Here is a 72,089-nt window from a genome sequence, read left to right on the forward strand (position 1 = left end):
ATCTTCAATGAATGGACCAATGCAATAGTCTACCAAAGCCCCCCCTCTCTCTCTATATATCTCACACACACACACACACACACACACACACACACACACACACACACACACACACACACACACACACACACACACACACACACACTTCAGAAACAAACATAGTATCAATGAGAGCATCAATAATACACCTGAGTGATGTCTAGTAAAAAAAAATATTATTATTATTATTTTTATTTTTTTGGGGGGGGGGGGGGGGGGGCAGTGCTGGGCCCTTGGAATCATCCTAAGCTACCCCCCCCCCCCCCCCCCCCCCCCCAGCTACGCCTGGACCCCAACCTCTCATTCGACCCCCATGTCTGCTCCATCTTCAAAACCTCCTACTTTCACCTCATCGCCAAAATTAGACACTGCCTCTCCCCCCCTGCTGCTGAATCCCTCATACACGCCTTCATCTCCTCCCGCCTCGATTACTGCAACTCCCTCCTCACTGGCGTCACCTCCCGCTCCCTCCATAAACTTCAGATGGTCCGAAATTCAGCTGGCCGCCTCCTCACAAACACCCGGTCCCGTGACCACATCACTCCTGTCCTCCACTCTCTCCACTGGCTCCCGATCAAGGAACGCATGAACTTCAAAATACTACTCCTCACCTTCAAAGCCCTCCATAGCCTGCCCCCTCCCCCTCCTACCTGACTGACCTCCTTCTCCCACCCGTTCCCTCGGGTCCTCTTCCACTACTTCCCTTACTGTCCCATCATCCAAACTAAAAAAAATTGGTGATCGGGCCTTCTCACGTGCTGCACCCAGACTCTGGAATTCCCTCCCTCAGACCATCAGAGACTCTCCCTCACTCTCCACCTTGAAATCCCATCTCAAAACCCACCTGTTCTCCCTAGCATTTAACCTTCCCTACCCATAACCACCCTCCTCCAACCTGTTGTTATTGTTTGTTATTGCGGCTCTATGTTCTATGTTCCTGTGTATTTCATATTGTTCCCTGTTTCCCCTGTGGTTCTATGTTTCTTTTGTTTCTTTGTTTTTCTTTTCTTTCTGCCTACTGTCAACGACTTCGGGTTACTGAGAAGCGCTCTATAAATTAAATTAATTATTATTATTATTACTACTACTAATATGTCTTTACTACTACTACTTCTACTACTACCACCACTACTACTACTACTACTACTACTACTACTACTACTACTACTACTACTACTACTACTACTACTACTACGTCTTTACTACTACTAGTACTACTAATATGTCTGCTACTATGCACTGAACACAGCAGCACCCAAGTTTCAGCACAGTTTGATGAACATTGTTACTCAGCTATAAGAGTTGTACCCTTCCTGCTGTCTTGTCGTACAGAACTTGTAAGTCGCTTTGGATAAAAGCGTCAGCTAAATGACTAAATCTAAATGTTAATGTAATCATTGCATCCTTTCCTCTGGTGAATGTCAGCCCAATTAAAAAACATACAACTTTGTCAAAGCCATGTCTGCAAAATCGGTCTGCATTATCTCCTATCACCCCAAGTAGCCTATATGAGCCAAAATGCACATTTAATGTCAGATGGATGTAAAGTGAGCCTTTTTTCACCTCTTCAGTACTGGAAGACTGGTGATACAGTGATTATTATAATTATTAGGATCTCACTAAAGGCTTCATCAGCTGTATTGATGGATCAAGTAACAATTTCAGTGATCTGCATTTAATCTACTGATTAATCAAAGTGAGAATGTAGCCTGGAATATACATATTTCACCAGTAACCTGAGTCCACTGTTGACATAGGATGTAAGTATGTTAAGCGTCGCTAAAAGAGGCTGACACGTCGTTTTCTGTGGTGACCTTTGGTCTCGTGCTACTTATTAAGGCCAATCCATAAAGCTTTCTCTTTCCGCCTGATATCTATCTACACAAAGTATGTCCCATATAGCCGACACTGCATTGCACCAGTGGGGTCATGAGACAGTGACACACTATTCAAATAACTATAAATAATAAATAATTTCCTTTTCAAATAGAAGGAAAAGCCTATAAACTCATAAGACTCACGCAATTTACATGCAAATGCTGCAGGTCTGGCCCTGACTAGATCTTGGAAGGTGAATTTCCAATGTTACGTTTCTCTGAAATGGTGAGATCTACACAGGTGGTTAAATCACACACGAAACAGGGGAGCAAAAGTCAAAGCTGATTCCTAGTAGAGCCTAGTTACTTCACGATTTGTACATGGGGCGCTTGCGTTGGACATATTCCTGTTCAAATGAAATCAGGTCAGGGTTTTGTCTCTCGTGCTTGGAGAGGGGCCACAATCCAGGAAACCTCTAAGCAAATAATTTAGTATCGCTCCAGTAGCCTACAGTATATACAGTAAAGCCTCAAGTTCAAGTTTTGTTTTATTTGTCACACATAAGGTACATCTACATTACCGTGAAATGGTTCTGTATGAGCCCCCTGAGATTGTGCTTCATACAGTAAAACGTAAAAAGAATAAAGGCCAAACACTATAAAACATTTACAATATACAAACTAAAGTACACCCGTGACCCTAAAGTACAAAATGCAAACAATGAAGTACAGAATGCACTTTTTTTTTTTTTTTATAAAAAGCCTACTATTCATGTCTTTTTTGGGGGGGTTAGTTTCAGTTGAAAATCTTGTCACCTACCATGAGTCAGGCCTATACATACTAGTCTAATCATTTGAAAACCTGCAGACTTTTATTTTTATTTTACATAATCTCTCTAAACCTCGAGGATAACTGGATTTTACGCATATATGCTGTATTATTTCAGGCATGAATATAGGGCATTTTATCCACAAGTCTTCATTGTCTACTATGACTACAGTATGTGTCTATGCTATGGTAATGTAGGGCGACATAGGAGACAAAGAAGCTCATAAAAAATATATATTATTATTTAGTCTACTCTCCACGTGCGCTTTTTCGGGGATGGGCTATCCTCGGCGATGTGATTGGACACACCTTCGAAAAGGTTCACGCCCTCGCGGTTCCAACCTACACGGATGGGCGGGGTCTAGACCTGTAATCCACGGTGATTGGCCGCCTAGAATAAGAAATGTACAGCTTTGCCCTGGTGGGTCAGGGGAGCAAGTCGTCCCGTCTTATAAATACAGTCTCCTTACTGGAAAAATGAGCACCGACCTGCATTCGTCAACCGGTCGACTACGATCTATATCTGAGGACGGAGGATGCTGCAGCACGCTCTCAAAGTGTCCGGCCGGAGCGTGTCTCCCCTGGTCAAGTGGATGGAGAAGTGGGCAGAGGGCGCAGTGGTAGCCGCTGGCACCAGTGGCACCGATGCGCAAGCACTGAAGACGCTAAAGGACATGCCCGGACGGTCGTTTTTCGCCGTCGCCTGGGATCTGTTGGGCAAACGGGGATTCTCGCGGTTCCACGAGTTGCAGGTAAAAATAAATCCCACAATTTCTTCTCATTTTACTAGGCAATTAGAGCCGAGCCCTAACTACTAACTAGTATAGTCAGCAAGTTCACATTCAATGAGCTTATGTTTCAAAGACAAAGAAAATGTATAAGCCAAAATCACCGTTTCCAAATAAAATGGAAATAACAAAATAAAATCATCATCAATACATACAATAAAAACATGCAACGTCTGCATATTTTTTTTTATAACACTGGACACAACAAAACGGATACCACACAAATATTCACCTAGAATAAAACACATACGATACGATTATGTCTATGACTCTATGTATTTATATATACAGCTGTAAAAAAAAATTACTCACAGCATCTTTCAGCATGTAGGGACTAAATTATCAGTGCGATTATTATTATACGGTGCGTTTCTGCATGACACACCCCAATATGTCAGTTGCCCTTTGGCTGGCAAGATTTTCCTTAGCCCTGGGCTCTGTTCTGTTGAGCCTCACACATACAGTATAAAACTGTAAGGACCTTGGGCTGCAGACTAGATGCACATGCAAATACAAAAGTGTTTATTGATGATGTATGGACATTTTCTAGATGGGGCTCTACACAAGAAAGACTATATTGCACCCCCCCCCCAAAATGCACCATGCATTGCTATATACAGTACCGTAATATAAACAACAACAATAACAATACACCAGACTCATGTGAGCTAGTGCTTTTCTAAATAATAAAGACACTTAGCCTCCAGCGCTTCTTAATAGTTAAATTCAAGTAAAAAAAAATCCCGCCTCTTTTATTCCCCCCCCCCCCCCCCTCAGCTGGAAGGGTTGCAGCGGTACGGGCCGATGTGGAAGGCCAGGATCGGCCTCATCCTGACGGTGCACGTGGCGGAGCCGGGCCTGATCGAGCAGGTGATGAGGCAGGAGGGGCAGCACCCCATGCGCTCCGACCTGTCCTCCTGGAAGGACTACAGGAAGCTCCGGGGACACCACTACGGACTGTTGACATCGTGGGTACCGTTCTTCTCTCTCTCTCTCTCTCTCTCTCTCCCCCTCCCTCCCTCTCTCTCTCCCCCTCCATCCCCCTCCCTCTCTTATCTGCCCCCCGCTCTCTCTCCCCCTCCATCGCCCTCCCTCTCTCTGCCCCCCCTCTCTCTCTCTCCCCCTCCATCCCCCTCCCTCTCTCTCTCTCTATCTGCCCCCCTCTCTCTCTCCCACTCCATCCCCCTCCCTCTCTCTCCCTCTCCCCCCTCTCTCTTCTCTCTCCCCCCTCTTCTCTTTCTCTCTGCCCCTCTCCTTGTCCCGTGCCATCTCTCTTGTCTTCTTCCCCCCCCTCTCTCTCCCTCGCTCTCTATCTTCCCCCCTCCCCCTCTCTCTCGCCCCTCTCTATCTCTCTCCCCACCCTCTCTCTCCCCCCTCCCTCCCCCCCTCTCTCTTCTCTCCCCCTCTCCTTGTCCCATGCCATCTCTCTTGTCGTCCTCTCCACTCCTCTGATCCCAGGAAGCCCCTGCATCAGCTGCGTGGATGGGGTGGAGAAGAGTAGTGGAACATTTAACAGTAATGTTTGCAAAGGACTTACATCTCTCACACTAAAGGAATCCCTGAACCCCCTACAGTAGCATAGTGCATCAATACAACACTGTATTAGACTAGATTCAAGTGTATTGTCATCATACAGCACAAGTACAGTTCAACGAAAAGATGTTTGGCATCCAACCAGAGTGCAAATGTAACAGTAAAGTGCAATAGTAATATACAATGTACAGGTGATTAAACTGGCTATTAAATATATCAATTAGTACTACTGAGTAATATTGCTAATCAGATGTATGTACAGAGTTATTAATATGTACAGTGATACAGGTATAAAGACACTATGGTAGTAAGTCATACTGGCCAGCAGTGAGTAAGAGACTATCGTTATACGCTGTTCAAAGTTTATTAAATTAATTTTTTTTAAATAAAATACAGTAAACGATCACTAAATAATTCCCACTCCAAAACAGGAAGTTGTATTTTTCAGTCTGTAAATGACATCATTCCCACTTCAAAACAGGAAGTTGTATTTTTCAGTCTGTAAATGACATCATTCCCACTTCAAAACAGGAAGTTGTATTTTTCAGTCTGTAAATGACATCATTCCCACTTCAAAAGAGGCAGTTGTATTCTTCAGTCTGTAAATGACATCATTCCCACTTCAAAACAGGAAGTTGTATACTTCAGTCTGTATGAACATGTGTGTTGTGTGTGTCTCTCCTCAGGGAGGGGGAGGAGTGGCAGGCGGTCAGGAGTCTCCTGGGAAAGCACATGCTACGGCCGAAAGCGGTGGAAGCGTACGATAAAACCCTCAACAGCGTGGTCACTGACCTCATCGCCAAGCTCCGCCTCCGCGGGCACCCCCAAGGCCTCGTCACCGATGTCGCCAGCGAGTTCTATCGCTTTGGCCTGGAGGGTAAGGCTTCACAATGTCTGTCGAGTAGCATTGGAGAGCATGTCTGTCTGTCTCACCCCTGTCTGTCTGTCTATCTGTCTGTCTGTCTGTCTGTCTATCTATCTATCTATCTATCTATCTATCTATCTATCTATCTATCTATCTATCTATCTATCTATCTATCTATCTATCTATCTATCTATCTATCTATCTATCTATCTATCTATCTATCTATCTATCTATCTATCTACTAACTATATATCTATATATCTACTGTATCTACTGTATCTATCTATCATGTAACAAAGCCTTTTACAAATAAATGTAAATACCTTTCAATGCACCCCTTTGTCATAATTAGCCTACTGTTCTTTTTGTTTTCATCTTTCACTTTTCCAAAAAACAGCAACAACTTAGATCTGGCGTCACCCAGGTGTCACCCCACGTCCATCACATCTTCAATAGTGTAGCACTTCTCATCCACCAAACCACTCGGCAGCTCCATTGGCACATTCGGGGACAGTTCGTGGCTTTAAGGGCAGTTGTTCAGCTGTACTTGTTTAGAGAATGGGGAGAATGTTATTCCGTCACTTCCATTAACGTAGATGTATCGTACATGTCTTTGTCTACGCAGGGATTTCCTCAGTGTTGTTCGAATCCAGAATCGGTTGCCTGGATGCAGTTGTTCCCGCGGAGACAGAGCGCTTCATCCAGTCGATCAACACCATGTTCGTGATGACCCTCCCGACCATGGCGATGCCCAGCTGGGTGCACTGGCTGTTCCCAAAGCACTGGAACACCTTCTGCCAGTGCTGGGACTACATGTTTGAATTCGGTGAGTTTCATAACGGCATGCTTATTAGAACATACAGTTATCACTACACACAGTAAATTTTGCAGAGTAAATTTGACTCAAACTGAGTACATTTGACTCAAACTAAGTACATTTTACTCAAACTGAGTACATTTGACTCAAACTGAGTAAAATTGTACTCAGTTTGAGTAAAATTGTACTCAGTTTGAGTAAAATGTACTCAGTTTGAGTCAAATTTACTCTGCGAAATTTACTGTGTATGCTGTTGCTATGTAAAGAGAAAGAAGAGAGGGGGGAGGGTAGTCAAAAAGAGCGGGAAGTGGGAACTATACTATTTTTAGCTACTGCTGGTAAATTAACAGACAAGGCTTAGATTATGATGTTTAGCAAGTGATTTCAAAGCCACTGCATGAAGGCAACATCCACAACAGTGACATAATAGTGAAATAGTACAATTGATTTAGTTGAGCTTTTCTTTCTGCCTTATCTCACTTGCTATTGATATTGACATGGGAAGGTATAGATATTTACCTTACAGACGAATATAGTGCATAAAACTTGCACACGTCTGGACTAATTAATTAACTAAGTGGGGTTAATTTTTTTACCACCAAATACCTATTGCAATGATCTTCCAGGATGCTTTCCTTCTACAAGCTCAGGGTCCCCTTTAGTCCATGTGTGCCTACACGTGCTTCACACTCTCATCCTGACCCCCTGACCCCCCCCCCCCCCCCCCGCAGCTAAAGGTCACATCGACCAGCGTCTGAAGGAGGAGGCGGAGAAGGTGGCACGTGGGGAGGAGGTGGAGGGCCGCTATCTGACCTACTACCTGTCCCAGACGGGTCTGCCCATGAAGACGGTCTACAGCAACGTGACTGAGCTGCTGCTGGCGGGCGTGGACACGGTGAGAGACATCCCCCTGCCCCCCCCCCCCCCCCCCCCCCTTCGTCTCACTCCTCATCCGGTTGCTTCAAAGTTCAAAGATGCATTGACTTTTGAGATGACGTGACGAGGACTGTGTAGACTCAACCGCCCCAGACACAATTTGCGTGGAAGAGGGAGGTGTAGGCCTAGTGGTTACGTTATTGCTGTTTCCGGCCGGTCCACCATCTTGAAAACGCAATGTAATTCCCCATTGACCATTTCTAAATCGCCTCGTTTAAAACAAATAAAGCATTAACGTTTGCATGGTGCACCTTTCTGTGCGTATTCATCCACAATCTATAGCTCAACATGAAAATATTCGCAATTAATCGTAAAGAAAAATCGCAGAATTTTATTTCAACCAAAAATGCTTAGACAATAATGTTAGTGATAGAAGGGAACTCGTTTTGTGCAAAAATGGAAAGCTTTTCAATATTCATGAGGCAGAATTGTTACAATAGCCGATAATCCATTTTCCCAATGATAAATCCCTATACGGGTGGACCTCGCGGGCGGTCCAAAGCGACGTCAGACTACACCTGCCTATAAGCGTGTGATTTAAAAAATAAATACATCCAAAGAGCTTTTTAGAAAGGTGCGGAATAAAAGTATTGCTTTTGAATTCATCATTAAAACTATTTTGCAGATCCAAAATGAATGTTGTTGTTTACATGTTGCATGTATCCCCTCCCTACTTCCCATTCCCCCACGTGGAATGCACCTGATTGGACAAATGACGTGCTGGTGCTCTAGTGCGACATCTAGTGGCTGAATGTTATCTATAGCACCTTTAAGAGGTTGAATCTACAAGGTTCTGAGACTCGAGCACTAAATTACGTGCATATTATTCCATGTAATTGTGTCTGTGGTTGACTCTACCCTGTAGAATCTAAAAGTAGAATCTAATGCGGTCAAACAGCGACCTCTAGACAAAAGAGCCCTGCTTGGTATTGTGTTTCGTTGTACTCGTGCTGTATAATGACAATACATTTGAATCTAATCTAATCTTAAAATCTCTCTTTTTCTCCCTCCGTTAGTGAGGCGATATAGTTGGAATCTATTCTCAGCCCTGCTGACCCCACCTATAACCTGTTCCTCTCTTCCCATGTCCCCCCCAGATCTGCAGCACCATGTCCTGGTCCCTGTACGAGCTGTCTCGTCACCCGGAGGTGCAGGCCTCGCTCCGGGAGGAGGTCCTGACCGTCCTCGAGGGGCGCTCCGTGCCCGACGCGGCGGACGTGGCTCGCATGCCTCTGATGAAGGCCGTGGTCAAGGAGGTGCTCAGGTGAAGCAGAACGTGCCCCAGGTCGTTTCTCTGATTCCACCAGGATATTATATATATATATAAATATATATTTTCAAATCGTTATTTCAACTCGTGAGACACTGAGGTTACCCTCATTTACAGTGACGACAAGCTTACAAAACAAGACACAGTTTATCAGCAATTTCATACATATAGGCACAATAAATAAACTATAGAAAAACAATAGAAAATCAGCTAAGACAGTTACAAGTTGACACACAGTGGTTGGAGATCATACTTTTAAATGCAGCAAGAGAAGGAAGAACCTTCAGCTTCAGTGTCAGTTGGAGGGCAGACTGTCTCAGTGGTGTTTCTACTCGCAAGGTAACGACATCGCTGTTCTAGGTGAACATTTAAACGTTTAAACATGATAACAGCTGATGGTCGACTGATTCAGTATTCAAATTCAGTGGTATATTAGAAGCTGTTGAATCAATTTAGCTAATATCAATTATTAAAAGCTGCAAATTAGTTTTAAGATTTGACTGCTCAGGGTACTGTCCTATAGGTACATACTTACTATCCCAAATCAAAGTTGTTTTCCTAAATAAATAACCCAAACGATATAACTTCACACACCGTCAGTCGACTCTAGAGTCTGTAACACCCATTCCATCCATACTTTCATACTAGCTGTTTCCAAGGACCAGCACGTGTGCATCAAATCAAATCTAATTTATTTGTAAAGCCCGAAATCACAAGGTAATGCCCCCATGGGCTGTACAAGTCTTCTTGAACAAGTCAAGAAGAAACATCACAATAAATCAAGAACAGAAAAACACCATAAAATCCAAATATGCGACACTCCCAGACATTCCCCAACGAAGATGAGGAACAACACCCTAAAAACCTAGCAATAGGGGGGGGGGAAAGCACCACAGGCGACGTGGAGGAGAGAAACCTCAGATGGGCTGTTCATAAGGGGATCCCCCAACTTGGATGTCGGTGATAATATAGTGTTGCTATGGATGATCGATGGGTGGAGAATAAAACAGGCGAATAGTTAATATGTACTGTGTTTGATTGATTGATTGATTGATTGAAAACTTTATTAACAGATTGCAGAATGAGTACAGTACAGCTGTATATACATATACGTGTAATAAAACATATGTACATGCAATAGCAACTAAGAAATGTTTTGAAAATTTTAAATAAAACAGCGCTAAGAACAACAACAACAAAAGAAAAAGCATAGGGAAACATCTTGTGTGCATCTTGTTTGCAAACATTGCAATGGTCTATCGTGCATGTATGTCTATCTATGTACTTATACTGTTTGGTTTTCCAGGTTGTATCCGGTCGTTCCAGCCAACGCAAGGGTCAATACAGGAAAGGAAATCGAAGTCGGAGGCTACATTTTCCCTAAAAATGTGAGTTTATATACATTATACAGTATGTATTTCAAATGACACCAGTTGGGCTTCAGGTTTCACCTTCAAGGGTTTGTTTGGTGACTGTGTTGTGGTGAATCCGGCTGGTGAATTCTCTCTCCTCTGCTTCCTGCCCAATGCTCACTTTGCTATCTAAAAACAAAACAACTAATTGTAATAGTGAAGGAAGATGGGCAGCTTACTCTCTTTTTAAAGAAAATAATTGAAAAAAAAAAGACACGCTATGGGTCTGTAGGATTGCTGACACACTTCTTCAATCAATATCTGAAATTATACTATCATGCACTCTTCCTACTATACTATGTCTTTACTACTATGCACTCAACACTGCAGCACCCAAGTTTCAGCACTGTTTGATGAACATCTTAGCTGTAAGAGTCGTACCCTTCCTGTTAGGTCGCTTTGGATAAAAGCGTCAGCTAAATGACAAAATGTAAATGACCAGATGTCTAACACTAAAATCTTTCCATCTAGACTCTGATTACTTTGTGCCACTACGCGACATCGCGTGATCCGGCGATATTTACGAACCCGGATGAATTCCGCCCCCACCGCTGGCTGAACCGGGACCAAGGGCACCACCCCTACGCCTCCGTCCCCTTCGGGGTGGGCAAGCGCAGCTGCATCGGCCGGCGTATTGCCGAGCTGGAGGTCTACCTCGCTCTCTCCAGGGTGAGTGGGCTCCACGCAACCTGCTTCTCCTATAGTCCCAGGAAAACATAAACATATTATACCACCAAGTGTTGTTGGCTGGTTAGTCACTTTGTTTTGTGACCTGATAACGTAATTATCCAAGGATTACTATTCCAGTTAGTACAGTCATTAACCCTGTTATCTAGTATTATTTATTATATAATGTGTGTTATTTAATCTCTTATTTGTTATTTGTACATATCCCTTACCTACTCTTACTGGTTACGCTGCTGGCCAGTATGATTTACTACCATACTACCGTGTCTTTACACCTGTATCACTGTACATATTAATATACTACAACTCTGTACATACATTCTGATTAGCTGTTTGCTGACTTTACTTTTACATTTGCACTCTGGTTGGATGCCAAACCTCTTTTCGCTGTACTGTACTTGTGCTGTATGATGACAATACATTTGAATCATTAAAACATATCTCTATCCCTATTTCTTGTTTTTGCTGGCCACCCATTTTACGTTTGGATCACTGATTGGCCTCTTTTCTGTCCTCTTCAGATTCTGATCCACTTTGATGTGAAACCCGACCCAGGAGGAGTAGTGGTGAAACCCATGACACGGACCGTTTTGGTTCCCGATAGAGACATTAACCTTCGGTTTGTGGAACGGTGACGCAGTGTACCGTAGTAGTAGTTCAGTTAAACGACAGTGAATGAGACTGATTGATCTCTCTGTTGATCTCTCAACAGGGGTAAGGCAATATCCACAACAGTGACATAATAGTGAAATAGTACAATTGATTTTGTTGAGCTTTTCTTTCTGCCTTATCTCACTTGCTATTGCTATTGACAAGGGAAGGTATATATATTTACCTTACAGACTATTGCAATGAGAAGGATGCTTTCCTTCTACAAGCTCAGGGTCCCCTTTAGTCCATGTGTGCCTACACGTGCTTCACTCTCATCCTGACCCCCTGACCTCTGACCCCCCCCCCCCGCAGATTAAAATGGGGGTAAAAGCGAGCCCACGATCCTTTCAAACGCATCAGGGAGGGTTGTCTCGATGCAGCGCACAAAGTCATATTACCGTACATGGCATTTGAAGAACCTAAATGAAAGGAATCAGTTAAATGTTTTATTTCTTTCTGAATCTGGTTACTTCCTCCAAGTGCCTTAGATCAGATTATACCGAGTGTGTATCCTGGTCGTTGTAAACAGCGACTCCTACAGGTCGGTCGGGGCGCCTGCTCAGCGAGGGAGGGAACTGGAGGAAGTAGTGTGAGCCTCCCACGCGTTACGCCCCCCCCCCCCAGTGAGAGTCCTCGCTGTCAGGTGAAAAGAAGCGGCTGGCTGACTCCACATGTATCGGAGGGGACATGTGATAGTATGCGCGCTGCGCGATAGTATGCGCGCAACGACCAGGAAGGGGAGGGGGGAATTGGCATAACGACTAAATTGGGATTGGAGAAAAATACAGAAAAAAGGAGAAAAAGTAGAAAAAAATATATAAAAGGTGCTTCACAGCAGTAATGTAGACATAAAATAGACATAGGCATAAAATAAGCATAAGATTGGCATAATTATAGACAGACATAAAATGAGCAGAGAATTGACATTAAAACGTAGACATTTTAATAGATTTATGTCATTAAAATCGATTTCCTTTTTCTGACAACATGAAAAGCGCCATCGCCTTTCCGCACTTATTGATAGATTATATAGATTAAAATCTATAAAAGACTATTAGCATAAAATGTGTATAAAATAGACAGAATAAGAGCAATGCATACAGTGTAGATGGAATAAAGGCAGTGTAAAAATAATCTAAAAGTAGAAAGAGTGCAAAAATAATCTAAAAGTAGAAAGAGTGCAAAAGGAATCTAAAGGTAGAAAGAATGCAAAAATAATCGTAGAAAGAGTGCAAAAGGAATCTAGTTAGAAAGAATGCAAAAATAATCTAAAGGTAGAAAGAGTGCAAAAGGAATCTAGTTAGAAAGAATGCAAAAATAATCTAAAGGTAGAAAGAGTGCAAAGATTATCTAAAGGTAGAAAGAGTGGAATAAGAATCTAAAGGTAGAAAGAGTGCAAAATGAATCTAAATGTAGAAAGAGTGCTAAAATAATCTAAAGGTAGAAAGAGTGCAAAAGGAATCTAGTTAGAAAGAATGCAAAAATAATCTAAAGGTAGAAAGAGTGCAAAGATTATCTAAAGGTAGAAAGAGTGCAATAAGAATCTAAAGGTAGAAAGAGTGCAAAATGAATCTAAATGTAGAAAGAGTGCTAAAATAATCTAAAGGTAGAAAGAGTGCAAAGATTATCTAAAGATAGAAAGAGTGCAAAAAGCAGATACTGAGACATGGAAACATCTTATCCCGTTTAGCCTACTGTTGGGTTTCTCCCATCTGTGTTAGTTCCACTTCATATGGTAATATTTGTATAGTATAAATGATATGTAGATGCATATATACACTTTATCCGCACATGAACTGGGATGTTAGCTAGTATTAGGAATATTGTATGCATGTACACATTCAGTTAAAGTACACCACCTGGAAAGAGCCATGGTCATTTTTTAACACCTTACTTTAATTATTTATTCAATGTTATTGTACAGGTGTGTGTTACTCTTAATCTGAGATCCATAGTATTCTCTATAGACGGTTTCAACTCGACAGCATAAACATTATCTATGTTTTGCTTTAGGTTCGATATAGACTTGGTGCTACTATATGAAATTATGTGAATTATGTTCAACCTTAACTCGACTTTATAAAGTCTTTACTCTCATTTCAGTAGGCTATGATATACAGAAGCTCGAAGTAACATCTGATCCAAAACGGTGTGTGCGTACGCTGCAATCTAAGTGGACTACACCACACTCCTACAGTACGCAGAGCTGTCTCTACGCCTGTACTGTACGTCACAGCCTGCCAAACAGCTCTGCCCAAAATCTGTACCAGATCCGGACATGCGTGACTGAATTATAAAATGTGGCTATACTTTTAATTGTGTGTGTATACAGAGTAGGGCTGACCTCGACTAGTAGAATAGTTGACTAATCGATCGAAAGGAGCCATAGGCGACTGCCAACCTCTTAGTCGAATGCAAAAAAGAAAAGTTATTTAAATGTTTTTGGGATCAGTCTTTCCAAAAGCAAAGAGGCCTAGAAGCGTGGCTAAAGCTAATGGCGCGCATACCAGCGAGGCTAACTGCCTAAGAAAACGGGCACAGAGGCACTGAAAGAGGATTTCACTCGTCTAATGAACACACTAGAGTAGACAAATATCAAGATGTATCCATCAGTGGATCAATTGCATGCTTTCGCAGAGGACAAGAAGCCTTCAGTCGACTCCTTCAGACATTAAGCACCCCCCACAGCCCAAATGGAATGATAAAAAATTAAAAAAAAGTCGTCTATCTGCAAATTTTGGCCAATCAAAGTCGACTATACAAATCCTTAGTTGGGAACAGGCCTAATACAGAGTATCACAAATGACCCAAAATTAAACTTGGCTGAACATTATTACGAGTTATGCAGTGATGTACTGTAGTTATCAGAAAAGTAAATGGACTATCTTTTCTGCATAAGGAAACCATATGGCGTTCATCGTTTCCATGGACACGGTGAATAAACAAGGCCGCACAGATGCTGTGAAAGTAAATGATTTAACTTTTTTCCAACTCATTTTCTGTTCTTATTTATAAAAGACACTAAGAAATTTGGGGGGGAACAATAATATAATATTATTTATTCAATATAATAAATAATAATATGAGTACAAGTAGCACCGGTTAGTTTACTTCTTGTTTGGGCAGAGATGTTTGACAGTGGAACGTCGTCTAACTCTCTGCGTAGGAGAATGTTGAAACCGTCTATATTTTGACATTCTAGAACAGTTGGAGAATCTCGGAAACATGCCCTTTCTATTTTCTATAGCTTTCGTTGTGCTATGAAATCCTTTTAAGTGTTGTGTAGTTCTTCTCCGTTTGTGTTTTTCATGAGGTGCTTATGATGATAACGTTTTAAGGTGCGTTAGTACAAGCCTTTTTTTTTTTTTTTTAAGATCTCAGGCAAGAATGGCTGCTGGTGAGAAGAGATTGCATGGTGCCACAGCCCATTCAGGCTTTCTAAGTCCTAACTGACTTGATGTGTCTGTGATTATATATATTTGTTTACGATATGAAACAATGCAAGTTGCTGTATTTATTTGTCTTATCTGTGAATCTTTTTTACCATCAAAACCCGATGTGTTGTAATGTTTTACCGAACCATTTTGTAAACTTAGTCGACTGTTGACTGTGATTTTTTGTATTCAGAATTTTCAAAAGCATTTTGAAACTGTTACTGTACCTGTTATTAAAAAAAGGCTCATAAAAATGTGTTCATGGTATTTTGCTTAAGAGATCAGATAAGATAAGATATTACTTTATTGATCCCCTTGGGGAAATTCAGGCATCATATCAGCATGGGGGAGGGGAGGTACAGGTAGTAGTAGACATGATACAGGTCATAGAATTATACTACAGTGGAGAAGTAAAAGAAAAAAAAAAAAAAAAGGCAGTGTGAACAATATAACAATATAATTAACTCGACATGTGCATAATGGGAAAGTATGCCGTGTAAAAAGGTCATGGTGCAAGATGAGGGTATGTATGCCCTCTCAGTTATATTTGCCCTACAATAAATATAGTTACAATATATATCTAATCTAAAAATGCTAAATGCTTAACTAAAAATAATATAGTTTACATCAATGTTATAAACTCTTCATGCTGCTGAATTTGAATTCCTCTTCCAGTCGTTGACCTTCCCCCCCATGAGCTCAGCACAGTGTCTTGTCGCCAGGTGAACGCGTGGCAGATAAACTGGTCATATTTAAACACGTCGTAGGCAGGTGGTTTCTGAGAAAGACAGAGCTGAGTACCCAGTGGAACATGACCATGAGGACATTGTATAACAGGGCACTGGTGCAGGTCGATCATTTGCAATACTAAACCACGTACAGTGCCACGCACTTCACCTACACCTCTCATCCAACATAGGAAGAGCTTCCCTTGGCCTTGGTTTTTATACATAATCAGATTGTTTTTAGTAATACTGTGCACAAGCATTACACTAGAGGTTCCAGTAGTGGGCAGCTTGAATTGCCAGGTCCTAAAACCAACGCTTTAAGGAGATCTTTTATTTTTAGAGCATTAACTCTTTGGAATAACCTGCCTCAAAACCTCTGCTGCATTTACAGTAGATTCACTTTTTTAAATAATCTTAAATTGTTTTTAACACTGTAAAGTAATTTTTTGTTTTTGTTTTACACTGTAATGTAATGTTAGCTATCTTAATTGTTACAGTAGTTTCATTATGCATTGTGTGTACTGACTTTTAATAATTTAGTTTTTGCAATAATAATTGTTTTTGTATGTGTTTTTGTGTGTGGACCCCAGGAAGACTAGCTGGTTGCTATGGCACCAGCTAATGGGGATCCCTAATCAAATCAAATCAAAGCAAAAAAAAATATTAAAATTCAGATTCAGATTATTTTATTGTCAGTTTTTAAAATGTGCATACATTCAGAAAAAAACGTGAGATGCTTGTTTTTCCCGGATCCTCAACCGCAGTAGATTTGTAACACTACGTACTATCTATACAAACTATAACTATAAATATAAACTATAGGCTATAAATAAACAATAAACTAAACTATAGAACTAACCATAATACAGAACGTATATTATATCTATACAAACTATGCTATGCTAAATTTATAAATAGCTATAGACTATAGACTACAAACTAAAACTATAAACTAAACTATAGAACTAAACATAATACACAACGTATATACTATCTATACAAACGTATACAATACAAGGTATTTGTTAGCAGCAGTGTGTGCGTATAATAAGTGTGCTTGTGTGGTGTGTAAGTCACCTAAGATGCTTTTGTGTGTACGCTCATGTGATCATTCAGAGTCAGTAGTCTGTTTGCCCGGTGGAAGTAGCTGTTCAGTGTTCTCTCTTAGGACGTGGACCTGAGACTGTGGTACCCTCTGCCAGACGGCATGAGCTCAAACAGCTTGTGGTTTGGGTGGCAGAGGTCTTTCAGGATCCTGTGTGCCTTGCTGACGCACAGCTCAGTGAATATACTGTCTTGAGAACCAAATGCCTACTAAAAAAAACAAGAGGATCAAGGCACTTTCCTTTTGATTAAAATGCCATTTCTGGTCTGACGCTCTATAGAATATTTAAAGTAATTGGGATATTTCAGTCACCGGATTTTATCAGGGACCGCCTTGGTCCTCTTTATCTTTTGGATTCTCCCCCGAAATCACTGCAACTTGTTCTTGTTCGCAGACGACTCAGCCCTGCTGGTCTCTGACAAGAACAAGTTACAGGTTGAAAAAACCCTCAGCTCGGAACTAGGCTAAATCTGCATAATATGGCTCGCTGATAACAAACTATCATTACACATGGGCAAAACAGAGTCCATTCTCTTCGGTTCAAATAACAAACTCAGCAAGACCGACGGCTTCTCAGTTACAGTGGGTGACAATATTGTCACAAGGAAAGATGAAATGGCCTACCTGGGTTCCATCCTAGAGGCTAATCTTTCCTGTGACAAAATGGCATCCAATGTAATAAAAAAAAGTCGAACTCGATTCTTGTACCGGATCTCCTCTCTGGTAAACAAGAATACCCTGAAGACTCTGGCAGGAGCACTCATTCAAGGGTACTACGACTATGCTTGCACCTCATGGTACCAAAGCACCTCAAAGGCGCTAAAAACAAAATTACAAACATCTCAAAACTAACTGGTCAGACTACTGCTTGACCTTACTCCTAGAACCCACCTCACCCCTGCCCACTTTGACAACCTAGGAAGGCTTAGAGTAGACGACAGAGTACAGCAACTTGCAATGGGCCTGGTCTACAAGATACACCACACAACTAAGGTACCCATGTACATGTCAAAATACTTCCCAAAGGTCAGTGAATCCCTGTGGAGCAGAGGGTCTCCTTTCTGAAACTGGGACATATGTATAAAATGTTAAATGGATCTGCCCCCAGATATTTATGCTCTCGTATTGTCCTGCGTGGCCAGGTCCACGGACGACAGTTACGGTCTGGACAGCTCTCAGTTTATGAGCCTAGAAAGGGTTCCTATTCACAGAATGGCTTTCTGTCTACAGCCTGCCGGCTGTGGAACTCTCTGCCCAGGGCCATCCAAAACTCCCCCACTATTGCTGTCTTCAAGAGGGGTGTGAAGCGACATCTGCAACAATAGGTTGCAGAGGGTGCTTGGCCACCACTCTTGAAGAACAGGAACATGACATGCTGTAATGAGGCTCTTAGAAAATTGTGTTGTCTACTTTATCTACTCTTTCTTGGTGATTTATTGTATTTTTCTTGGGACCATGTTGGAAACAAGTCGACAGACTTTCACATGTTATCCTTGTACCCCTTGTTTTTATACTATTGTATAAATTGTATGTACTAAATAAAAATCAAATCAATCAAATCACCATGATCACAACACCAGAGGGAGCTCCACAAATCATGTTAAACCCAGATTCGGCTCAAACAAGGGACTAAACACGTTTTGCAATTATGCCACATCAATGTGGAACGGCCTACCCAAAGCTGTAAAGGAATGTGAACTACCCACTTTCAAAACCACTCTCAAAGAACACCTAAGGGAGACTGCAATTCGAAACTGGCCCCTGTAAATGTCCTAACCCAACCCCCTCCAATGTACAGTAATTGACCAAGTATGGTTTTGTCAATATTCCAATGTACAGTTTTGCTTGTACAGTGTTCCCCACCCACCCCTCCTACCCAACCCCCCCCCCACCCCCCACCCAACCACCTCCAATGTACAGCCCCCCCCCCCCCACCCAACCCCACCCCACCTACCCAACCTCCCCCAATCAGGGGCGTCCATTTGGTATGGCAAGGTATGGCACTCGCCATACCTTGGCAAATAAAAATGTAAACAAAAAAAAAATAAAAAATTACAATTTTGTATGTTGATTTAGAATTCGAATGTCAACATTATGAACGAAGCTTTGAACTATTCGGTACAGCCCTAGCATGTTTTGATATTGTCAATTATCTCACTTTTACTAGGTAACTTTTGCTGTGACTAACTGAAATATGCAAAAAAAAAAAGGAAAATGGACATAGGGCAGCAGAGACAAGTGATACAGGGACACAGGTAAGGTCTGGCTTAGTGATTATAATAGTGCAGTTCAGCATTCAGTAACCCATACTTTTTGTGAATGTGTTTTTGATACTACATTCTGTTGAAACACACACCTCAAAACCGTACCTAAGGAAAATTGGCTCAATTGCAAGAAAAGTAATAGACAGTTATGATATTACATTCTGCATAATTCGTATGCAAAATATTGTGGTTCCCTGCTTTAGTCTGTTGACACATTTCTATACTAAAAATGCTTGTGTAGTCCTGTGTCATACCTAAATGTCATATAACTGAATTTTATAGAAACAACTCACCAAAAGTGACTATTGCGCAACTGATTTGACACAAAAAAACCACCAAGGGGGGAAACCCCCCCTTCACCCCCTCCCCCCTCCTCGCCATACCTTGCCTTTTAGTGAAAAGACGCCACTGTATACTCTTTTTTACTGAACTATTTTTGTATCACAAACAGTACTGTAATTGCAAATCTGGTATGTCATAAATGTATAGATGTAGCAGTACTGTCTATCTGTATGTCATGTATGTCATATATGTCTTGATGAATTGAAAATGGGGGACCCTGATGTAAACAAGACGAAAGTCTTTCTCTGGTCTGCATCCCCTTAACAATTGTGTGTATTGAGCCGTACTGTATTGTACCCATTCTGCAATCTGTTAATAAAGTTTTCAATCAATCAATCAATCAATCAATCAATCAATCAATCAATCAATCAATCAATCAATCAATCAAACCCTGAAATCACCCTGAATGCCATCAGTGTCCACAAAGTGGATTTCTGATTCAGCGCCAATGGAGCGGCACTCTTATCTCTTGTCTATTAGATTAGAGACTTGCTTCCTCTGTTCAGCTGTGAAAGAGACTTGTTCATGTATAATTGAACCTTCACACTGAAGAACCAAGCCCACGCGTTTGCAGCTGTGTGAATGTGATATATTACAAGAAAGTATTCAACCTCCACTTTAGCTATGAATGAACACAAGTACACAACAGTCTTAACTTACAAGTCAAGTCAAGTGTTCCTTTATTAATCTCCTTGGGGAAATTCAGGAGTCATAGCAGCATGGGGGACGGGAGGTACAGGCAGGAAAAAAGATAATAATATAAATATAATATATATCTATCTAGGTCGTCCTCGGACGGGCCCTCCATCGGTGCTTCCAGTCATCCCGATCCTCCATGCATCCAGCTAGCTCGCCGGTACTTTCTGCACCCGCATCTCTCCTGAGTACGTCCTCGTGATCGATGCACAGCACAAGTTTGCTGGCTGGCAGCTCATGGTGTCTCTGGCAGTGACCTGCCAGCCTTATCCTCTTGACTGCCACTTTCTCACTCACCCTTAGCGCCCCCTCATACAAGTAAATATAAATAATAATGTAGAAATAATAATAATAATAATAGAATAGAACATAATAATAATAATATAATGGCAGTATATTCTATCGATAATAGTATACATGGTACCGTATACATAGTAGTAGCACACTGCGGCAGAGTCCATGCAGTGTTTAAGAAATTAAGAGTCAGACACACAGTTCTCAAGTTCTCCAGCCATTAGTTCTCCAACTATTGGCAGCAGTCCATGCCCACGGTTACCTGATGGCTACTGGCATGAAGGACTGGCCGCCTGTGCTGTGTTGGGGGGAGGGATAAGTCTATGGCTGAACATGTTCCTCATCTTGGCTAGCTCCTCATAGAGGAGGTGGGAGGGGATTTCCAGTATAGCTTCCAGCCTTTTCCTCATCCTCCTCTCTGCCACCAACCCGTTTGACCAAATCAACTCCCACTACGGAGCTAGCCTTCTTCACCAGCTGGTTCAGTTTGTTAGAGTCTCTTGAGTTGATGTTACCCCCCAAAAGATACCACGGACGAAGAAGAGGACGCTGGCTACTACAGCCTGGTAAAACGACTGCAGCAGCCTATTACACACACATTGAAAGACCGGATCTCCTCAGGAAGAACAGTCTGCTATGTACCTTCCTGTAGAGGGCATTGTGTTGTCCGACCAGTCCAGTTTACTGTTCAAGTGTACTCCCAGGAACTTGTAGTTCTGTTCCATTAGGGGCTCTGCTTGGCATCACACTGCACTATCTCGCGTACGTGCACGTGCACTGAATAAATTCCACAAATGTACCTTTAATACCAGTATTAGTCTGACCACACCCCTCATCAGCTTACCTTCATAAGCAGGTGTGTGGTCACCTGCTCTCCTCCTTCTCGCTTTCACCACAAGGAAGTGCCTCGGTAGTACCCCACTTGACGTGTTGTTAGTTGAAAAGAGTTGTGACGGGTTTACATTGTGCTTAATTTTTTCTTCTCTCACATCTGTTGTACAAGAAAAAGTTGGGTCATAATGTATTCCGCGGAGAGTAGACCCGCTAGACCTACTCTTCACCAGCGGTTCTCCATTCCCGCCTCCGTCGTGCGCCTCGGTGCTGGGCTGTTGCCACTTTTGTGGTTGCCGACCCAGCCCGGGAGACTGCCGGTGGATAGTTTGCCTCACCGAAGAGCCGAGGGTTCGGTGCCGTCGCTCCGGCGATGGCCTGATCTCGACTCTGGTTCTGGGGAATCGCCCGTTGGTGAACGGGGGGGTTGTCTTGGAGCCAGAGGATTTGCGACGCAAACTTTTCGCGTCTGCCCGCTCACGTCGCAAGATGGTAGCGTGCAGGCGCGAATGGCCTGGGTTTGGGGAACTGCTGGAGACCAGCGAAGATGCGTCCGGCTCTGGATTTCCCTGGCAGCGTCCCCCAGTGAGAGGGGTGGACGTTGTCTACCCATTTTTCCCATCGATGGGGGCCTATGTTCGTCGGGGTCAGGCGGTGTCCAACATCATGGGACTAACTCCCTCCTACGTACCAGTTACGCGGGTGTCGTGGTTGGTCAAAGGTATGGGGGAGGGCGTGCCTCGGCTTGACAGTCCGATGGCCGCGCTCCTCTGTCCGGATATGGTGTGGGAACCCCTATGCAAGCCGGTCCTCCAGGGGAAGTCGGCTAGGCGATTGGCTTATTGGGGTGACCAGTCATTCATCGCTGGTACACAATCGCTAGCTGCGGCGTCTAACATCGCCCACCTGGCTAGATTTGTATCGGGGATAATGACGAGCGGCACGGATCTGAACGAGGTGAAATGCGATCAGATCACCCAGGCTGCGGGAGCTGTCCTGCACCTTTCCCAGGTGCTGGCCATAGCCATGGGGAAAGTGCGCGCCCTGGCCACCCTGGGCCAGCGTCACCTTTGGCTGGAGCAGGCCCGTGTGCCAGAGAAGAAGAGAGCTCCTCTTCTGACGGCCGCCCTCTCCGACGCTGGCCTATTCGGGAAGGCCCTGCGGTTGATGTCCTCAACATGCAGAGAGATGGCAGAGGAGAGGTCCATTCTCCAACCCCATTTTCCGCCTCCCGTCCTTGCCGGTGGAGTCAGAAGGCTTCCGCGACGTCGAGCTGTCTCCGTCGCCGCTACCACTGCCTCCGCCGCCGCTGCTGGCCCTGCCAAGAGGGCCAGGGGACGAAACGGCGCTTCTGCCACCGCCGGCCCATCCACGACCGGAGGAGACGGTAGGGAACGCCGTTAAGTGACTTTTTCCCCTCTGTGTCCCCTCTCCTCTACACCCTCCCCGGCCCCTCTATGATTTTGTGCCTTGAAACACTTTATTTAGTTTAATAAAAAAGTTCCCCGTTGTGAGGGGGACTGTGTTTTGGCCGAACAAACTGTGTGTTTCTTCAAACAATTCATATGGTGGGGTTGTGTATATATGAATCTGCCCTTTTACGTTGTGGGATGAGTCGTGTTGTGTTACGAGGTTAAGCAAGGTCTGCAACGTACACTCGGTAATAGGTTCTATTAGCTTGATGCTCCACATGCAGGTAGAAACTGGTGTTATTCCATTGCTTGAACTAAGTATATGTGTTTCACAATGCTGTGTTGTTTAGTTGCAGTAATACTCGTACACACACATTTCACGGCCTAGCCGTTTACTCTCGATCAGCGTTTTTTCCTATGTACGACATAGTCAACGGGTGTAGGATTCACGCACAGGCGACTTGTGTTTTGTTGTAAAACCTGTTCACATTTTTGTGGGTAGCGGGCATTGTATTAGCTTTTGCTATGCATTGCTTTCTACCGGAGGTTTTTCAAGATGGCTACGGTTATTTTTCTGTGTGTAGGGATAAAGGGTGTTTTTTCGGGAGGGGGTGTCGAATAAACCCCTCCTTTCCCACTTGATTGGTTTAGGGGATTTTTGATCTCTTCTGCTGAGCCAGTCAGGGCCAAGCCAGTGGGACGTCTTGGCGGGGGGGGGAGGGTTATTCTACCGACTCCTATTACATGACAGGAGCCGGCAGGTTTCCCCGCCTGTTGTAGCGGTGTTGCTATGGCGATGCCTTCCATGAGTTGGTATCTTAAAGGTGTCGAGTTTAGGGCGTAGGGCTCACAGTTCTGCTGCGCCCGATTTATGTGTCAACTTGAGTCGGTTGGTCACGTGACTCACAGTTGGCATATCTTTTTCATGACTATGAACTCATGTGGGAAGGTGTTTCTGGGAGGGTCTGGTCTTACACTCTGATTAAAAAGAGTGACTGGATTAAAATCATGTGAAAACAGGTTTTTTACTCCCAGCTGTGCAGTTGGGTCATACGGGTGATGCTTTTTCTTTATTATTATAAAGAGTTGGATGTGTCTACAGTATATGGATTGGAAATGAGGGTCCCTGATGGAAACAAGACTAACGTCTTTCTCAGGTCTGCCTCCCCTTAACCAATTGTGTGTATTGCCGTACTGGGTTGTACCCTTTCTGCAGTCTGTTGGGTAAAATTTTTCATTCATTCATTCATGGAGTTGATTGCATCTCGCCCCTCTTGTCGTTCCCCTGGGCGTCTTGGGGATTCAATATGGTGGTCTAAACGGCCTATTGTTGATGTGGGTATGTCAAAACGCACACATAGTGCTAGCTCAGGATGTTCTTTTGGGGCATTGGCTGACTGGCGCGCCTTGATTGCTTGGGGTTGAAACAGCGTTTTTATGAAGCAATTGGGATGGGGGTTTTTCCTCTTCCGACACCCTGTGTGGTTGTCGATGGGTTCCCGTTCATGTCAGGGGATGATGACGGAATGGGTCTGGACATATGGGGAAGGGTCTCACGCCCTAGGGGTGGGCCACCGGGCGCGGTTCGTACCGAAACGTCTGGGTGGCGCCTTCTTTTTATGTTGGGATCAACACGCATATCTGCCCCTTCTCCTGGGGTTGGCAGGTCGGCGTGATTAGGGCACGGGACTGGTTCTGGTCGCGCTGGTCCAGATCAGTTGCACCCGTTGTCCGCTGGGGATGCAGATCTGCTGTTCTGGTACCCTGAGGGACTTGGGTTTTTTTCAGGGGGAAAAAATGCTAGGTCGGTCCGGGTGTCACAGTGTTGAGCGTTATGGAACCCTTGTTGGGTGCGTTGTATTCTGCACTGTCGTAATGGCTTACGGCCGTGCCAACCTGTACGCGCCCGATCTCGTCGGATCTCGGCCGCTGTGCAGGTTGGTCTTGGTTGGTACTTGGTTGGGTGACCTCCTGGGAATACCGAGTGCGGGGTGCTGGGGCTGGTCTTCCATTTTTTACGCTCTTCTCTTGCGCTTGGCGCAGAGGGGCCTGTTGGGGTGGTTTTAACCTCCTCGGGGGACCCTGTGCTCCCCGTATCACCGGGCCCGGTCCGAGGTAATGTTTCGTTGACCCGTAGGCCCGGGATAGCCCTGTTGGAAACCAGAACGCGGGCTGCGGCAGTGCCGCAGGTGTGTTTTTGGGGTTTCTTTCCTGAGGGGTTATGGGACCAACCATTGCATGGGGTAATGCCTAGGTGGTTGGTTCTCTGGTGTGTTGCTGCAGTGTCAACTCCCGGTTTCTCCGGTTGAGGGTGCCCCTGCACGTTCATGACGTCTGCCGATCGTATCGGCCTTCTCTGTGGAGGCTTGGTTATGCGACAACGCCAGCATACGCCCCTTCCGCCGGTGCGGCTGTGTTCAGCTGTCCTTTCTGGCGCCTGCCTCGTCCGCAGTCTCCAGGCTTGGGTTGACAGCCTGTTGCCTGGTCTTTTTTCCCGGTGCACTGCCTGCTTCCGTTGGTTAACTCTTGTGTGTTACGACCATGCTGTCTGCCTGTTGCAGGGCCTGTGTTCCAGGCGGTGTACTGTTGGGGAGGACAGGGCCCGCTCGGCTGAGGGGCCTTTGTCCGAATACGCTGGCGATGTGGGGGGCGGGGTCACTAGGTGCCCACCTGGTGGGGTCTTGATGCTGGCATCATGGACTTCTCCGGGCCCCCATTCCAGGGAGTCCAGTCCTTTTGGTGGGTCTGGGTCTTCCTTCGCGCTCCGCTGCTACGGCCTTGCCACGGGGTTGGGTTTGCCCTTGATCCCGTGATTCTGGGGGCAGTAACGAGGTTGTTTCCTACGTTCGTTCCCGGGTGGCATGCGGGTTGTGCGTGGGTGTAGTCGTGGGGTCAAGCCACGGTCTGCTCACCCTGTGCGTTGAGTTGCTTGAGTGCCTCTTCGCGCGGTCGGGTCCGTCGCCCTCTCGGTAAACCTCTAATAGGGAGGGTGCCCTCCATTAGGGGGGGTCGGGGGGGCCCTCCCTGTTCTGTTGGTTGTGGGGGGCCTTCAGCGGGGTGTATTTGTCAGCCAGCGGCTCCGCTTGGCCTCCCTTTGTGCAGTGTGATGCCAAGCAGAGCCCCTAATGGAACAGAACGTTAGGTTATGACTATAACCAAGTTCTGTTAATTAGGGGTGACGCTTGGCATCAGACGGCCGCTGCAGCCCTTGACCTCACCTTGTGGTGAAAGCTTGGGAAGGAGGAGAGCAGGTGACCACACACCTGCTTATGAAGGTAAGCTGATGAGGGGTGTGGTCAGACTAATACTGGTATTAAAGGTACATTTGTGGAATTTATTCAGTGCGCATGCACGTACGCGAGATAGTGCAGTGTGATGCCAAGCGTCACCCCTAATTAACAGAACTTGGTTAAAGTCATAACCTAACGTTCTCCACCATCTCCACCTCCTCCCCTCGTATGGTGATGGGAGTTGGGGGCCTCTTCTTCCTTCACCGATAGTCCACCACCAGGTCCTTGGTCTTGCTGATGTTGCGGTTGCTGTTGCTCCACCCTACAAAGATTTGATTTGATCCTCGTTGTCGTCTGTGATGTAACTGATGATGGAAGAGTCATCTGAGAACTTCTGTAGGAAGCACATGCTCAAGTTGTAGCAGAAGTCGGAGATGTAGAGTGTGAATAGGAAGGGTGACAGGCAGCACAGTTCATTGGGGGGTGCCGGTGTTGCTCACCAGCACGTCTGACTGAGTCCTGCAGTCTGACACGGTCTGTTGGTGTTATATATGCAGTTATATGGTTCTGAGGTACTCATTAATATACGCTGAAATGTCCAAGATTATATGAATGGCTGCTTTTTTATATAGCGCTTTTATCCAAATCGCTTTACAATTTGTTACTTACATATTACCCATTCACACACCGACGGCAGAGGCAACCATGCAAGGTGCCAACCTGCTCATCGGGAGCAATTAGGGGTTAAGTGTCTTGCTCAAGGACACATCGACACGCTACCCAGGAGGAGCGGGAATCTAACCAGGAACCTCCGGATTGCCAGACGACTGCTATACCTCCTGATCCACTGTCGACCCATATATGAATAATACTAATTAATTAGGGTGGCCCTGAAGGCCAGTGAGATAGCTCACATAAGGTACAAGTGAATAAATTATGCATTAGAAGAATTATGCATTCATGTTTTCACTGTTGATCAACCTTGCATTCAAATTAGGTTTTTACATGTTGTCCTGTACAGGTACTGTACTGCCATGTACAGGTAAGAGTGTGAAATTAGTAAATACCTGCAGGGCCTTTCTTCCTGTCAGTCACACCTCCACCAGTGTAAATCAATTGATTGATTGATTGATTGATTGATTGATTGATTGAAAACTTTATTAACAGATTGCAGAATGGGAACAATACAGTACGGCTCAATACACACAACTGCTACGAGGATGCAGACCAGAAAAATACTTTTGTCTTGTTTACATCAGGGTCCTCCATTTTCAATTAATCAGGACATTTATGACATACAAGACATACAAATATACAGTACTGTGTAAGAAAAAAAATATCATAAGAAAAATATATACATCCGAAGGGGAAGACACTGTACATTGGAATCATTGTCATAATGCAAGTGAGTCCACCTGTAGAGTCTATTGAGGTGCAAATTACCTTTGGTGCTGTTGGGCAGAGAGCGAGCATGATGCACATCACAGATGTTTCGTTGAGTTTGACCAGCAACAACTCAAGATGCATAATGATTATTTTTTGTAGAGAGCAGTGTACTGCCGGTACCTACCAGTGGATGGCAGCACCGCGACTTATACGCGTCTAGCCTACCCTAAAACGTCACACGAAAAATAACTGAGCATGCGCTGTTATATTTACTGTGTTGTTAGCAAAGTAGCATTTAGCTTGCGATTTGATGTAGCTAGCTCTCTGGATAACAATTGAGCTGAACTAAAGACGGTACTAAGGATATCGTTCCACTAATTGCATTATAACATTTCAATATATATCGAATGTTACACAGACCGAAGCTAGCTATCAAGACGAAGTTACGGTAAGTCACAAGATATATAGCTAACATAATGCTAACTAACGTTGACGTTAGCTAAGAGTATCGTCTTTCACGATGCTATAGTTGACGTTATTTCCAGCCAGGTGACCCAGTAATGTAGCTAAATGATGGGATTTAAAGGAACAATATAACATACACGTTATTTGTTTTACTTGTATCTTTAGTTATTGCCGGGTAATATAGGCTAGCTTAGCGTCAGCCTACTACCTTGAGCTAACCCCCGCCCCCTACGTTAGCCTGTAGGTTCTAACCTAAACAAAGACAGGCTATGTCAGCCTATGATGCCCAACCTTGCCCTAGTTTCACCTAGGTTCAATAACAAATGTAACTTGATAATATTCAACACGTGACGTGTATCTTGCTGGATGTCTTAGTTATATTCGTTACTTAAATTGTATACTTGTTGTATACAAATGTATATACTATCTTTTTTAGACTATTTTTGTATCACAAACAGTACTGTATTTGCAAATCTGGTATGTCATAAATGTCTAGATGTAGCAGTACTGTCTTATCTGTATGTAGTGTATGTACTGATGAATTGAAAATGGGGGACCCTGATGTAAACAAGACGTAAGTCTTTCTCTGGTCTGCATCCCCTTAACAATTGTGTGTATTGAGCTGTACTGTACTGTACCCATTCTGCAATCTGTTAAAGTTTTCAATCAATCAATACTGTCTTCTTCCTTATAAATGCCTAAGGTAGATGCAGTCAGGTGCACCTCTGGCCGGTGTACCAATGGCAGCAGCTGGTGCTCAGAGTCGATCAGAGGATGAAGAGTCACTTGGACTAAAAGATGTGAAAAGGACAGCAACACAAGCCTTCGGTGGCGGTGGTGTTCCCAAACGCAGGAGCTCCTCGAGGTTTGACTGATATACTGTACTAGCACACTGATGAAGGCCGGATGGCTGAAAACGTTTTTTTGTGCGTTATACAACTTGTGCATATAAAAACAACGATTTTCCTCGAGTGCGGTCCCTACTCCATTTTTTATGCTGTACTATAAATGTTGTTGAATGCCAGAGGTATATACACATTTTATTAGTAAAGATGATGATATATTTATTATATCTGTCTAGTAGTGTCTATTCAGGACGTTGCATGTAACCTACAGGTTGCCCAAATACATGTAGTGTTTTTTTTTCTATTAGTGCAACTATAATAAAGTGTCCCAATTATGTTTCAGGTCAATTAAGAGGAAGAAGTTTGACGACGAGCTGGTGGAGAGCAGCCTGGTCAAGTCGTCGAGCAGAGTCAAAGGTCCACCTGTGATAGAGCCAATGCGCTGCTCGGGGAATGAGCCCTCGTCCAATGAGAAAAAAAAGGTATTGGCCCGGTGCCCTGTTTGGGTGGTTCTCATGGCAACCCTCAAGCACTGTTGGAAATATCATACATACTATGAGCCGAGTGCATGATACCCGAGTTGCGACATTTAGGCAGCATGTCTTTACATGTGTAATAGACATATATTTTTAACTTTTGGTGTCAAATGTACATCCACTTAACTCCAGATTGGCACCTTGCATGGTCGCCTCCGCTGTCCACTTCATCATACTGGCTGTCACACGCTAGCTCACCCCCATTGGTACATCCGTGAGCAGAAGAATCGACACTGGAAATGTGATACCTTTCCTTGAAACGTTCTGTTTATTCCATAAACATGTCCTCAAGATGGAAACAGTTCTGAAAGTCTTTGAAAAGTCTATTAAATTCATTCTATCGTCGGGGGCAGCGTGAGCCTCCCACGCGTTACTCCTCGACACTGAGAGATCGAGCTGCGCAGGTGAAAAGATGCGACTGCTGTTACCTCAAGTACCGGAGGGGACTTGTGCTATGTATGACTTAGTCCACATTGCAGCCGGCTTGTGGGAGGCAAGAAACAGCGTTCGTGACAGGGGAGGGTTGAATTGGATGATACGAAATTGGGATGGGAGAAAATATAGAAAAATGGGAGAAAAAGTGGATCAAAAAAAAAATTCATTCTATCCATCTCTCCTGTTATCAGCTCTATGGTTTGTTAGGTTCTCGTAATAATTACTTCACACACCTTCTTCTGTTCCAGACCACACATGGATTTGTGTAATTTGTTGCACAGCAAATAGTTTTAACCTGTTAAATCTAACGTCTTGGCCGGTCGCGTGCAAATCTCTTATTACGTTGCAGGGGAACCCGTAGATGGGGGAGCAAAGAAGGTTTCCAGAAGGGTAGCATAACAAGCACGGATGGTCATCGACGTTCCAATATTCAAATAGTCGCTAAATTATATATAAAAATAAATAATAATTACCATTAGTATTCGATTAATTCCCAGTGACTATCGAATAGCAATTTTGTGAGTTTTGCCCATCCCTGATTTAAAAAGCTGAGCTGGAACTTTTGAAAGTATTCGAGAGACACGGTCATTACATTTCCACGCTTCTCTCTTCAGGTGGCCAAGTCCGGCACCTCCCTCACCCCCCCACTCGCCATGCTGATCACTCCTGCCCCGATCGCCAAGAGGGTGAAGAAGAGCAAGCAGCCTCTACAGATCACTAAAGACCTGGGCCGATGGAAACCCACCGACGACCTGTTGCTCATCAACGCCGTACTGCAGGTGAGAGAGGCATAGGAAGGAATGGGGATCAGTGTGTCAAACATTCATTCATGTCAAGATAAGTTTGCAGGAATCTACTGTGCATTGCTCGTCAAGAGTCAGCCCGTATCGGTGTTAGGACGGGCCCGGACTGGTCATCCGGAGCATCAGGGGTTTTCCCGGTGGCCTGGCCTGCTAGGTGGCCTGCGTTTACATTTTGGCATTTAGCTGACTTACAAGTTCTATACGACAAGTCAGCAGGAAGGGTACAATTCTTTCAGCTGAGTAACAATGTTCATCAGTTGAAACTTGAGTGCTGCAGTGTTGAGTGCATAGTAGGAGAGACATATTAGTACATGCTCCATTTCCCAGTCATGTCAGTGTTTTTAGTTGCAAAGATGAGTCAGCAGAGACTGGCCATTGGGCCGGTGGCCTGGCCTGCTAAATGGCGTTTGTTTTGTGCCTCCGACGCAACACTGCACTGCGCAAGGCTGAAACAAGGACTGACAGAACGCTGCAGTGCTTGGCTCTACAGGTTAATTGGCAGCAAATGTGCCTACAGCTGAGCTGTTATGTTCATCTGTTTTAGTTTTTTTTGCATCTCACACTTACTGTATTTCAACACCCTGCACCCTGAGTCCACATCTCTCTCTATTTTTTATGTAGGGCTATAGTTATTTATTTCATTATTTATTATTAAATATTGGTTAGTCCTTGTGTCGTCTCCCTCCTTAACTCATTCAGCGCCGGGGATTAGCCATCTCCCTGTGGTCGCATTGCCACACGTTAAAATATAGGACTCACCTTGTTTGTAGAGCTATAACTATATTCTATATTATAGCTATGGATACAATACTATGGCCCATTTGACATCACCTATCTATCGTTCAATATGTGAGAACGAATAAATGTTTCCATCCATACGTTCCCGTGTTATACCGTGGTGAATATAAGTATGGTTTTAGAGCGGTCTAGGGTAATTCATGAAATCCTGAGTTAAAGCCCTATATGTCGATTCCACTATAGACGTTGCCATGTCTTGCCTGTATACGCTATTATCCCGAAATCAATTCTATATCATAGCTATTATGTTCCATCATGAATGCATGAAAGGGGGGGGGGGGGGGTCGTTTCTGATTATTTGATTGTCAGTAACGGGCGGCATTCGCATTGAACACTAAACATGGTTATCAGTCTGATCGGTATGAAAGCATTGCAGGATCAAGCTAAAATTTACGTCAAATCGCCCTTACCTGTGGCCGGGAGTATTCCAAAAATAATATTCCAATTGTTTGATCGCCATCTGGTATATCCAATGTCCATTTCGTCAACGGCATAATTCACCACAACATATGGATCTGAGATATTTGACGAGCTTCGATGGAACCGGCAGAACGGCTGCCCTTGCCCGACAAGGAGACCTGGGGCCATCCCACACAGAAAGATACAAGGGTAGAAAAGGTGCTCGATACCGCCGTCTAGCGTGATGCGGCCGGTATTGCACTTCTACATTCTCATGAGGATTCCCCATGTTAACCCCCGAGTCTGTGCGCCTGTAATGAATAGAAATATAGAATAAAAGAAATAACGATTAAATAACGACGGGGAACAAAATTAACTTTTTGACCTACCAGCCATTTGGCTGGTCGATTTTAAAAACTACCAGCAGCCAGCAGATTTTTTACCAGCCAAAAATTATAAATAGCTTTTTAGTATATCGCCATGTGTTATTATTACTATATAATACTCTCATATGCTATTTTCAATTAATATCATAAACAACATAAGGAATATTAGCATAATTTTGAGTGGACTGAAGGAATGAGTCGGCGTTAATAGTTTTAAATGCAAATAATTTATTGAAACATAGAAGTGGGGTCGGGACACATCATATTATGTTGTAATATGTAAACTGATGTAAACAAGATGAAAGTCTTTCTCTGGTCTGCATCCCCTTAACAATTGTATGTATTGAGCTGTACTGTACTGTACCCATTCTGCAATCTGTTAATAAACTTTTCAGTTCAGAGTTTTTATTTGCCACATGGAATCATACAATCAGAGTTTCTTCATTACACAATCATAAATATCATTCCATGGACAAAAGGAGCAGGAAGAAGAATACATCTTATAGTTACCAGCCCCTTATTCCTAAACTAAACAAGTATTTACTTAATGGTCGGCGTACAACCTAATTTACACAAATAAGAATTTATACCATTATACAAGAAACACACAATCCACAGTTAAACAAGAATTTTTTTTATAATAATAATAATAATAATAAAGAATAAATCAATCAATCACACACACTGTTTCAACTCACCACCCCGTCTAGTCTGTCTTCAAACTTCCACTCCTCTCGAAACTTTTTTATCAACATTATCTGTCCATCCTCAGTAATCCTCAGTTTACTATAATATGCTCCTGACTGACTTCATCGTCTTGCCAAACGCACGCACACACACAGAGAAAGGGAGAGTGCCCCCCCCATTTCCCTTTCCTCAGTCCACACTGTCTGCTGTTCTCTATGGCTCTGCTCTGCCTCTGATCAGGATTAGCTTGTTAGCTTACGCTAACGTAACGTTCATTTCGGGCGATGTGGGCATAAAGGAATGGCGACGGTGCAAAGCATGTTAGATGCATTTGCCCCGTTGTGAGAAAAAATAAACACCACAGACTTATTTCGGGTCGTGTAGGCGCACTGCTGTGTAGCGCTGCTCTGCTTTAATGCGAGCAGACAGCACGGACTGGGGCGGATATGACTCGCGGAGTTGCTACAGGGTTTTTCAAAATAAGATTATCATATGAACCGAACGTTGCTAGCTGCCGGAGCCATAGATATTATGACTAATAATAATAATATTATGTCCTAATAAACTAACCTACACTGTAGCACTCAACACTTTGATGAACAACAGCTGATAGAGTTGTGCCCTTCCTGATGGCTTGTCGTACAGAACTTGTAAGTCGCTTTGGATAAAAGCGTCAGCTAAATGACTAAATGTAAATGTAAATGGAGCTGCGCTTGGGGCGGAAATGAGACCCGCACAGGATTTTCAAAATAAGAGTATCGATATGAACTACACGCCAGGTGGCAGGCAGACCTCTCATTTTTACTCGCCAAACCTTAAATCTGCCCGCCATTGGCGGTTGGCGGGCAGTGGCGTCGCGTGGGTAAAATAACAGGGGAAGCCAAAAAAAATTATTAAAAAAAAAATTATTAAATATTTTTATTAATAAATTTTTTTTTCTTTTTTTTTTTTTAGTCAAGCAGTCACCATGTACACTACAGTATGGCTCGGCGGCCAGTCAAACTTTCTTTTTATTTATTTAACAGATTGCAGAATGGGTACAATACAGTACGGCTCAATACACACAATTGTATAAGGGGATGCAGACCAGAGAAAGACGTTTGTCTTGTTTACATCAGGGTCATTAATACTGCTGGAGCATTGGTTAATTTTTGGTCTGATTTTTCCTTGCGCGATTTTGCGCGCCGCGTGGGAGCAAATTCGAGACACATATTCGGTTGCAAAAAGGTGTCCCACGGTCTCCTCTATGGCCGTGAATATTTTCACGCGGATCGGAATCACGGCGCGCCCGTGGGACACTTTTCCGTTTCGGCGAGTTTATTCCACGCTTTCTGTTTTCCTTTTCTAAGCATTTTAGGGGCTACATGTGAATCAGTAAAAGTTGCGGGACGCCCAGATGTTTCCACGATAGAAAGCTCGCGTGGATCCCATAATAGGCTCACTTAATACAGCGTTTTTAAAATCACGCGACATTTTCAGGGTCGCGAGCCGACCTTTTCCCCTCGTTTTCGATGATGGAAGTGATTTAGGAAAAGCTTCGGCACGCCGAGAGGTCCCCGTGGATTTAATCTCGCGAGGATCGGGGCAATATTCGGCCCGTGGGAACAGTTACGGGTTAATACAATGTTCAGAGTGCAGAGGGGAAAATATGCTGAGTATTTTCCTCTCAGCCCCGTTTTAAACTTTTAGGGTGTGGCAGTCAGCTCGAATCTGATTGGCTAGGATCGGATTTGGACTCTATAATGCTGGAAGCCTGGAGAAAGAGACCTACCATCTGCCTCCTATCCTGCTGCAGTGAGCATAGTGAGGCTGACAGTGTGTTAGAGGGAGTGAGAAGGAGAAGAGGGAGACATTTAAAAAAAAATAAAAAATTATAACACAGATGCACAGATGAAAAAGAATGTAAACTATATTAAAATTTTTTTTTTTTTTTTTTTCATATTTCATATTTGATATTAATTCATATTTTAATATTAGGGAGGCATGGCTTCCGTTGGCTTCCATAAGGATTCGCCACTGTTGGCGGGTACTTATTTTGTTCCCTGAATAACGAGTATACTCGTTGTTGCTGTTCAACGATTGGCGCCCAATAACGAGTATACTCGTCGTTGGCAGGGAATGAGTTAATGATATTCCTTTGGTTTTATTAGATTTTTATAACATTAGATTGTACTAAGCAGTTGTTGGCTCATTAGTTTGTGATTCACATGCACTAACATTCACCAGAATGCAGGAAATTAAGTCTTGTAACTAACATTTTCCTAGTGGGGGACCCCCAGACCCCACTTAAAAAGTGGTCTCACTGGGGCTATATTTCGTGCCATATTTTTCCCGGCCTGAATGATTTTCCCAGTTCGGCCCTGGTTTAGGGTTTGATGAGCTGGTATGCCTGGGCTTTGTCCACCCATCCATCATATCTTTTGCTAAATAGCTCGTTAAGAAAGGTGCCTTTTGTATCTCCCCTGTCGCTATGTATGGTGGGAAATGAAATCGCAGCTTTACTTTACTTAGGTCCATTATCCCTTACCTGCCCTCATCCCCCTTTTTCCCCTACATCCCTAGCCCTATTTTCTGTCTTGATTGTGAAGCGACCTTGGGTTCTATAAAAGGCGCTATAGAAATTTGATCTATTATTACTTTGTCACAGAAAGGTAAATAAAACATCTCACCAGTCACTCCAGCCAAAATGGATGTTTGAATACACAGTAGATCTTCCAAAGATTTCACGATTTCACCTGAACACCTTCCAAATGTCAAGTGACATTGACAAATCTGCTTGCAATCTGCCAACATTTATCAGCAGGAGTGATTTCGCCACCCTGTTGGCTATGCCTCTTTTGTTGACATGTTTGAATTGCAAGGTTATTGTGCTAAAGTTTAAATACACACTCGGGTGGCTGTGATCCGAGCGTATGTGGTGTCGAAGTGACATAAAGCATACAGCCAAGGGATACAGTATTTTGATTCATGGCACATTATAGACGTCGGCGCCTCTCATTTGTGACTGGGGTCCGAGCGCATGTGGCGTCGAAGCAACATGGAGCATACAGCTAATGATACAGTATTGACAACTTGTTAATTCATAGAGCGTACAGTTTCAAGTCAAGTTCAAGTTTCTTTTAGTTGTCATACAAAAATACAGAATACTTTTATATGAAATGCTTCTTTCTGTTTTGCTCCTGAGAGTGTGCTAGATAAAACACAAGTATAAAATAAGTATAATATAGAAAGTCAAGTATGTAGACAAGTGTAAACAAAACAAAAGTGTTCAATATACATATATACAATGCAGAGTAGAGAAAGTAACTGACAATACAATACACGGTACAATGCAGAAATAGGATGAGGTACAACTTAGGGTAAGGTGCAATGAGGTATGAGTTGTAGTGCAAATCTCTTTACCAATAAATATAAAGTGTGGTAAAGTGGGTGCTACAGTGAGTTGTTTATTTGAAGTGAGTGTGTACGTGTGGATGTGTGTGCTGTGAGTGCATTTGATGGTTGGTTTGTTACATAGTGTTATGGATACAGTATAAACAGCTAATGGATACAGTATAAACAACTTGTAAATTCATAGAGCATACAGCTAATGGATACAATATTAACACTATGGGTGCCGGCCAGAAATCCGGAAAATGACTGTGGATTGCCAGCGCTATTTGTCTATGGAGAAATTCCCCTTCTTTGCAGGGCTATAACTTTTTAAATTCTATTGCTACATTGCCATTATTAGGGCCCATTCAAAGTCCTATATGTATTGTTCATTGTGTAGCAACGTTAAACTTTTTCATTCACATATTCATAGTAAAGTATGGTCTAATGTATAAGTATGTTTTCATCTCTTTCTGCAGCTTTCTCCAGAACGTGATATATAGCCCCAAATGCATTATATTGATGATGAAATACAGTTTGATGGCAATCGGGGCGATATAAAAAATTTCAATTGGACGTACTTCTAGAATGATCTACGTATGATCTGATGATGACCGGATGGGCGGGGGATCGTTTATAATTCCGTGGGCAGCGGTATATCATTCATCTAGTGTGGGTGATATGTTCATCATAACAGTTTATATGGAATACGATCAAAAATAACGCTGAATCTTACCGTATCCTCCTCGCGCCGTTGGGCGATGAGCGTGGAACAGTCATTTACCTATTATGGTATGTAGAAATATCGGGTCCATTTCCAGCTTGTATAATAGTATATATGTCCAAATCATGTTGTTTATCGAGTTATTGGCAATCGATTGCTATGTATTGTGTCGAGATCGAGTCCCGGTAGCCAAACAGAGTGCCCGGAAGTAATACGGCCGACCAGCACAACCTCCATAGCACTTCCTGTTTGGCGATTGCGCCGATCGGCCACCAGATGGCACTCCTGAACCGTCAGAGAGCTCAGTGGGTCCTCCTGGTGGATCTCAGGCCAGCGGAGGGGAAATATGAATCCGATCGCAGATTTTTGAAATATTGATATAAGGACGCTGTAAAGCGTCCTCCGGCAACTTGAGCATGGCCGGGAATGACGCTTTTAAGCGGTTTCCGGCAGTCAAAGTGTTAACAACTTGTTAATTCATAGCTTATTATCGATTGATTGATGGGACGTGTAGCGCAGATACGTATGATGTGTTGTGATAAAGTATGAATGTATGTTGTCTATTTTATACTAATTTTACCTGTATGTCTGCACTTAGTGCATTGCTTTTATTTAGTCAATTCTCTGCTCATTTCATGCCGGTCTATATTTATGCCAATTTAATGATAATTGTATGCCTATGTCTACATTACTGCTGTGAAGCACTTTGGGATGCAATTCTTGTATGAAAGGTGCTATACAAATAAAGTTTATTGTTATTATTATTATAATATTCATTGGTGGACATGCTGTTTAAAATGTGTGTGTGTGTGTGTGTTCAGACCACAGATCTGACATCGGTTCATCTGGGGGTTAAGTTCAGCTGTCGCTTCACTCTGCGGGAGATAGAAGAGAGGTGGTACGCTCTGCTCTACGACCCAGTCATCTCAAAGTAAGAAAGCACCATATCAATCAACACATTTGACTTCTCTTTCATGTGGACAGTAGGCTTGCGGCTGTAGTGGGTGATACTTGTGTTACTCAGTGTTCAGGCATCCACCAAGTACATTATTTACCCACCACCCCCACCGCTGTATACATAAAAAAAAAAGATATATATTATATTTATAAAAATAAAACCCCATTAGTTTATGTTTGCGTATCAGTGCCCAAATTCATGTAGTCAGTGCCCAAAAGGAATTTGTTATCAATTTGTTATGTCAGACAATATTATTAACTGAACGTGTCTGCGCGGACAGCAGATCTATTTTATAAGTCGCAGTACAGAGTAGCTTATGTTTCACTTTCATTTAGAGTAGATTTAACTGTGCATGAAGGAGAGAAAGGAGGCTCTCGAGACGACACAACGGGTTAAACCCGGCAGCAACTCGAGTGGAGAGGGCCTCAGAGGACCAGTCCAGACCAGCAACAGTGTTTGCACGATGCGCTAAATAAGGCTGCAGATACATCGATCCGTCATAGAAAATTGGCGGAAGATATTACTGTCTGTTGGTTTATTTTTTAATTTGAATTATATGTAATAAATGTAGAATAGAATATCAACTCTGTCTGTCCAGCAAATGGATACTAGTAATTGAAAATTAATTAAAAACAGACGTAGACAGACAGACATGTGGATCAATGTAGCATAACGTTAAAGATCAAAGATATTTAGCATGATTTTGTAAAATGTCTGGTGTCGCAGGTTAATACCGGTTTAGTAGTCAAGGGACATTTCACATCACTGCGGCAACCCTAATGTACATCACGTGGTTTCATGTCTTGGGTCTGTTTGTCATACTGTATCTCTACTGTCTGTCTGTATTCAGGCTGGCGTGGCAGGCCATGCGCCAGCTCCACCCAGAGGCCATCGCTGCGGTCCAGAGCAAGGCTCTCTTCAGTCAGGTTGAGGAGGCACTGATGGCCAAGATTGGTTCGGTGAGTGAGAAAGATTTGAGTTCCAGTATTTTAAATTAATTTCATTTCAAACCTTTATTTCAACTATTAAGACACTAAGGTTACCCTCATTTACAGCGACTACACAGTTTTCATCAGCAATTTCATCCATATAGGCACAATAAATAAGAATAAACTATTAAAAGAAATTGGCCAAGACGGTTACAAGTCGACACACACAGTGGTCGACATTTGTCTATACTACTATGCGCTCGAGACTGTACAACACTGTTTGACGAACAATGTTACGTACCCTTAGCTGCCAGAGTTGTACAATTTACAATTTAGTCATTTAGCTGACGCTTTGATCCAAAGCGACTTACAAGATTGGGAACAACAAGTCACCAGGAGGAGTAGCTAAGGGTCAGTGGCATTGCTCATCAAAACAATATCTTGAGCTTGAGTGTTACACTCTTGAGTGCATAGTAGTATATACATATTAGCAGGATAAGTAGTACCCTTCCTGCCTGCTGACTTGTACAGAACATGTTGCTTTGGATAAAACTAGTTGGATAAGACTAAATTCATTCATTCCTTCATGCATTCCGTTATTTATTCTTGAAAGGACAATTGAGGTCAACCCTCATTTTCAATGTCGTCGAGACTTTACAGACATTTAAATGCATACATTTTTACTATATAATAATAATAATACATATTAATAACTATCTATATAGAACTTTGCACACATGGACCCGCAGTCCAGAGTGCCCCACAGCAATTCGTATAAAATGAACATAGGCATAAAATCAGCACACGATTGACAGAATAAAAAAACAATGCATAAATTGCAAACATAAGAATGGGTATAAAATAAGTACAATAGTACAATGTTGCTCGAAGGCATGTGAACCCCCCCGGAACAGCCAGTCCCCCAACACCCCACAAATGTAAATGTAAATTACATTTCAAGTGAAAGAATTGTGCCATGTAGTGATTCTTTGATGAATAAACAATTGATTCAGATTTCAACCATGAGCATCAGATAATGTTTTCTGTTGTATTTACAAGATTATTTTTTGTATTGTCTAACAGACCAGTCAGCCCAAACTGGAGGTGTTCCAGGATCTCCTGAGCAAACACCCCAGTGTGTTCCACCCGTCTCGCACCCCCAAGAGCCTGCTGGTGCACTGGCAGTTGCTGAAGCAGTACTACCTGCTGGAGGACCAGAGCGGTGAGGTTCACTCACTCATGGTTGAGTTGAGCCCGTATATATGCAAAACTGACCCATCCATCTACACTCATTGCACACACATCCACATGCACACACTCACTCACTTTAAACAAATACTCACTTTAACTCACCTTTTTATATATTTATTACAAAAAGATTGGCACTACATCATACCTCATTTTTGCATTTTAAAAAGGTTTGCATTTTGTACCTCATTGTTTGCATTTTGTACTTCATTTTCTACTTTAGGTTGTACAGTTTAGTTTGTATATGTTGTATAGTGTTTGGACTTTATTCATTTTTACTGTATGAAGCACATTCTCTGGAGGCTCATACAGAACCAAGCATTTCACTGTAATGTACATGTACTTTATACGTGACAAATAAAACAAAACTTTAAACTTTTACACTCTTTGTCAAAACACCCCTCTGCAGCCATACCGGTAACACTCCAACCTCTTTTACAGTCCAACCTCTTCCCAAAGGCGACCAGGTCCTCAACTTCTCTGATGCCGAACAGATGGTTGATGATGCCAAGTTAAAGTAAGATTAAAAAAATATACTGCCTTATTTTAGCTTGTAATCCAATTTTTTTTATTTAGAAAAGGTTTTCTGGACCCGCTCTCCAGAAAAGCGATACACGTATCCAAGCTTTCCTGCAAATAGAATTGACCCATCTCAAACTCTGCCCTCTTTTCTCGATCATCCAATCACAACTGTTGCTTTCCTCGGAAAAACCTGTCAGAGGAAAGCAACAGTTGTGATTGGAGGATCAAGAAAAGAGGGCAGAGTTTGCAATTGGTCAATTAGGTTTCAGATGAAATATTCTTTCAAACCTAATTATCTAAAGATGATAAGTTGGAGTGTCATGTACATTCATAGTTCATGAATGTAGAGGTTGAGTACTTTATTATCTAAAGATGATACGTTGTGTGTTCATTCATAGTTCATGAATGTAGAGGTTGAGTACTTTATTATCTAAAGATGATACGTTGTGTGTTCATTCATAGTTCATGAATGTAGAGGTTGAGTACTTACGCATTACGTTCACAATCCCAACTGATTTGGATTGACTCTACAACTGCAAATACAAAGGATATCCAAATGATTTCAAAACTGACAAATAATTATTTGTTTCAAGGGTTCAATTATTGTCTTTAGCTTTGCTGCGATAATTCCCTAAATTCCCTGTGTTTATGAGTTGCTCTGTCTTTTTTCCCCCCAGGGAGAGCAGGGATGAGGTGCTGGAACATGGTAAGGAATCTAGCAAAAAGTCAGATTCAGATTATCACAATCATTATAACAAGTCACATGCAGTTTATATAAATAAACAAGTCACATGCAGTTTACATAAATAAACAAGTCACATGCAGTTCACATAAATAAACAAGTCACATGCAGTTCACATAAATAAACAAGTCACATGCAGTTCACATAAATAAACAAGTCACATGCAGTTCACATAAATAAACATACAGTGTCTCAGGCCTCCTGTAATGATGACATGTGTCAACAAATGTACATGTCTGTTGAATTTATGCTGTGCCATTGTTACTGTAAAAATTTAATGATTGTGTTGTTGTTAATATCATTAATGAGACGTTGAGCTGTATGTGTGTGTCACGAATTTCCCCAAGGGGATTAATAAAGGAATATATTATCTTATCTTATCTTAAACAAGTCACATGCAGTTCACATAAATAAACAAGTCACATGCAGTTCACATAAATAAACAAGTCGCATGCAGTTTACATAAATACCGTACTTTTCGCACTATAAGCCGCACCTGACTATAAGCCGCAGCAGCTAAATTGAATGATGTGTACATATATAAGCCGCACTGGACTATAAGCCGCAGGTGTTTTAATGTTTAATTACCATATGTAATTAGCTTTGGGACACAATACTGTCGGACAAATAACAAGCATTAACTCATTTACAAGTTGTATTAAGTTTAGCAAATAAGGGAACAGATAAATAACATTTCAATGCAGTCAAAAAAGCAATATTTAGATGTTTACATTTTCGAGTTTGGTCACGTCGAGTCACATATAAGCCGCACCGTTATATAAGCCGCAGGGTCAAAAAATGGGGGAAAAAGCCGCGGCTTATAGTCCGAAAAGTACGGTCACATGCAGTTTACATAAATAAACAAATCACATGCATACGATTAGCATAATTAGTATAGATGGGCATAAAATGAGCAGAGAATTTATATTAAAACCTGGAAATATTTTATAAATGTATATCATTCAAATCTAAAAGAAAATAATTATTGTAATGGATTTCTTATTGATTATGATATATTTACTTTAAAATCTATAAAAGACTATAAAAGATTTTGGACTAAATAAAAGCAATGCATAAAGTGCAGACATACATTTTTTATAGAAATAGACAGAGTAAGAGCAGTGCAAAAAGTGTACACGGAATAAAAGCAGTGCAAGCAGCAGAGTGTATTAAAAGGCTAAGGTGAAGAGGTATGTTTTTAGCTTACTTTTGAACATATTAAGGGCGTTTTCACACCTAGCTCGTTTGGAGCTGTTGTTCCGAAACCTGGAGCGTTTACCCCCTATTTCGGTTCAGTTGGGCATATATGAACACAGCAATCACATTCTGTTGCGGAACAAAACAAGCGGGCCGAGACCACCTAGAGAGGGTGGTCTCGGCGCACTTCCAAACGAACCCGACGCGACTCGTACGCTGTGAGAATGCAATCGACTTAACAAACCGACACAACTCACTTGCCGTACTGATCCGGCAAAATAATAATAATAATGAGTCGTGGGTCGACGTGGAGCAGCGATGAGGTACACTGCCTCGTTGATATTTGGGCAGACGATCACATTCGTCAGATGCTGGAGAACACGCACAAGAACACTGAAGTGTACAGAAAGTTTAGTGACCGAATGAGGGAAAGGGGCTTTGAAAGGTCTGTCGAACAGTGTCGCGCTGCTGCTGCTGCTGCACGTTGTTACAGCGGAGATACAACAAGCAGAGCAGACCCTGAAATGGTGTTTGTGTTGCCGGGTGTCAGTCAGCTGTGTCCCCGCCGCCGCGCAGGAGAGGAGAGCCGGGGTCTGTAGTGACGCTGCAACAGCAGCACCGTGCGGGACAACGCCTCCTCTCTCTTTCTCTCTCTCTCTCTCTCTCTCTCTCTCTCTCTCTCTCTCTCTCTCTCTCACACACCGTATCTCTCTCCCTCTCTCTCCGACTCTCTCTCTCTCCCTCTCTCTTTGCCCGCGGTCATCAGTAAAGTCAGGCTCGAGTCAGATTCAGGGTTAGGGGGGGGGGGGGGGGGGGGACACACCCCAAAATCTGACCAATGAGTGACAGTTTGCTCGCGCGTGCGTTTGTTTTGGTCCGCTGTTAACACAGCTGTGTGAACACAAACGAACTAAAGTGCAACAATTGTATCATTATAGTCCCTGTGTCTCCCTGAATCGGAACAAAGCAAACGAACTACAGGTGTGAAAACACCCTTAGTGATCTAACCTCCCTAGCAGGGTGTTCCATAGCTTTGGTGCATAATTCACAAAGACTGCGTCCCCGCTGATTTTTTGTGTGGTTGGGAACCTTCAATAAACGTAGTAGATGATCTCTCTTCTTTGTTTATATAAATAAACAAGTGGATAACAGCTGCTAAAAGTTTCCCAGTGCTCTAAAACCAGGAATAAGCTTCTACCACTACAAAGATACAATGTGAGCCTCAACAACACACATCAGTATAAAATGTCCCAATCAATGAAGTTGGAGTGTGTTAGTTGTCTCTGTTGCCTCCATGGTGGTAAATACTGTACTGCATTAATAGTTTTGTGTCTACGTCCTCCTCCCTGCTCCCTCTGTTGCTCGTTCTGCCCGCAGAGCTGATGATCTCTGATCGTCACCAGAAGAGGGAGATCAGGCAGCTGGAGCAGGAGCTGCCACGCTGGCAGGTCCTCGTGGACAGCATCACAGGTGAGCAGGCTCACACACATTACATGTATTCATACTACAGAGCTCTCAATTATAGATTATATATATATATATACATATTAACATGTCTTGGTTTGGCTCAGAAGATTACAAAAAAAAAGTTGTAAACAATTAAAATTAGCCTTAAAGGGGAACTATCTTATAAATGGCCTTTTTGAGTGTTTAGCATTGTTTCCTAGCTATGTGAACTTATATTAATATGATCTATGTCTCTAATTCTCATATTGGCGCATTCTTCCAATTCTCCTCTCACAATATTCACAAAATGTGCTGATTTGTGATGTCAGAGAGACACCGCTGCATGATAATGTGGCTGTGTGGCATCAGGCTCATGATGAGCTGCACACAGTGGTTGGAGCCCAGGCTCAAAACGTCTCGAGATCTTGAGGTAGAAAAATGCTGTTTTTGAGGACTTGATTAGAAATACAAAACAATGGAAAAAAAAAATGACAGAGGTGTTCCATAGACTCACAGGAATTGTGTACAAGTGCCCAAATAGTGAAAGAAATAGTAAAATAGTTTCCCTTTAAAAGGTAAGATAAGATATTCCTTTTTTTATCCATTTGGGGAAATCTGGGCGTCATAGCAGCATGGGGGAGGGGAGGTACAGGTATGGGCAGGGTAATAGATGAAAGACGTAAATATAGGCAATCAAATAAAATCTGAATATAAAAAATAAACAGTGTAAACAATAAAATGAACTCTGAATATAGAAAATATGAGAAAAATAAACAGTAATACACAAGGTGCAGGTGAGGGTCTGTACCCTAACTTGCATGACATACTGTACATCAGTGTTTCTCACCTGGTGGGTCGCGACCCAAAAGTGGGTCGCGGGGCCATTTTGAGTGGGTCGCGGATCTGTGTGTAAAAAAAATAAAAGTAAATTATTTTATTTATTTATTTATTTTTGTAATTTTTTTTTGCACTACCTATCTTTGTGAAAGTGGCTTCTCAGCTCTGGTCCAGCTGAAGACAAAGCAGAGGTTGGACATTGAGCATAACCTCAGAGTTGCTTTGTCTACCATCACCCCAGACTTTGAGACTCTTGTCAGGAGCAAACAACATCCCCAGTTATCCCATTAGTTCCCTGTGATGTTAAGCTAAGAAGTCTGCTAAGAAGCATATATTATTTATTATTATTATTATTTTATTTCATTGTGTTTTTATCCCTAGTTGCACTTTTGTTGCAACCCCAGTTATCCAATTAGCTCCCCCAAACTTACTGTAGGTCTGTTATGTTAAGCTAAGAAGTCTGCTAAGAAGCATATATTATTTATTATTATTATTATTTATTTTATTTCATTGGGTTTTTAGCCCTAGTTGCACTTTTTTGTGTTTACCGTAATTCCTCTAATAGTAACCGGGTCTCAAATACAAGCCGGGTCTCTATTAATGGCCGGGTGCGCTCTTGAGCTAAGCAATTATAAGCCGGCCTCCTAATACAAGCCGGGTTACTAATATACTGAGCTGCATACTGAGCTAGTTACTTGATTTCACTTTGAAAACGTTGAAATGACCAGTGACCACCTGTAATTGCACTGTTTACTATTTCATACAGTACTTGGTTTCAATAAATGAACCCAGTACATTTTACTGGATTCAAACTGACACAAAATGTTGATTTATTCATTATGATCCGTTTGAAAATTTGAAATATAGGCCTCCCTCTTATACAGGCCTCCTCCTAATACAAGCCTGGTACCCGCTACAGTTGAAACAAATACAAGCCGGGGTTACTATTAGAGGAATTACGGTATTTCATGTTTTTAACAGTGCATGAAAGATTGTGTATTACTGCAAAAAAGAAAAATTTAAATAAATCATAGTGGTTAAAAAATGTCTATGGAAAATGTTGGGTCCCGAGGCTAGACCAGTTGAGAACCACTGCTGTACATCATGTGTTCAGACATTCCTAATAGTTCTCCAGTTCTGCAGCCCTTAGTTCTCCAGCTGCTGGCATTATGTTAATAGCTGTATTCACACCATACCACTGAATGTACATTTTAGTAAAATATTTCTGTCCCCTACTTATTAACACACTGATGATAGACAGGTGGCAGTTATTGGCCCATATTTACAAAGGGATAGGGGTGTATGGTCCAATAGGATATTTAAATAAACATTTCAAGCAGGTAATAAAATAAAAATCTGATTTAGTTTTGTGCAAATTACGCAGAACCCATATAACCGATAATCACCAATCAACGCAATTATGGACACAGCACATACTAAAAATCCTTTTCTTTATATCTTCAGGGATAAGACATTACGTGTGGGCATATCGATAGAAATTCTCACAGTTAAAGTGTGGAGGTATATAGTCGATGTGTACAAAAGCTTATCTTCCTTATGAAATGCTCTTTTAAAGTGTTCAAACATGAGTCCAATTTGAAGGCATATTTTGATGTAATGATGCACTTCAGACACCAGGGTGCGTTGCAGGTCATTGGTGTTTACACATCTGTGATGAAGTGTTGCTTAGTCCAGAAAGGTTAATAAACTAAACCTGTACCAGACCTTCAATTTTACCACCATCCCAAAACCTGCAGAAGACAAAATATTGTTGAGATGGAGAAGATTATCAGGAGATAAATCTAGACTTTTATCTATTCTGAAAATACATAACTGAAGAGGAGCAGACTCTCATCCAAGACGACATTGGTCAGTTTGAAACAGTGATGTTAGTCAGTTTGAAACAGTCTATCAGTCAGTTTGAAACAGTGATATTGGTCAGTTTGAAACAGTGATATTGGTCACTTTGAAACAGTGTGATATTGGTCAGTTTGAAAGTGTGATATTGGTCAGTTTTAAACTGAGATATTGGTCAGTTTTAAACTGAGATATTGGTCAGTTTGAAACAGTGATATTGGTCAGTTTGAAACAGTGATATTGGTCAGTTTGAAACTGAGATATTGGTCAGTTTGAAACGGTGTGATATTGGTCAGTTTGAAACAGTGATATTGGTCATTTTGAAACGGTGATATTGGTCATTTTGAAACTGTGATATTGGTCAGTTTGAAACAGTGATATTAGTCCGTTTGAAACAGTGTATTGGTCAGTTTGAAACAGTGATATTGGTCAGTTTGAAAGTGTGATATTGGTCAGTTTTAAACTGAGATATTGGCCAGTTTGAAACTGTGTGATATTGGTCAGTTTGAAACAGTGATATTGGTCATTTTGAAACTGTGATATTGGTCATTTTGAAACTGTGATATTGGTCAGTTTGAAAGTGTGATATTGGTCAGTTTGAAAGTGTGATATTGGTCATTTTGAAAGTGTGATATACTGATATTGGTCATTTTGAAAGTGTGATATTGGTCAGTTTGAAAGTGTGATATTGGTCATTTTGAAAGTGTGATATTGGTCATTTTGAAAGTGTGATATTGGTCAGTTTGAAACAGTGTGATATTGGTCAGTTTGAAACAGTGTGATATTGGTCAGTTTGAAACTGAGATATTGGTCATTTTGAAACGGTGTGTTATTGGTCAGTTTGAAAGAGTGATATTGGTCAGTTGGAAATAGTGATATTGGTCCGTTTGAAACGGTGATATTTGTCAGTTTGAAACAATGTAATATTGGTATGTTTGAAACAGTGATATTGGTCAGTTTGAAACAGTGATATTAGTCAGTTTGAAACAGTGATATTAGTCCGTTTGAAACAGTGATATTGGTCAGTTTGAAACTGAGATATTCGTCATTTTGAAACAGTGTGATATTGGTCAGTTTGAAACTGAGATATTGGTCAGTTTGAAACTGAGATATTGGCCAGTTTGAAGTTGAAACTAAGATATTGGTCAGTTTGAAACAGTGATATTGGTCAGTTTGAAACCGTGATATTGGTCAGTTTGAAACAGTGTGATATTGGTCAGTTTGAAACTGAGATATTGGTCTGTTTGAAACTGATATTGGTCAGTTTGAAACAGTGTGATATTGGTCAGTTTGAAACTGATATTGGTCAGTTTGAAACTGTGTGATATTGGTCAGTTTGAAACTAAGATATTGGTCAGTTTGAAACTGAGATATTGGCCAGTTTGAAACCGTGTGATATTGGTCAGTTTTAAACTGAGATATTGGTCAGTTTGAAACTGAGATATTGGTCAGTTTGAAACAGTGATATTGGTCAGTTTTAAACTGAGATATTGGTCAGTTTGAAACAGTGTGATATTGGTCAGTTTGAAACAGTGATATTAGTCAGTTTGAAACAGTGTGATATTGGTCAGTTTGAAACAGTGTGATATTGGTCAGTTTGAAACAGTGTATTAGTTTGAAACAGTGATATTGATCATTTTGAAGCAGTGTGATATTGGTCAGTTTGAAACAGTGATATTGGTCAGTGTGAAACAGTGATATTGGTCAGTGTGAAACTAAGATATTGGTCAGTGTGAAACTAAGATATTGGTCAGTTTGAAACTGAGATATTGGCCAGTTTGAAGTTGAAACAGTGATATTGGTCAGTTGAAACAGTGATATTAGTCAGTTTGAAACAGTGATATTAGTCAGTTTGAAACACTGTGATATTGGTCAGTTTTAAACCGTGATATTGGTCATTTTGAAACAGTGATATTGGTCAGTTTGAAAGAGTGATATTGGTCAGTTTGAAACAGTGATATTGGTCAGTTTGAAAGTGTGATATTGGTCAGTTTAGGGCTGCAACTAATGACTATTTTGGTAGTCGACTAATCGAAAAGAGATTATATTAAAAAATAATATATATATATATTCTTTTTTTTATAATTTATTTAAATATTTTTTTTGCACTACCTATCTTTGTGAAAGTGGCTTCTCAGCTCTGGTCCAGCTGAAGACAGAGCAGAGGAACAGATTGGACATTGAGCATGACCTCAGAGTTGCTTTGTCTACCATCACCCCAGACTTTGAGACTCTTGTCAGGACCAAACAACATCCCCAGTTATCCCATTAGTTCCCCCAAACTTACTGTCGGTCTGTTATGTTAAGCTAAGAAGTCTTCAGCTGGACCAGAGCTGAGAAGCCACTTTCACAAAGATAGGTAGTGCAAAAAATATATAATAATAATAATAATAATAATATATATATATATATATATATTTTTTTTTACAACTAATCGACGCAACAATTCCTCGTCGACGTTTTTTTATAATCGACGTCGTCGATTATGTCGACTAATCGTTGCAGCCCTAGGTCAGTTTGAAACAGTGATATTGGTCAGTTTGAAAGAGAGTGATATTGGTCGGTTTGAAACAGTGATATTGGTCATTTTGAAACTGTGATATTGGTCAGTTTGAAAGAGTGATATTGGTCAGTTTGAAAGAGTGATATTGGTCAGTTTGAAAGAGTGATATTGGTCAGTTTGAAACTGAGATATTGGTCAGTTTGAAACAATGAGATATTGGTCATTTTGAAACAGTGATATTGGTCATTTTAACAGTGATATTGGTCAGTTTGAAGCAGTGATATTGGTCATTTTAAAACAGTGATATTGGTCATTTTAAAACAGTGATATTGGTCAGTTTGAAAGTGTGATATTGGTCAGTTTGAAACGGTGATATTGGTCAGTTTGAAAGAGAGTGATATTGGTCGGTTTGAAACAGTGATATTGGTCAGTTTGAAAGAGCGTGATATTGGTCAGTTTGAAACGGAGATATTGGTCAGTTTGAAACTGAGATATTGGTCAGTTTGAAACTGAGATATTGGTCAGTTTGAAACTGTGATATTGGTCAGTTTGAAACAGTGATATTGGTCAGTTTGAAAGAGTGATATTGGTCATTTTAAAACTGTGATATTGGTCATTATAAAACAGTGATATTGGTCAGTTTGAAGTAGTGATATTGGTCATTATAAAACAGTGATATTGGTCAGTTTGAAGCAGTGATATTGGTCATTTTGAAGTAGTGTGATATTGGTCAGTTTGAAAGAGTGATATTGGTCAGTTTGAAACTGAGATATTGGTCAGTTTGAAACAATGAGATATTAGTTACGTTGATTCGTCAGTAATGGAAGACAATATTATCTGGACACATAAGAACATGACTAGATTACACAATTCACAAAAGGAAACTAAAGAAGATGAAAGTTAAACAAAGAGCCAGAGATTATCTTTGTGCAAGTCCATGTCAGACTTGGGTATTTATATATTATTGGCCTACCTCTTGTTGTCTGGCTGCCATAATTATTGTTTGATATCCATTTGAATACTGATTTAAAAACAGTGACCCCCTGATGGCCTGTGGCTATATTACAATAAAATAGTCCACCAGAATGTCAGGTTTTTAATTATGATTATTTCCAGAGAAATTGCTATTTGAAGATATTGTCCTAATAAAAGTTGATCATGCTGGACTTTAATTGAACCTTTTCTCACAAAGTACTTGGAATTCCGGACCCAAATGTAATATTTATTCATAGTGAGGGTTAAGGAGTGTGTACAAGAAAAATGGCCTGATTCAGTAACATAGCTGGTCTGAAATGTCATGGAATGACCCTTTAGGCTCTGTTGTAAAGCATCGCTATCAGTTCAATGATCTTCTTGATAGTAAGTGGCCAGATTGGGAGACGTAGGAGATTGTAGAGAGTATGATTGCACACAGATATGGGTCTCAAACTGTGAGGGTGAGATAGGGCTAATCTTATGTAAACATTTTACTGTTTGAGCTTCTTTGAGTTTGAGAATGTGAGTCGGGGTAGGTATGGTCAAGATGTATGCCAAGTCATTTGCCGTTTTCTGTGATGGTTGGGGCTTGATTTGCTAGATTAATGAGACATAATATATGTCACATTATAGACTATAGAGATGTATTTGAAGAATGGGAATTCCTGCAGAGATACTAAACATTACCAATAACACATAGAATATGTGTATTCATCGGAGGGCTCTGCCAGATGTGGGTGTGCCTTAGTACTCAAGAAAATGTCATGTTGGATCCTGTACTCTTATTGAGAACACTTTCATAAATCTAACATGACTTGTTTCTAATGTAGGGCTGGGCGATAAAACGATAACGATAATTATCGCGATATATTTTAATAATCGATATCGATCGATAATAAAAGAAATATTAATAATTATTTTAATTTATTTTGACCTGCAACAGGGCAGCTTTAAAACCAGAGACAGCGGACAGACTTGTCTTTCTTGCCTGCAACTTAAAGTAATGGCTTTGCTTGTCCAAATGACAATACTGACCAAATTGAGATTTATTTTTCTCTTGTCCATTTATTTTGTTTGCTTTCTAATTTAAAATACAGTTTTGAAACCCATCTGCTAGCTATGTGTGCTAGCAGAGCTAGTCTCCAGTCACGAGTCACGGTGCACATGTGCTGTGGTTTGTCCACCAAAAAAGCACCAAAAGATAGAAAAGAAACTAGCGTGAGGGGTTGTAACACTAAAGATGCCGGCAACAACAAAGAATTGCTGCAAAATAAACATACATTTGTTGTTTAAATTTTTTATTTTAACACTTTGGGTGCCGGGACCCGTCTTTAGACGTCTTTGCTGGCCATGCTAAAGTTGCCGGGGGACGCTGTACGTCGTCTTTATATCAATATTTCAAAAATCTGCGATCGGATTCATAATGTCCCTCCGCTGGCCTGAGATCCACCAGCAGGACCCACTGAGCTCTCTGGCGGTTCAGGAGCGCCATCTGGTGGCCGATCGCGCAACCGCTTAACAGGAAGCGCAGTAGAGGTTGTGCTAGATGTCCGTATTGCTTCCGGCCACTCGGGATAGGTTCCGGCACTCTAGCTCGTCACACTACATAGCGATCGATTGCCAATAACTCGATAAACAACATGATTTGGACGTATATACCATTATACAAGCTGGAGATGGACCGGGTAATAATATATCCCATAATGATAAAATTTCTACTCGACGATGATCGCCCAACGGCGCGCGGAGACTGGGGTGAGTTTCAGCGTGTAACGTTACCGTCTTCGATAATAACTGATATTATCAACATTTGACCCACATTAGATGATTGGTATAACGCTGCCCACGGAATTATAAACGCCCCCTCGCCCATCCGGTCAACATCAGATGACGTGTAGTAACTTCTAGAAGTACGTCTAGTTGGAATTTTTTATATCGCGCTGATTGCCATCAAACTGTATTTCATCATCAATATAATGCATTTGGGGCTATATATCACGTTCTGGAGAAAGCTGCAGAAAGAGATGAAAACATACTTATACATTAGACCATACTTTACTATGAATATGTGAATGAAAAAGTTTAACGTTGCTACACAATGAACAATACATATAGTACTTTGAATGGGCCCTAATAATGGCAATGTAGCAATAGAATTTAAAAAGTTATAGCCCTGCAAAGAAGGGGACTTTCTCCATAGACAAATAGCGCTGGCAATCTATGGTATATCATTAATTTAACCTTAGGCAACCAAAGTGTTAAATAAGATATATTTTTTAATACTGATAACAATATCGATAATTATCGATATATCAAATGATATGATAACATTATCATATCGTTATCGTGATAACATTTTTGGCCATATCGCCCATCCCTATTCTAATGACCATCTCAATGATTTAATTTGTATTGATTTCCATGATTGTTTCATAAATGAAGGCCAGTGCCCATCACCCCCACCCTCATCCACCTTCACTGGGTCCCCATCAAATCCTGCATCACCTACAAAACCCTCCTAATCACATACAAGTCCCTCCAAGCTCTAGCATCTCAGTACCTCACTGACCTCCTCCACCCCCACACTCAGTCACGGTCCCTGCGATCCTCCGATAGTGGTCAGCTCTCCATTCCCCGAACCAGACTGCGGACCTTTGGGGACAGAGCTTTCAGCGTGGCAGCTCCAACCCTCTGGAACTCCCTCCCAGCAGCACACCCCAACTCTGGACTCCTTAACTCTTTAATTGCCAGACCCGAGATATCTCGGGTTAACGGTCGTTTTTTCTTTTATTCGATTTTAATATCCTATTCAATGTCACGGACCTGTATGTTGCCGCTAAAAGGCATACTGGGACCCCAAGGGTGCAGTACCGGCCAGATCCTGCCAGGTGGCAGTATCGAGAGTGCAGTAAACCCTGTTCCAGACCGTGTGTTACATTTAAACCGCTCCAGGCGCAGTTTTTTAGTACAGGGAAGCCTAGTTTTATTTCAATAGTTAGTTTTATTTCAAAACAAAGTGTTAGTTTGGCTACATTTACCATTGTCCGGTAAAACAACATTTGAAAATAAATGAAATGGGAAAAGAGGAACCCCCCCCCCAAATTATTTTAAAATAAAACAGCCAGAGATGGAAGAAGCAAAGCTTCGAAACGAAATGTCTACGGGACACTCGGTGCTTGTGTTGTGCCGTATTATGTCGTGGAACAGATGGACATCAGATGGACCAGATGGCGATCAAACAATTGGAATATTCTTTTTGGAATGCCCCCGATCAGAGGTAAGGACTATCTGACGTCAATTCCAGCTTGATCGTGCAATGTTTTCATACCGATCCAGTGTTTTTCGTGTTCAATACGAATGCCGTTACTGGCATGGAGTAGGCTATAAAGCATCAGAAACTACCCCCCCCCCCTTTCATGCATTCATGATGAAACATAATACCTATTATATACATTTGATTTGGAAATAGTAGCGTGTCCAGGCAAGAAACGGCAACACTTATAGTAGAATTCACGTAGCGCCCTATAACTCAGCCTTTCGGGAATGATCCCGGATCACTCTGAAATTATACTTATATTCACCACGGGATAACGCGAGAACGTATGCATGAAAAAAGTATCTCTTTTTTGCATCTTGGACGGAAGAAAGTCACTGTCAAATGACCATAGTATTGTCCCCATAGCTATAATATAGAATATAGATATAGCTCTCCAAACATAGTGACGCACAGTGAAAATATGTAATGGAAACCTGGCATGTTAGCTACAAGGCCAAGACTAATAGCTGGCACTGAATGAGTTAAAAAAAACTCCTCAAAACTCACCTCTTCAACATGGCCTTTGACCCCTAACTTCCTACATTGAATGTTGTGTGGCTGTCTACCATGTTTGTTATTGTTGTTTTTCGCCCTATGTAGAGTGATCTTGGGTTTTATGAAAGGCGCTATACAAAGTTATTATTATTATTATTATTATTATTGCGTCTTACTGTATCTACTGTAAATGTTTTGTGAAAGCCGGTCTAGTGAGACCTTGTGTCTTCTTTGCATGCGCCGCCAGGGATGAACCTACCAGACTTTGACAACCAGACACTCGCAGCACTGAGGGGAAGGATGGTGCGCTACCTCATGAGATCACGAGAGGTAAGTTATTACAATCCATATGACCGTAGACTGTCGGCGTACTGAAAACAAATGCGGTCCTGCCCAAAATAGAAACGCAGTCGAATACGTTGCTGCCAATACACTTCAGCTTCACTTTGGCTGTGATGCGCCCGCGAAGCTTGAGTACCATAGGCATCACAGCCATGGCAAAACTGGCAATATTCATGACATCCCACAGGTTCGAGTGTATTATTGCTTTTATACAGCAGGTTGCACCGTCGGAAAAAATTTAGGATGAATACAGACAATAGGGTCTTTTATATCGATTTCAGTGAACTTGGCGTAGAATTTTTTTTCCTAAAGATGTCTCCTTGCTATGGAATTTCAAATGGAGTAGGCCATCAACAAGCTTGGCAACACAAACTAATGACGTATTAGGCTAATGCAAGCGAAAGTCGGAGAAAGTCATCAGTGCCTTGGGGAATCAGCACCTTGGACAGTTCCGGGAGTTGGACGACAGGCCGTCGAATTGGTGGTGTTGATTTCATTGCGTTTAATTTTTTATTTTTTAGCATTTTTACAGCTTTATTGGTCACGCAGGACCGACAGAGGAGAGGGCGAACGGGAGGAGAGGTGGGGGAGACATGCGACAAATAGGAGCTGGGATCGAACCCGGGTCGGCCGCGTAGGTGCGCGAGGCACTATGGTATGCGCCACGAGGGCGCCCGCGTTTTTATTTTTAAGCACGTCAATACCGTTAGATGTAGGCCCGTCCTCTATATCTATCCGGGTACGTTAAATCAAACATAATGTTGTCCGCGGAGTAGGTCATGTTGACAGTTTCCGTTTGATGAATGGCAGTTGAAACTTTCTACAACATTCTAAAGCCAGCGCAGTGGTATATTCATGGTGATATAGAGTGTATCTGTATCGTGAATATACTCTCTGTTTAGAACGCTCTCGACCAATCATGGTCGTAACTAACTGTTGTATAAATTAGTTTGAAGTCTGACTATCATGTTTCATATTCATTAATGACTGTTTTAGATATGCTGTGTCAGAGGGAAGGGTTCTCTCTGGAGTAACATCTGGAACAACATGTTGTTGTTGTAAGTAGGAGAGGTCGTCAGAAATGTGTCCTTAAATGAACTGAGTTCACGGGTTGTGGTGGGAAAGACGGGTTGGGACTGAGTCATAATGTCCCAACCTCCTTCAATCCATAATTATGAGCTAACAAGATCCCTAGAGGGAGGAGTTGGATAGGTCTCACAGGAAACGGATGAACAAACTGGGAAGGTGGGAGCAAATGTGTCTATTGGATGTCTGTCTATCCTCTTTTGTGATTGATTGTATGAGTTTCCTTTGGTTGAACTATAAAAGTAAAAATGACAAGTAAGTAAGAATGTCCACGTTGTTCCCTCTGCAGATGGAAGCTGTCTCATTGAAACTTTCTGTTAATAAAGTTATCTGTACAAAGAAAGATCATTCTCCGTCCAGGTTTCACTTCTCTCTTGGGAAGACGTGATTAACCCCTTCAGCACCTTTTTAAAAGAGGGTTGCAGCAGCAATAATGAGATACTTACATACTTGGTATTGCACTTTACTGTTACATTTCCACTCTTGATTGGAGTTTAGTGTGTGTCAAGGGAGGTACATTGATATGGAGTGGAAGTCAAGCCCAACCCAGGTCAAACTCTGCATATGCCAGGCATGTTTTAAGTGGACCCAAACTGGTGGAGGTCTCCATGTTAGTTTTTTACCCATCAATGACAACTTAATTCACTGTGAAAAGAGATTATTTTCATGAACCTAATGTCTCCCCGTCTTTCCCTTTAGATTACCCTGGGCAGAGCAACTAAGGACAAACAGATAGACGTAGATCTGTCTCTAGAAGGGCCTGCTTGGAAGATATCCAGGAAGCAAGGTGATTGAGCTCTTACGTTATCTTGCGTTATGACAATAATGTGATTAATTAAAGCTAATTGTTTGAGAGCTACTAAACCACTGTAGATCATTACCGTGCAGCTTCCTGAGCAACGGATTCTCTCCAATTATATATAGATAGCTGCTTGTCTGTCTTAACACACAGTTTTGCCTAGCCTGACCTCTGACCCATGGATCGTAGCGTTACGCAAGCTATTGGGTCTGAAAGCAACCCATTGAGGAATAAATAAAGAACTTTCTGCCAAATGGTCGTCAATAAAGTAAATTTGACTCTCCGTGGTGATGTCTTGTCTCATGCTGCGATTACATTAAAGTAGCCTACATGAAAAAGAGGATTTCTCAATGTATCTGTGTGTTACCAAGGCAACGGGCTGTCAGTGTGCCATCAGACAGGGGTGTTTTATGTTAAAGTAGGGCGACTGGCTCAAGAGGTAGAGCGGTCGTCTGGTAATCGGAAGGCTCCCAGTTAGATTCCGGCTCCCCCCCAGCAGCGTGTCGGAAGTGTCTTTGAGCAAGACACTTAACCCCTAACTGTTCCTGATGACCAGGTTATTATTATTATATATATATATATATATATTTTTTTCTTTTTTTTCTTTTTTTTTTTGAGAATATCTATTTCTAATATTTATATCAGAAAATATAAAAGTAAAACATAATTGCATTCAGAACAGTCCTGGCATTTATTGCTGTTAAGATAAGATTTTCCTTTATTGAGCCCCGTGGGGAAATTTGGGGGTCATAGCAGCATGGGGGAGGGGAGGTACAGGTATGGGCAGGGTCATAGTAAAAAGACATAAATATAAACAATATAATTAACTCTGAATATAAAAATATGAGAAAATAAATGGTGTAAGCAAAGGTGCAGATGAGGGTCTGTATGCCCTATCGGTTATATTATACATTACAATAAATATAGGCAATAAAGAAAACCATAAAAGTAAACGATATACACGACGTACTGGCATGGTATACGTCATATGTTGTAGTCCAGGTTTTGGTGGATAAGAGTCGAGACACACTTAGTGATCAGACATTCCTAATAGTTCTGGAGTTCTGCAGCCGTTAGTTCTCCAGCTGCTGGCAGCGATCCATGCCCACGGTTGTGGAGGCTGACGGTTCTGAACGTTCGTCGGCACCACATCTTCGTTGTAATGTTTCTGTCCATGTATTTGCAGGGATCATCAAGCTGAAGAACAACGGGGACTTCTTCATTGCCAACGAGGGCAGACGACCGATCTACATCGACGGCAGGCCGGTCCTCGCGGGCAACAAGTGGAAACTCAACAACAACTCTGTAGTGGAGGTGTGTGGAAGCTGCCTGATCAGTGGGATTTGACAAATAACAAAGAGATAGGACTCCAATTACTCTTAAAGGAACACAGCAACATTATGGGAAACGTGCTTACCGCCTTCTCCTGAGTCAGAAAAAGAGGATAGATACTGATTTCCTCTCTGTGCGTTCAGTAGAAGGTTATCCGGCTGCAAGCTAGCCTAGCACAGCACAAATTAATGGAAGCGGATACGGACCACAAGCCTAGCTGTTGTCCCAAAAACACCTCTCCCGGAAAAGGTCTGGATCCGGCCAGTACTCGCCAACAGCGTTTATGGCGGACGAGGCAATTTCCGCTCTATATTGTAAAGCGCTTTGAATTTTTACTCACAAAGTCACAGTGTGAAGGAACTTGGCTACAAAATAAGCTAGCTTAGTTTAGCACAAATGCATCGAAGTGGATATGGACCACTAGCCTAGCTGTTGCCCAAAACACTTCTCCCGGAGTTTTAAGCTAGGCTAGTGGTCCATATCCGCTTCCATTAAGTTGTGCTAAGCTAGGCTAGCTTGCGGCCAGATAGCGTAATACTGAACAGAGGAAATTGGTATCTATCTTCTTGTCCGACTCCGGAGAGCGCATTTCCCTATAATGTTGCCGTGTTCCTTAACTACTCTTAGTGGCTCTTAACCCCTTAAGCCCGACGGGCCCAGTACCGGCCCGAGAATTATTTCACATCATAAATAGATTAATACAGTCTGTTTTTTTTATAATAGTAAAGACCCTAACCCCATCAAAACAGCAGTCAAAATGTATATTTTCAGCACTACGTTTGTTTACCAATGATTTTAAGTGTTATTAGCGAAATATGAGTTTATAGAGGAAATGACACCGTCAGACATGTTTGTAGTCCTATGAAAGAAGAGACCCATGGCTTTCAATGGGCTTTCTAATTTCATAATACTACACTACCCAGCTCTCTATTTTTGGACCTTGTAGAAGTTGAGCAATCTTCCATTTACTTTGGTATGTACTTTTACGCTCAACAGGTTAAGAGACAAAGCATTAACGCATGTCTCCTCAGATTGCAGGTCTTCGCTTTGTGTTCCTCATCAACCTGGAGCTGATCTCCCTCATCAAAGCAGAAGCAGCCAAGATGAACCAGCAGTGAGGAGCGGGCATCCGGCAGGAGGGAGAAGAAGGAGCAAATAGGCTACGCTGAGGCAGACGTCTGGATCCGGCCAGTACTCGCCAGCAGCGCTCACAGCGGACGAGGCACTTTTGTAGCCGCGTGAAGGAACTTGGCTACACAATTTTTAAAGGACCCCTTTTTTGCTGAAATGACATCCTGGAGCAAGAAAATGGGCATGTTATGCTGGATGTTTGTTTGTCTTATTCCATGTTGAAGGCACTCTCTCATATCTGGAACCTCGCTTATACAGATCTCTCGAGAACAGCAGCCATTTTGGAGGAGGAGATTATCAGAACACTGAAATCTATCCGAATTCCGGACCAACGTTTTCTTTTCTTTGTTGTTTTTGTTTTTGTGAATGAAGTGTATATACACATGCTCCAGACAGCCTCATTTGTAGGTGAAATTCTTTTAGACTTGTGTATTAAAAAGAAAACTCCCAACAATTACGGCACAGTTGAAAGCATTATTTTGACATTGCCACGTTTCTTAGCTCATCGTACTCGTTTGGTTGAAACAAGAGCACAGCAGACGGTACTGACTTGTCACAGGTTTTTCATGAATTAATCAGGATCACATTATCCACCAATATCACACGTAGCCAACAAGGAATTTGACTCCATGTTTACATTTTGGGATTTGTACATTATAATTTTTCTGTTTATTAAATTATTTTTTATAATTTTATTAAAAAAAGATATATATACAAAATTACATTTTGTAAATCACTCCTACTCCTATTGCCATATTATTATATATTTATTTTACATATTCCTCTGATAAACTGATAATGCCCATGTTATCAGAGTGGCCATCTTGAGGACACTAAAGCCGCTTTCGGACATGCACTGGTCTTAACTGTGCTAATCGGAGGGGCTCTATATCCGAACACGGACATGCTTATTATTCCACCCAGCGTTTACCCTCCCAGCTCCCTAGTCCTAAATCCACGTAATTACAACCTGTCTCCATGTCTGAACGCAAGCAGATCATTGTCCGCAGTATTCACACAGCGAGTGAGTAAGTGTATTGATTCATAGACTAACTATATTCCTTACACAATGATGTTGTGTATAGATGGCCTTTCCCTGCTGATGGTTAAATGAAAACGCATGGGTTGTGGATAAAATGTATATCTATTATCTTCATTCGCTTCAATTTCATTCGTGACCAAGGACGAGACATGCAAGGCATTTGTCTCGTCAACATTTGAGCGAGTTTGTGTGGTGTGCCCAATACGCTCCAAAAAAGGTGGTGCCTCGGAATGATTCTACATTTATATTAAATATGTGCTTCTCGGGCGGCTGGCTAGCATAGAGGTCTAAGAGCACTCGCCTACCACCGCAGAGACTGGGTTCAAATCCAGCTGTCAGCGGTACCTCCGGCTCGGTCAGTCGTCCCTACTAACACAATTGGCAGTGTTAGCGGATGGGAAGCCGGTGGGGTGTGTGTCCTGGTCATTGTAAACTGCGACTCCTACTGGTCGGTCGATGCGCCTGTTCAGCAGGGAGGGGATCTGGGGGAGATGGCGTGAACTCTACACATTATACTCTCCCAGTGAAACTCCTCGCTGTCAGGTGAAAAGAAGCGACTGGCGACTCCACATGTATCAGAGGAGGCATGTGATAGTCTACACCCTCCCCAGACTGACAGTAGGGCAGCATGTGATAGTCTACACACCCTCCCCAGGCAATGCGCACAACGACCAGGAAGGGAATTGGCATAACGACTAAATTGGAGCATGGGAGAAAAAGAGGGAAAGGCAAAAAAATAAATAAATGTGTGCTTCTCTGTTTTAGCGTGTATGAAACAATTATTAAGTGGTCATAATTTGTTAAATAGTTCAGCTCTTGCTCAATAATGCTTTGAAACTGGAGATTTTTTAAATATCAAGTCAAGATGATATGCTGGCCACCCAGACTGAGGATGGGCCTGGTCTACAAGATACACTACACGACCAAGGTACCCATGTACATGTCAAAATACTTCCCAAAGGTCAGTGAATACCACGATCACAACACCAGAGGGAGCTCCACAAATCATGTGAAACCCAGATTCGGCTCAAACAAGGGACTAAACACGTTTCGCAATTATGCCACATCAATGTGGAACACCCCCCAAAGCTGTAAAGGAATGTGAATCACTACCCACTTTCAAAAAACTCAAAGAACACCTACGGGAGACTGCAATTCGAAACTGGCCCCTGTAAATGTCCTAACCCAACCCAATGTACAGTAAATGACCAAGTATGGTTTTGTCAATATTCCAATGTACAGTTTTGCTTGTACAGTTGTACAGTGTCCACCCACCCAACCACCTCCAATGTACAGTCCCCCCACCTACCCTCCAATGTACAGTTTCTATGTCAATTGTATATACTCTCTTTTCTGGACTCTTTGTATCACAAACAGTACTGTATTTGCACATCTGATATGTCATAAATGTATAGATGTAGCAGTACTGTCTATCTGTATGTTGTGTATGTCATATATGTTATGATGAATTGAAAATGGGGGACCCTGATGTAAACAAGACGAATGTCTTTCTCTGGTCTGCATCCCCTTAACATTTGTATGTATTGAGCTGTACTGTATTGTACCCATTCTGCAATCTGTTAATAAAGTTTTCAATCAATCAATCAATGGATGAGAGATATGAAAGTCGCCATGCCCTCTCTCTCCCTAGATGCAGTGCCGTGCCTAAACGCAGTATTTCCATATGTCGGAACGCGTCTCGCGTGGAGAAATGCCTGCTGTGTGCTATACGTGTCCCAAAAGGCAACTCCGGCCAACGCCCGATTCTCCACACATTGTCCCGAGTGCATAAGACAGGAATGGGCAGAGTGAATTTGTCCTGCCGGGTACAGGGCGGGCATTAGAAGCACCACCTCCTGCTATCCATATTCCATTAGATAAGATACCAAGTTGCATGCAATCTTGCATACAGTGCAAGATAGGACATTTGGACAGGTACTAGTACAACAATTGAGAACATGGTTCGCAGTGCAAATATATGTAGACATATCAGTCCTTGAAGAGACAGGGAAAGATTGCAGGTCCAGGTGTGTGTGGAGTGTGGTAATATGGAACAAAGTAAATTAATAACTACAGTGGAGCCCAATATAAGATCTTTTCATTTTTGGACAAATCTTTTTTTGAAAATCAATTCTTGTTTTTATAAAGAAAATAAGATTTTCAGAATGTAGGCTACCAGTAATACTAATACATTGAATAAAACAAGGTAGGTACAGTATATTTACATATTTTAAATTAAATTGATTGTGATAGAAATGCACCAAATTTGTTTTTGTTATTTAAACATGGTAACATTTAACATGTAGCCTATGGTAGGCCTATTCATCATTTAGGTCTCAAAGTGAAAAATGTAACCATTATGTTCTATTTCAATTAGACCTCGTCGATCACCTTGATCTTAACATTGTAATTCTAACTTTAAACCCTCTGAAACCTACTGCTTAGCCACTGATCATACAACGTTAACATCACTATCTTTTGAAGGCCGTAATAGTTACCAAGGTCAGTATCGTGAAGCCAGTGATGTCATATTCATTCATTCAATCTATTTCAACTTGAAGATTCATTGAGGACAATGAATGACGAGACAGCCTTGGCTCCCCCCTCCAGCACGCATACGAGTAGGAGGGGGGGGGTGGGGGGGCCGCCTGTTACTGTTCCACAACTGTAGCTACTTCCGGGGTAGGCCTGATTGGCCCCGACAGGCACGTGACAGGCGCGGCCACAGGACGCGCAAAGAGTTCACAGGCTTTCCGCCTTCAACGCCGCCCAGGAAGAGGCAGGAACAGGAGTTCGCGGCGCCTTTCACATCGCAGTAGTCATCAGTCATAATAATCGCGCCGCAGTCATGCAATCATTTATCATTTAACATTTGAAAGGCCAGTCATAATAATCGCGCCGCAGTCGGCAGTCATGCAATCATTTATCATTTATGAAATATAGAGACATATGTACAGCGTCGCGACAGCAGTCATCAGTCATAATAATCACATCGCAGTAGTCATCAGTCATAATAATCGCGCCGCAGTCATGCAATCATTTAACATTTGAAAGGCCAGTCATAATAATCGCGCCGCAGTCGGCAGTCATGCAATCATTTATCATTTATGAAATAGTGTATAGAGACATATGTACAGCGTCGCGACAGCAGTCATCAGTCATAATAATCGCGCCGCAGTCGGCAGTCATGCAATCATTTATCATTTAACATTTGAAAGGCATACATTGTTGTATGAAATAGTAGAGACATATGTACAGCGTCGCGACGGCAGTCATCAGTCATAATAATCGCGCCGCAGTCATGCAATCATTTATCATTTAACATTTGAAAGGCATACATTGTTGAAGGCAAGATCTACGCATTGAAGCGTTGAGAGAAAAAGACAGCCAAGATTGTACTTTAAACTAAATTACTTTTATTTGCCTGTATTCTTATTACATGCGCTGCTTTGGTCCAACATTAAAACGTCAAAGTAGAACTATTATGTACTTTCTCGTTGCGCGTCCTGAGGCTGCCGCGGGGCGTGGCCGCGCCTGTCACGTGCCTGTCGGGGCCAATCAGGCCTACCCCGGAAGTAGCTACAGTTGCGGAACAGTAACAGGCGGGGGGGCCGCGTGCCACTCTTATCTCCAAGAGGGCCTTCGACTCCAGCAGCTCTCAGTTCGACCTTGGAGTTGTCCAGGAATTTGTTTTGGCTGACTGACTGGCAACATTTCCCCAGTCACGTCGATTTAAATTTGATTTTGAGTAGAGTGAATTATAACTCTATTGGTTTGAGTGGAGTGAGTTTTAACAACTCCGTCCAAATGACTGAATGCATTAGTCCAAGTGTCCAAGTGTCTTAATCAGTTCATTTTGGTAGGTCCTGTGCGCGGTAAACAGATCCAAAATCTTCTTATTCTTCAAATGTCCACGACTTCAAGTTGGTAGCCCGATTGAAATGTCGCAGAGGCAGAGAGGGTTAGCCTTATTCTGCTTCCTTGACGAAAATATGCAATCCACTGTGTTGTGAAGGGCCAGATTAAAACTGAGAATCTACCTTTATTGTTTGATATACTTTGTATATTATTTATATATACACGGAATATCCCTTTACCTGCGTTCAAACCAGAGTAATATTCGCTCTCCTTATTGGACAGCGCCCCTAGGCGCCAGTTCGCAAGCCCCCAACGTCAGGTTCAAAGACAAGTTCAGGCATGTCAGAACATGCCCGGAGACAGCGTATTGATACCAGACAAAGACTGCGGTTTGGGACTAGATAACCACTTAAGTATATATACGGCGCAGGTGCGCACAGCAGCAGAGTTTGTCTAAAGTCTGTCTGTGTTCGGTAACAGTGAAGTGAGCAACCGTACGTCTAACAGAGCGTTGAGAGCCATGTGCGAATAGAATAGTAAAGTGTCAGAGTTTAATGCAGTAACGTCAAGTTTGACCTAATCTAATGTGAAGTAAATAGTCGTTCATTTATTGTATATCGTGCGGCCACAGTTCGTTCGTGTGTAGCATTACCCAGCGGTTCGTCGTGTTTTAGCTAGTGTACCTTAGCCAGGGTGTGTGGCCTAAATACGTCGCCCACACCCGAGGAGGCCTAGTCGGAGAACCGTTGGACATGTGCACAGGAGAACCAACGTCGGCGATTGCAGAACCATTACCGGTTGGATTATATTGATTTGGAACGTGTTACCCGGAGAAGAGCCTCTTTGATTTCCACTATCGTTTGGGATTCAACCTCGTGAGGATTACAACTCGGGCTGGCCTCATGGACAGAGGCTGGCTAGCTGTCATCAGTGCTATCGAGCATTTGGATTACAACTATTGCTTTGCTGCTGATCGTGGGATTTACAAGGACCGACTCCTGTACGTGGAGTCTCTTTATTCCTCATTGAATCAGACTGAGTATCCGAACATTCCTCTACCCTCCAGGCCTTACACCCCGGAGGGAACCCATTGTCTCCAGGCGGTACCAGCGTTGCCTTCTATAGTTGCTATTATACGACAGGTGGTGTCAACTTAGACCCATCGTAGGATTCCTGCTATTCTTAGTGACTCATGCTATTGACTGACTTTACGCATATTCTTCGCCATACAAGCGCAACCCTAATTCTCATTCTGTAACCTAATGTTGCATAATAATAAAATACCCTCAAATACTATTTCTTTGTCAATGCCGTGTTCTTGTGAGTGTTCACCATCTATATTTGATGTACTGTCTGGCCAGTAATTAAAGTACATAACTAGCAGTGGTTTAATCTATCACAATCTTTAATACAGTCAGGGTTTTGTAACCCCTCAGTTATAATTGGTCCTTCGAGCCGGAGGGTATCAGTGTAATATTTAATATAATATTAATATTGACATGGCCAGCGGTGAACACTCTCCAAGCGGCTCCCCTAAGCTAGAACGCCCGCAGCGCAAACGTCAGCTACCTCCATATCTGGAGGACTTCGCTGTCGTTCGCTGCTAAATACGGATAAATCGGGTAGTTTAAGCATGTCCAATCCTATCGACTTGGCGACCCTGCCAGTAGAGACCCCAGTGGGTTCAAACGAAACTGACTTAGCTCACGGGGGGGACCAAGTGGGACATGACGTGACTATACCTCCAGACAGCGTCACCGGGATAGACCCCGGAGCGCTCCAGGATAAAGAAAGCGCTCCAGGGATAGAACCCGACACACAACCAAGAGAAGAGTACCGCGCTCAGGAGATAGACCTCGGAGCGCGCCAGGAGAACAGATCTCCAACAAGCCCTGTCAGCACCCGATCACCTCCGTCAGTGTCATCCCCCAGCGAGGCGGACCAGAGACTGGCGCAAGCCTTGATCGCCACGCTGACAGCCTCAACCGAAAGAGACCGACTCCAGGGTGAGCGCGACCGGCTTCAAGCAAAGACACTTAGTGAGCGCGAACACTCTGCCACGGAACGAGAGCGCCTCCACGCGCAACTCCAAGCGCAAGCCCTTAGTGAGCGCGAACACTCTGCTACGGAACGAGAGCGCCTCCAGGCGCAACAATTAAGTGAGCGCGAACACTCTGCCGTGGAACGAGAGCGCCTCCAGGCTCAACAAATGAGCGAGCGCGAACAACGAGAGCGCCTCCAGGCGCAACAATTAAGCGAGCGCGAACACTCTGCAGCGGAACGAGAGCGCCTCCACGCGCAACTCCAAGCGCAAGCCCTTAGTGAGCGCGAACACTCTGCAACGGAACGAGAGCGCCTCCAGGCGCAACAACGGAGTGAGGACGACCGCATCAGACTGGAGAAGAGGCGCCTTCAGACGGAAGAGAACATCGCACGAGACCGCGCCAATGCACAGCGCGACGCCGCCAATGCACAGCGCGAAGCAGAGCGCGACGCCGCCAATGCGCAGCGCGAAGCAGAGCGCGACCGGCTGCAGGCGCAGATGATAGAACAATTGATCGCCAGGGCGACACCCCCTCTCTCCGCACGGAGCTCCCGGAGATCATCACGACAAGGGTCTAGGGCACCTTCCCCTACCCGACAAAGCTACCCGGGACCTGGCCAACAGGAGGAACCTGTCTACGTCTCCGAGCCCCCTCCCTGACCGGTCCATACGAGACCCAGCCAACGGGAAGAACCGGCCTACGTCGCCGAGAGACTAACTAGAAGACTCCAGGACCTAGAAGAGGAAGAGGAGGAATATCAAGCCCACCAGCACGAACATACTTTGGACCAGGAGGCCCAGTACAGCCCCGACTTCAGCCCCGAGTCACTGCACTACAAACCCCCGACCCAACTCAAGGGTGAGTTTGACGTACAGTCAGCACCGAGGAACAGCACCTGGGGACCCGGCCTCTGGTACCCACCAAGTACTAACCCACGACCACACGTACGGGGAGACTCGCCCAGGAGGCCTCTTCCCCTACGCTCACCAATGTACCAGCCATCCATGGCATCTTACCTTGGCACACCGACGTTCCCAGACTTTACGCGCGAGGACAGAGCACAGTACACGGAATTACGCATGTGTTTGGAGACTATGATGTCCGATGTCCACGACGAGTCGTACAAATATGCCATCCTCCTCAAGCATCTCAAGGTGCCCAGAGCGCATAACATAGCGCTGGCATATTCCAACTCAAGCACCCCATACTCCGCGGCTCTGGTGGCCCTCGACCAGCGTTATGGACGCATATGGGATTACGTGATCCAAGAAATACGGGATATCGACCGCCTCCCCCCAGCCAAAGACAATAGAGCACTGGATGACCTCTCTATCAAGGTACAATCCCTCGTGGGGATGCTGGGGTCCCAAAAGGAGAAGGGGAGATATGAACTGTATGCAAATTCTAATGTGGAGCGGATACTCGAGAAGCTCCCTCCAGCCCGCCAAGAGCGTTTTCGGCGGCAGAGAGACCACCGTGACCCCAACGGCCCAGAGCCATCCCTCCTAGACCTGGCTGCTTTCCTCGCAAGGGAAGTTAGCAGTCTACGACTGGACACATTCGTGTGGAGTGGCTCTAGCCCAAGAGATGGACCTCGGAGGTCCAACGATAACCGCCAGTCAGTGACAGTTATGCACCAGGCCGAGTCAGTGCCGCAGCACAAGAACCACAGCACCCCCCAGACCAAGGGGAAGTGGAAGATTGTATGCCAGTACTGTGAAAATGAACATTGGCTGTCTCAATGTGACACCTTCAAGAAGCTGACCGCTGACGAGGTGAGTCAGTGGATCAAAGCCAACCGCCGCTGCTTCCGCTGCGCGCGCAGCCATATGGCAGCTGAGTGCCGCCTATAGAAAAGATGCAGCAAGTGCGACGGCGCCCACTTGGAGGTCCTACACGACAGCAACAAGAAGAGACCCGTACCCCCAAGCAGCTCGAGAGTGAACGTCATGTACATAGACCCTGCGAAGAGGGTCAAAAAAGACTCTCCTCCTCGCATCCGCCGCAGCCCGGCTGGGTCTGCGGGGGAACGAAGAAACAATGACAATCCGTACCATTAGAAGAGACCTGAAGACCATAAAGGGTAAAAATGTCTCCTTCACGATAGCAGCGGTCGAGCAGCCCGAGAAGCAGTATAGCATCACTAACGCCTTCACCAGCCACGACATAGGCCTGTCACGGTACACCTACCCCATCCCAAAGCTGATGGAGAAATACGTGCACCTACGTCAACTACCTATACCGCTCATCGACGACGCCACCCCGACCCTGCTCATAGGATCCGACCACGCACACCTCATCGTCCCAACGGACCGGGTCCACATCGGGCCCAGAGGCTGTCCAGCAGCGGTCGAGACCCGCCTGGGTTGGACACTACAAGGCCCCCTCTCCGGGTCTTCCAACCGACCGACAGCCCCTCGCTGCCTCTACACGAGGATAAACGAAGACGACACCACCCTCTTACAGCACGTCGAGAGGCTATGGACATTAGACGCGATGCCTTTTAAGAATGAAAAGAAACTCGTTCGCTCAAAGGAAGACACTTATGCCATAGCCCTCCTCGAGCAGAAGGCAAAGAGAGTCGAGGTCAACGGAGTGATGAGATACGCAACTCCACTCTTGAGGCGAGAGGGTATGCCCACCCTCCACGCCTCAAAAGAAGCGACAGAGCGATATCTACTGAACACCGAGCGGCGTCTAGCCAAAGACACCACTCAAGCCACTGTGTACCGCGCTGAGATCGACAAGCTGATCACAGCAGGACACATAAAGAAAATTGACATTCAAGAGGCCGACCAGACGACTGAATCCTGGTACGTGCCCCACCACAAGGTCCACCACAACGGCAAGGATCGCATTGTATTCAACTGCAGCTACCAGATCGGACTACAGAATCTGAATAAAGAACTCTTGCCCGGCCCGACACTCGGCCCCTCTCTCCTCGGCGTACTACTACGCTTCCGCCAAGACAAGGTGGCCATCAGCGGCGACATCAAAGGGATGTTCCTGCAGGTGCGACTAGTGGAGGAGGACAAGCCCCTGCTGCGGTTCCTATGGAGAGAGAGGATCAACGATGAGCAACCATCCATCTACCAATGGGAGGTCCTCCCCTTCGGCACCACATGCAGCCCATGCTGTGCTACGTTCGCACTTCAAAAACATGTGACAGAAGACCCTGAAGCTGACGAGGAGGTCAGACAAAGTGTAGAGAGGAGTTACTACGTGGACAACTGTCTGCAAAGCGTCTCGACGCCAGAAGAAGCCGAAGCCCTCCTGCTCAAGCTCCGCGCCTCACTGATCAAAGGCGGCTTTGATCTCCGGCAGTGGGCCAGCAGTGACCCTCAAGTACTTCGCAGCCTCTCCCCAGAGACAAAGGCAGCAAGCAGCGAGACCTGGATGGCGACCACCCCAGGTGAAGCACAGGAAATGACATTGGGCCTAGTCTGGCGCTTCAAAACAGACTCGCTCCATTACAAATACACACCCCTGATCCCGGAGCAGGGAAGGTCGACCCCTCTACCGACCACCAGACGGAGCGTATACAGAACACTCGCAAGTCAATACGACCCACTGGGGTGTATCCTACCTTACACCACTCGGGCGAAAATGATTGTACGAGAGCTGTGGGACAAGGAACAGGGCTGGGACGACCCCATACCCGACCACCTAGCTTCCACCTGGAGAGAGTGGGAGAGAGAACTCAGCTCGCTCCAAAATGTGAACATACGCCGGAGCTACTTCCCACCCACAGTGCGGCTGGAGACGTGCCAGATGGACCTGCACGTCTTCAGTGACGCCACGGAAGTAGCCTACGGTTCGGTGGCCTACTTGCGGGCCCGAGAGGAGGGAGGAGAAATACACACAGCCTTCATCCTGGCTCGCTCAAGGATAGCCCCCTGCAAGCAACAATCGATCCCGCGTCTAGAGCTCTGCGCAGCTCTGGTAGGCGCGCAACTCGCCACGTTAATCCAACGTGAACTCACCATCCCGGTGCAAAGAACAATCTTGTGGTCAGACTCCATGACCGTACTCACATGGATCCAGTCCGATTCTTGTAGATACAAGGTCTTCGTAGGAGTCAGAATCACAGAGATTCAAGACCTGGTAGGATCAGCGTGCTGGAGGTACGTGGACACGAAACAGAACCCAGCCGATCTCATCACACGGGGGATGTCCATAGATGACCTCACACGTCACAATATCTACAGTGACGGTCCTGAGTTCCTCAAGCTCCCGGAGGAAGAGTGGCCTACCCCCACCCCACGGGAGGCTAGTGAAGAGGAGGCAGAGATCAAGAAATCTATGTTCTGTGGGCTGACGCACCTCCCAGCCCCCACTGACCCTAACATAGACGACTGCCTCACCTTTGAGAGTGCGCAGCTAAAAACATTCCTGTGGCACCACCCTGAGGTTCCCCCCACTACCGACCTTGACGCATCGAACTACGCAGAGGCAGAACTCCTTCTGCTACAGCGAGCCCAAAGAGACTCGTTCCCCGACGAGCTAGACTGCCTGCAGGGAACAAAGCCAATCCCTTCAGACAGCAGACTGCTCCACTTGGCCCCTGAGCGCGACACCCATGGCCTCATCAGGGTGGGTGGTCGTCTGAGACGGGCCCCGGACCTAACGGATGACGTCAAGTTTCCTATAGTCCTCAACAGCCGACACAAGGTCACTGAGCTCATCATAAAGAAATACGACGAGGATGTGCACCACGCTGGCGCAGAGAGAGTCTTCGCTGAGATCCGACGTCGTTATTGGATACTGCAAGGAAGAGAAGCAGTACGACGCTTCCAGCGGACCTGTCTAGACTGTCGCAAGTGGCGAGCACAGCCCAGTATACCCATGATGGCCGACCTGCCTCCCTGTCGCCTCCGACTCGGCGAGAAGCCCTTTCACTCCACGGGCGTGGACTGCTTCGGCCCGCTCTACGTGAAGAAAGGAAGAGGGACAGAGAAGAGGTGGGGCATTGTATTCAAGTGTATGACCATCCGAGCAGTACACATAGAACTCCTTCCGACCATGAGTACGGATTCATTCCTCATGTCCTTCCGGAGATTCACAGCACGAAGAGGAAAACCGTCTACGTTGTTGTCTGATCACGGGACAAACTTCAAAGGCGGAGAAAGAGAGTTGAGAGAGAGCTTCCAAGCCATGGGCTCAGAACTTAAGACCCACCTCGCTCCCTATCAGATCGAATTCCAGTTTAACCCCCCGAACGCCCCTCACTTCGGGGGAACCTGGGAAAGAGAAGTACGTACCATAAAGACAGCTCTGTACGCCGTGCTTGGGGCCCAGACCGTGGCGGAAGAAGTCCTCACGACAGTCCTCACGGAGATCGAGGCAGTATTGAACTCAAAGCCCCTCGGTTACGTCTCAAGTGATGTAGCAGATGTCGACCCAGTCACCCCCAACACTCTCTTGATGGGGCAGCTGGACCCTGCGCTTCCACAGACGGTGTACAGACCTGAAGAAGCGAACGGCCGAAGAATGTGGAGGTACAGTCAAATATTGGCTGACAAGTTTTGGAACAGTTTCCTCCTCCACTACCTACCGTCTCTCCAAACCCGTCCGAAGTGGGTAAAGGACAGAGACAACTTACAATTGGACACAGTCGTTATGATCATAGACCAGTCACTACCCCGAGCTATGTGGCCGGCCGGCCGCGTAAGCAAAGTGATCACTGGTGCCGACGGAAAGGTCAGAGCGGCAGAAGTTATTGTCCAAGGGCGGATCTACACCCGACCCGTGGCGAGGCTGATAGAGTTGCCGAGGCTCCCTGACTCCCCTGATGACGATCATGACCCACTGACTCTGTAGATTGCCCTACTCCCCACAACAGACATTGAGCAGTTGACTGGACTATTAATCTGTCTCCCTTAACTAATTAGGTGCGGACTAATTAGGAGGCGGCTGTTGTGAAGGGCCAGATTAAAACTGAGAATCTACCTTTATTGTTTGATATACTTTGTATATTATTTATATATACACGGAATATCCCTTTACCTGCGTTCAAACCAGAGTAATATTCGCTCTCCTTATTGGACAGCGCCCCTAGGCGCCAGTTCGCAAGCCCCCAACGTCAGGTTCAAAGACAAGTTCAGGCATGTCAGAACATGCCCGGAGACAGCGTATTGATACCAGACAAAGACTGCGGTTTGGGACTAGATAACCACTTAAGTATACGGCGCAGGTGCGCACAGCAGCAGAGTTCGTCTAAAGTCTGTCTGTGTTCGGTAACAGTGAAGTGAGCAACCGTACGTCTAACAGAGCGTTGAGAGCCATGTGCGAATAGAATAGTAAAGTGTCAGAGTTTAATGCAGTAACGTCAAGTTCGACCTAATCTAATGTGAAGTAAATAGTCGTTCATTTATTGTATATCGTGCGGCCACAGTTCGTTCGTGTGTAGCATTACCCAGCGGTTCGTCGTGTTTTAGCTAGTGTACCTTAGCCAGGGTGTGTGGCCTAAATACGTCGCCCACACCCGAGGAGGCCTAGTCGGAGAACCGTTGGACATGTGCACAGGAGAACCAACGTCGGCGATTGCAGAACCATTACCGGTTGGATTATATTGATTTGGAACGTGTTACCCGGAGAAGAGCCTCTTTGATTT

At 43.5% G+C, this 72,089-nt stretch overlaps 2 protein-coding genes across 3 annotated transcripts; both read left to right on the forward strand.

Moving 5' to 3' along the window:
* Positions 1 to 3,221: 3,221 nt before the first annotated feature.
* Positions 3,222 to 11,628, forward strand: cyp27b1 (cytochrome P450, family 27, subfamily B, polypeptide 1; the record flags this gene model as incomplete). Its single annotated transcript, XM_084316052.1, has 9 exons — positions 3,222 to 3,437; positions 4,251 to 4,441; positions 5,693 to 5,883; positions 6,497 to 6,697; positions 7,420 to 7,583; positions 8,722 to 8,888; positions 10,201 to 10,282; positions 10,778 to 10,975; positions 11,515 to 11,628. The coding sequence occupies 9 exons, from the start codon at positions 3,222 to 3,224 to the stop codon at positions 11,626 to 11,628; spliced, it is 1,524 nt and encodes a 507-aa protein (XP_084172178.1).
* A 16,028-nt stretch (positions 11,629 to 27,656) lies between these two features.
* On the forward strand, positions 27,657 to 59,134 carry mcrs1 (microspherule protein 1). 2 transcript variants are annotated; one of them, XM_084316883.1, is made up of 14 exons: positions 27,657 to 27,814; positions 28,535 to 28,696; positions 29,020 to 29,158; positions 30,262 to 30,426; positions 37,638 to 37,747; positions 38,625 to 38,733; positions 39,787 to 39,925; positions 40,393 to 40,468; positions 41,151 to 41,179; positions 43,790 to 43,882; positions 54,089 to 54,171; positions 55,969 to 56,056; positions 57,255 to 57,382; positions 58,432 to 59,134. In XM_084316883.1, the coding sequence occupies exons 2-14, from the start codon at positions 28,539 to 28,541 to the stop codon at positions 58,516 to 58,518; spliced, it is 1,404 nt and encodes a 467-aa protein (XP_084173009.1). In that variant the 5' UTR covers positions 27,657 to 27,814; positions 28,535 to 28,538; the 3' UTR covers positions 58,519 to 59,134. The 2 variants fall into 2 exon arrangements, with proteins under 2 accessions (XP_084173009.1, XP_084173010.1); XM_084316884.1 differs by having other exon boundaries at positions 28,539 to 28,696.
* Positions 59,135 to 72,089: the final 12,955 nt, after the last annotated feature.

Source organism: Notolepis coatsorum, assembly GCF_963971535.1.
Source record: "Notolepis coatsorum genome assembly, chromosome: 6".
Classification (NCBI taxonomy): Eukaryota; Metazoa; Chordata; class Actinopteri; order Aulopiformes; family Paralepididae; genus Notolepis; species Notolepis coatsorum.

Excerpts from the sequence above, each read along its gene's own strand:
- mcrs1 (XM_084316883.1), top strand. The coding sequence starts at position 28,539 with ATGCAGTCAGGTGCACCTCTGGCCGGTGTACCAATGGCAGCAGCTGGT. Across the intron at positions 38,734-39,786 it reads TGATGGCCAAGATTGGTTCG|ACCAGTCAGCCCAAACTGGA; the intron begins GTGAGTGAGAAA and ends ATTGTCTAACAG. Across the intron at positions 54,172-55,968 it reads ACCTCATGAGATCACGAGAG|ATTACCCTGGGCAGAGCAAC; the intron begins GTAAGTTATTAC and ends CTTTCCCTTTAG.